This window comes from Stegodyphus dumicola, chromosome 6 (genome assembly GCF_044657685.1).
Source record: "Stegodyphus dumicola isolate Sdum_Otavi_A_Nest chromosome 6, ASM4465768v1".
Lineage (NCBI taxonomy): Eukaryota > Metazoa > Arthropoda > Arachnida > Araneae > Eresidae > Stegodyphus > Stegodyphus dumicola.
Window position 1 is genome coordinate 144,389,624 of NC_140773.1, and position 58,217 is coordinate 144,447,840.

General features: G+C 32.9%; 1 protein-coding gene across 2 annotated transcripts; it reads left to right on the top strand.

The window, feature by feature from the left end:
- The first annotated feature begins 11,571 nt into the window (after window positions 1–11,571).
- Window positions 11,572–45,368, top strand: LOC118200495 (apoptosis regulator BAX-like). Of its 2 annotated transcripts, none has more exons than XM_085818954.1 (2): window positions 11,572–12,481; window positions 42,346–45,368. In XM_085818954.1, the coding sequence occupies exons 1-2, from the start codon at window positions 11,987–11,989 to the stop codon at window positions 42,505–42,507; spliced, it is 657 nt and encodes a 218-aa protein (XP_085675080.1). In that variant the 5' UTR covers window positions 11,572–11,986; the 3' UTR covers window positions 42,508–45,368. The 2 variants fall into 2 exon arrangements, 1 of the variants encoding a protein (XP_085675080.1); XR_004760097.2 differs by lacking the exon at window positions 11,572–12,481 and adding an exon at window positions 32,620–36,537.
- Window positions 45,369–58,217: the final 12,849 nt, after the last annotated feature.

A 58,217-nucleotide genomic window follows, 5' to 3' on the forward strand; every position in this document is an offset into this window, starting at 1 on the left:
AAGTGGTCCTATGAGATCGATATGGATGACAGAAAATCTTCCTGGTGGTACTTCAAACTCACCTAATTTTGTTTTGGTGTGCCGACTGATTTTAGCTTTTTGGCAAGGAATGCAGGTTCTTGTCCACAACTGTACATCTTTTTTTATGTTAGGCCAAATGAATTTTGATGTCATTAATTTCATAGTCGATTTTATTCCTGGATGTGATAAACCATGAATTCGTTGAAAGACGTGTTGTCTGAAAGCCTGAGGAATATATGGCCGAACATGTTTAGTTGATGTATCACACCACAAATATTTCCCCGAAGGTAGAGAACATTGCTTGAAATTCAAGGAAGTAGTGGTTTGCAAACTCTTAAGTTCTTCATCTTGAGTTTGTTCATCAGCTATTTTATCATAATCTATCGATGAAATTTCATTAACTCTAGATAATGTATCCGCCACAATATTATTCTCACCTTTTACATATTTGATATCAGTCGAAAACTGGGAGATGTATTGAAGTTGGCGAGCCTGTCTAGGTGTTGCTTTGTCAAGTTTTTGACGAAAGGCGAATATTAAGGGCTTGTGATCTGTATAAATTGTAAATACTCTTCCTTCTAGATAATGCTTAAAGTGTCTAACTGAAAGATATATGCTTAATAGTTCTCTATTATAGGTGCTATATTTTTGCTGAGTATCACTTAATTTTTTAGAAAAAAATGCTATTGGCTTCCATGAGGAGTTTTCATATTGTTGCAACACTGAGCCAATCGCCGTATCTGAAGCATCTGTCAATAATGTCAGAGGTAATTCAGAATTGGGAAAAGACAACAGTGCCGTGTTCACCAGGTCATTCTTGCACGTTTCAAACTGTTTTTCAGCTTCTTCAGTCCATTCGATTTTACGTTTGTCCCTCTTTTTAGCTCCCTTGAGATACGCATGTAACAATGCTTGATTCTTCGCTGCATCCTTTATATAACGACGATAAAAGTTAATTATTCCAAGAAAGGTTCTAAGTTCATAAATTGTTTCTGGTCGTTTGTAGTTAGTAATAGCTTGAACTCTTTCTGGCAAAGGTCGGGAACCCTTAGGTGTAATTAGGTAGCCGAGAAACTCGATTTGGGGAACAGCAAAGACAGATTTTGAAACATTAATTCTTAACCCAAATGTATGTAATCTTTCGAAAACTAATTTAAGGTGATTTTCGTGTTCTTCGTGGGTACTGGATGCAATGAGTATATCATCTAAATAGGGAAAAACGAATTCTAATCCTCTAAAGACTTCGTGAATAAATCTTTGGAACGTTGCAGGAGCATTTTTTAAACCGAAACTCATTACATTAAATTCGTATAAACCGAAAGGAGTGATGATAGCCATTTTACATTTGTCTTCTTCTGCAATGGGAATTTGAAAATAAGCTTTGAATAAATCAATTTTAGAAAAAATATTTGTACCTCTTAAAATATGATGAAAATCTTCAATGCGAGGAATTGGGTATCGATCAGGTATCGTCTGCGCATTCAATCGTCGGTAGTCTCCGCAAGGACGATATGAACCATCCTTTTTCGTAACAAGGTGCAAGGGGCTTGACCACTGGGAGTTTGATGGACGAATTATTCCATTGTCAAGCATAAATTTAAATTCCTCTTTAGCTATAGCTAAGCGTTTTGGATCGAGCTGTCGTGCCTTTGAATAAACGGGTTGACCATCAGTCGTAATAAAATGTGTAACACCATGTTTAATTTGTGTAGGAAAAAGGTTAGGTTTAGAAATTTCGGGATATTTCGACAGTAAATCGAAAGTTTTTATGGATTTATTTAATGTGGTTACTGAGTAATCACTGGAAATAGCAGCGACATCACACTGGACACAAAGCTGTGTTACGCCATCAATTAATTTTTTTTTATTTATATCGATAAGCAATTTATATTTGTGAAGAAAGTCAGCTCCTAAAATACCTTTTGTGACATCAGCAATTATGAATGGAAACTGAAAATCACGACGTAATCCCAAATCAAGAGTTAGCGTTTTTATGCCATAAGTGGAAATATCTGTGCCATTAGCTGCATACAGTTTATATTCAGTTTTACATTTATTCTGTGAAGTAGCAGGAATTATGCTTACGTCAGCTCCGCTATCAATAAGAAAGTGCAAATTTGATCTTCGGTCACGAACGAATAAATGAAATTTGCGACAATCCTTCATATTTTCTGCAGCAGCGTTTGCCGCTGAACCTACCGCAGATTCGAGTTTTCCTGGTTTTTGAAATCATTTTTTACCCAAGCACACGGAGGCTTGCATTTCTCTGGAATGCATTTTGCTCCAAAACGAAAGTGATAAAAACAAAATTTGCCAATAGGGTCATATCGTTTACGAGATCGGCTTCAAGATCGTGAACGTGAATTACGTAAATCCGAGTCCCTGCATCTTGAGCGAATGGTTATTTGATCAATTTTTTGTTCAAGAAAGGTAATTCTTTGCAACAAATCATTTGCGGGAACGGAAGGAGCATTAGTACTAAATACTTCTGGTTTCCGATTCATATCACTAATTTTATCTGCCATAGACGCTAACTTGGTTACATCTTCATCACTAACTAATAATATATTTTTTATGGAGTCAGGTAGCTTCTCCAGCCATAAAGTTTTGATTAGATTTTCAGACACATCTGTAGTAGCAACTGATCTCAACTTCTGCAAAAGTTGGCTTGGTTTCATGTCTCCAAGTTCGATACCAGTAATCAAACGTTTAATCCGTACATTTTCACTTTCTTTGAATAAATGTAATAACCTAATTTTAGCATCCGAATATTTTGTGGCACTATCGTTCGTTACAATGTCCCAAATATTTTCGACGAACTTGGGTTCAAGCTGTGAAACTATATAATTAAATTTCGTTTCTTCTGAAACGATATTACTAATTTTAAACTGAGCTTCAACTTGAAAAAACCATATTTCCGGTTTATCAATCCAAAAAGGAGGTATTTTTACACTCACCTTATGAAGCTCCGGTGACTGCATCGTATCTTTCATAGCAGTTTCAGAAGAGTCATTTGTTGACATTTCGAAAATTAATCAGGGTCACCACGATGTAGCCTTGACTACTAATGTTTAAAATTAATTTATGACTAGTAACAGCATGAATTATAAACAAATAGCTAAGTTATTGCATTTTATTTTCCAGCTATCGAAATGCGACGCTACGAGCAACGTTTTGAAACCAAAACCTCGCAATCATGAATCAGAACTAGAACTAGTTGCCATTCAGCATAAAGAAATTTAAATATAAATATGAACTACTTATTGCCATTCAGCATAAAAGAAATATAAATATGAATATTAACAAAATATTAAAGTTAATTTTATAAAATAATTAAACACATGAACAAATATATGAAATAAAAAATAATTATTTCTCATGCAATAACTGGGCCACTACACAATTTCTTAGTATGTTATTCTTAAGTTGATAGACTAAGTGTTCCAAAACACATTAAGCTCTTTTTTTCAACATTAAAGTTTAGAAAAATAATAGATTTCAGTAATAAAGTTTTAAGAATTTATTTTCTCCTCCTTTGTATAACTATTTGTTAGAATTAATTCATTAAACTGAATTTAATAATTCCAAAATCGTTTTATATTTCAAGAATAATATCCGCGATTCAATTCACCTATAGATGGCGCTTTCACACATTAGTATGGCCAAAGAATCTCTAGGGCTCACTATAGCTTCTTTGGTATGGCGGATAAAACTCGGTATTTTGATTTGTGATCTGACTTCGTACATTCCAAAATGGAGTTACTTAGCTCTTCCGAAATGTTTGATTTTGTTCAAGGAGGCGTAAATTCTCGCTGTATTACTGAAGCAGAGAGCATTTTAAAAAGCTGATCATTTGGTAATGCTCGGAATTTTACTTGAAATCCAATGTACAAGTTTTGGCTTTCTATTTAAGGATAAGTTCTATAGCGTCCTGATCGCATGAAATCGAAGGACATTTCATTGTTCAAAAAGGACAAATAAAATTTATAAAAAAAAATTCTTGTTCATGTAAAGGAGGAACTGCTGGCTGTTGTAGGAAATTGTGTCGCTGTTTTATTGTATTGTGACATGTAGCTGATTTTAACATTCACTGATTGTAAACAAATGATTTCATATGTGTTTTACTTGGGATTTCCAGAAAATCTGTGCAGTCAAAAGTGTCTTTTTTTCCCATAAAAATGATATTGAATCATTATATGTATACTAAAAATATATTGATCTATTATATGCATCTATTGTATTTATTATACACATGATAGCACTAATCATCAAATGCAATTTTGAGAATATCAAGCAAAGCACTTAAAAATGAAAAAAAGACACCTGTTATAGAACTATTAATATTCTGTATGTATTATAGAAAATACATGCAATAAATAATACCATGACCAAACATTTCAAAAAAAAAAAAAAAAAAAAGCAGATTAAGTATTACCTACCTCAGTACTTGAGAAAGCAATCCTGGCATATAACATGTAGTTAACTTTTGATTACATGATATTACAAGCATTTTCTTTAGATTTGTCCTACAAGTGCTTTAAGCAACTCAATACTGGTAGTTTAATCTCAGCTCAAATCCTGGTGAACAAGCTGGCTGTGCAGTTTTTATTTTTTTGCATGTGTTTTATGAATACGAACCAGTTTTCCATATAAAGTTCTTCAGGCTGATAACCAATGTGCTTAGCCATATTCAAATAGCATAATCTAACCTTACCTTTTTTTTTAGATTCTGTATTCACATGTTATATCTTTATCTGTTAAGATTTGTTCAACATGATTTGTAACATGTCAAAACCATGTGATTTATAACAAAATCGATCATGTTGTCCTTGCAAACCTTTATAAATGTTCCAAATTTTCTTAATAATCTTATTATTTAGAAATGTGTTTATTGTTGTTTTTATATGAACAAAAGCATTTAAATAAATCAATTTTAAAAATAACTGAAGTGTTCTTTTAATCAGTTTTGCTTTTCTAATGCTGTTTTTAATTAACTTTATATCTGAGCAAAAAATTCAAGAATAAGTCTATTAAAAAGGTCTGTGTGATAAGTCTATTAATTAATTGCATTGTATGAACTTCAACATCTTTGAATATGAAACACCGAACTAACACTTTGAATATGAAACATTCTATATGAAAACACCGAGTCCATTCCAATCTAATAGAAGAATAAATTATACTTACGAATTCACAGTACGAGCTTCTCTGTATTATATTACACAAAGATTAGAAACAAAGTCTCCACATAGGAAATATTACACTGATATGATGGTCTTGTATTGAAATAGAATTGTAGCAACATAGATGATATGAATTACATTATGCCAAAGAATTATTTCATCCTAAATAAATTATAGCTTTTAGTTTAACCTAAGACTCGCAAAACAAAATTTCAGAATTGTTGTAAAATTGGTGTCATGTTTTTCCCTATGCTATAATAACTCCACACATTATCTACATATTTTTCTTGTCAGTCAAGAAGATTGATGGGAATATTGTCCTTTCAAAAATTATTGTAATAGATATTTCTTTTTAAGTTACATGATCAACATAAACTATAGAGATATAGCATATAAAAAAAAACTTGAAATATTATATGTGGAAATTTGGGAGGAACAGATGCTATTTATTTGGTTAGATAATCAACAGATAAAAGTGGTTTATTAAGTATTTCTCAGTGTTATATGAAACCACCAAGAATTTATGAGTACGTTTTGATATCATGCTTATCCATTATTGGGGCTAATGTACATTGTTATCAGTTTTCGTTAGCCAAAAATGGTCGAAAGTAGAGTAAAAATATTAGGAGTTTGACAATAATCATCAATATATTTGCATAGAAATATAATATCCAACAACCAAAAATAAATTAAACTTATCAAATGAATTTTAGTATGCCATAATGGTTTCATGGGAAAATATAACATACCTCTTAAACAACTACAATCATTATATACAACAGCCATTTCATTATAAAAAAGGCATAAATTATATTAATCAGATAAAATTTCTTGTAAGAGCTTCACTATCTGGTTATAATTCTTAAGCAAACAAGAAGCCATTTCCAGTACCATAATACTATAATTTTCACAAGAACTATCCCATTCCATCGCAGAATATTAAAAGTATTTTGGTAGAAACAGGAAACTTTATGGTAATTTTCCAACCATATTTTAATATTCAGATTGTAGATTTTAAAATTTTATCATTTAAAAAGTTCAATTTCATAGAATGTAAATTTTGGTACTTTTCCGTTTCGCCAGCGCAAATCTCGCCAAGCAGACTTTATTGGCGAGAACACACAGTATATACATAAAAAATATAGACAAATGTTAGTTCTAAGAATTTTTTATTTTAAAGGTATAAACATTTAAATGTCATTTAAAATTTTGTAAAAAAGCCAATAAATTTCCAAAAAGACATTAATTTAAGAATTTACTATGCTTTGGTGGGAAAACATCCTGATTCACCGGTTCACATCACATGACCCCAAGTGATCTCATTTCACGTAAAGTACACTACAAAAATTCAATTCTCTCAGTAATTATCTACATTAATTTCAAGTTAAATCTTAATTTGGAATACAAGTTTAAATGCAAGAATTATTTCAGTTTGTACAATTTCAATAGCTTAATCAGAAATTATGTAAAACCACAGTGCTTTACTTTGCTAGTGCATTCTGATTAGAATTAATGAATTTAACCTTTGACTTTCCTATATTTTTGCCATCGGGTGAGCGGTATGATAGCATCCTAATTCACATAATTACCGCCTGCGAACACCACCAGCGGCCGAGCGGTAACGCCGCTGAACATTGGTAGTTATGTCCGAGGTTCAAATCTTGTGAACGGGCTGGCTGCATGGGTGTTTTCGTGGTTTTTCCCATGTGTAACTTGTATACGAGCCAGTTTCCCTTATAAAGTCCTCCACAAAGGCATATAGCCCTCGAGTGCTTTGCTGTAATCTAATAAACCAAACCAAATGCTCGCGAATCACCTTAGGGCATAAAATTGAACTATCTGGTAAAAATTCTATGTAATTGTATGCCAGTATTGAAAGGAACAATCAGTCTGATAAGATATGCTGTGACTTCTTTTGAAAATGAGATGTAAAAGGTTACCAGCAAGGATATTTCATTTGGCATTGGTTGTACCATTACTGGCGACCTTATCGCCTGCGCCGGCAAAACGGAAAAGTACCCAAATTTTTTATTCTTTGTTCTTAGGGAAAACATTGTATTTGTAAAGAAATCCAATGCTTTCTTTCTTATAAGTACATAGACTCTAGAATTCTATTGTAATTCATTATGATAAAAAAAGTATTTCTCAGTGAAATGACGTTTAACTATAAAATATGTAAATCCATTTGTATATGCTGCCTTTGGTCGCATTTGTTCCCAAAATGCATAAAAAAAAAAGAAAAACCTGCCACTTTTATAAAATGCTGAAACTAGGGGTTGGATAATCAGAGAATACTTAAATATTTAGTATTTGAATGAGGTTGATTATGTATGCTTCACTTCATATAGCTTTGTCCAAAAACAATGTACCATTCATATGTAACACAAAATAAAGTATATTAAATTACTGTTGACAATTTCAGTTTCTTGGTGCATATTTCATAGCTGAGTATACACATGTAATGTGAATATGTGCCAGTTTTCAATGGAAAGTATTACGCAAGGACATCATCTATACCCTTAGGTAGATAGCTTGAGCGGGCTTTGCCGTAATCAAATAAACCAGAACCATTCTACCTTACACTATTCATTTAACAAATGTGGCAAAATTTGGTACACTTCTCTTATCAGGACTGAATTCAGAAATGTGTGTTTGGATGAATGCGTTCACATATGTACGTATGGCATGTATGTTTGTGTATAAACACACGTATAAAAGTGCATACACGCATTTCCGAATCCATTCCCGATAATAGAAGAGTACATAAATTTTTCTATATAAATAACATTTATGTGTGTATTTTTTTATAAGGAACAATATTTCTGACTTGAATCAGTTGCCATCAACTAATGTCAAGTGCAAGTGAAAAACAAAAGAATAATTATATAGAATTAAGATGTAATGTATATTTAAAAATTTTCCTTTACTGTAACTGTTATTTTATTCATAGAACATTATACTTGTATTTTCTTTTATTAAATTAGTAACAGTTAAGAATTGTTCACGTGTGTTTCGTGTGGTTCTATTTTTAGTACAGTCAAAAGTCGTTAATTCGGACACCCATAATCCAGACCTCAAAGCTACAAACTTTCTGCTGTGGAATGAAGAATATTTGATTAGAAATTTACCTTTTATATATATTTGATAGCAAAATGTTATGAAAACAGGTTATGGAACTTAAGAAACAAGTTATATGAAATGCCCGTTAAGTTACTGCAATATCATGACACCGTAAATAAGCATATCATAAGACATATTACCAAGATTAAATATAATTTGTTCCTTCTTTTACACCAATAATAAGTTTTTCTTTAAAAATTTTAGCACTAAATGGCAAAACAAATTTATTATCGGTGCCTTTGATGCAAGGTCACACGAAGATAAACTTGATTTAGCAAATTTCTGAAAACATTAAAATCAAAAGTGTTAAATTACAGCAACATCTATTAAACTATTTTTTTAAGCAACTGCCTGGTAAATTTTAACTTTTATATAAAAACTTAATTAAATTACGAATAAGTGACTAAGCTTGTACAGTATTCATGTTCATACGTTGGAAATAAATTGCACTTAAATGAAAGAGCTGGAAATATAGTCTGCATGATGCATAAAATATGATCAAATCTATTTGTTAAATATTTGAATTAATGCTTACTTTCAGGGATGTAGCTAGAGAGGGACAGTTTTATATATCACTATCGGGCAAGCCCGCTACATGAGGGAAGGGATGCTTTCGTGGAACGCCCGCTTTATTCACGTTAGGTCACTTGATTTACGTATGCAATCACAAGATATATGCTAGCTCGCATGATTGCTAGCGGAGAAGCCCGCCATTTTAGCGGGAAGAAGCCTGCTTTCATTGGCCTTTATTCGAAAGTTGGACCAAACTACCAGTAAAGCCCGCTTTCATTCGACGGGATTTGAAATTTGGAGCAAACTACCAGTGTTCAGCGATTTTTTTCCCGGGCTGCGCCCGCTGTATTCACATATGCATCCACATTTTCTGAACAGTACACCGGGAATCGAAAGTTGGACCGAACTACCAGTATTCAGCGATTTTACCCTGGCTGCGCCCGCTTTATTGACGTTATTCACAAAATACTGCCAACATGTTACACATGCGGAAAATCACGAAAACACCTATGCAGTCAGCCTGCTTGCCGGGATTCGAAAATGGACCGAACTACCAGATTTAGCGCTTTATTCACATATGCATACAGAAGACAGTGCATAAACGATACACATGTGTAAAATCAAGAAAACACACATCAGCCCGTTTGCCGGGATCGAAAGTTGGACCGAACTACCAGTGTTCATCGGTTTTACATGAATATGCATCCAGAAGACACTGCATACACGATACACATGCGGATTTTTATATATCATTCTAAAACATAACTTAAGATTGATTTGCAACACTTGATATAAATGATTTAATGTATTTTTACTCCTCCGAACTATTTTAATGACAAATTTATTCATTCATTTACAATGTTTATCAGATAATATCAAATCAATATGTATATCTGGTGTTACCAAAGGTTTTATTATCCTTAGCATTTTTTATATGTACTATAATTTTCTTAGTAAAAGTGCTGTACGCAAACAATGACATACTGGCAATGAAAATTTTGAGATTGTGCCAGTAAAAAAAAAAAAAAAAAAAAAAAAAATTGCTAAATCTTCTTAGCTCTGATGAGGCTTATAGTTACGGGTATCAACACTGCATAGAATCGACACCAATTCTAGTTACGAACATATAAGCAACACCATAAAATCGAATTTTTATAACGACATAATAATAGGTAAGAGAATTAATGCATATTTGGCCCAGAAATACAACTAAGATAATGTTTGAGATAATAAATATGGTTGCATCATTAAATAACTATGCAAAATCTGTTTTCTTGCAACTAAAAGGCTGTGTATTCATGTATTTTTCTTATTCTACTAAATGTTCTACACGTTCTTATTCTACTAAATTAAAGCTTGTTATAAATAAAACAGGAATACATAAACAATCTAATAAATTACTGAACTGATCCAAGTCCTTGCTTTCATTTGCTAACCTGTATATCTGTATACACATGTCTGTGCACGCTGTTTAATTTACTCCAAAGTTATTTAGTTACATGCAATCATATTTTGAATAATGGCTGAGAAATGAAATTACTTAAAAGTCTCTCCCCTATCAATATTTATCACTGAACAAATACTTGGGTGTTTTACATTACAGAACAACAGATTTTCTCGAAAAAGATACATGTGCCCATTTGATACTTCAAGTGAGGAAAAATACTTTCATCATTAGCTAATTTTCACCATGGAGAAAATTTTTTAAGCTACTTTAAAAACTTTTTATTACTAATACTTACTTCAAAACGAACACTGCTATAAAAGATAAGAAAAAACATTTAACTGTGCTCAGCGAGTAACAATGGTATGTATATCATTTTATAAGAAATTGTTTGGTGCATGCTATTCTATAGTGGAAAAGATTTGATATCTGTAATACTTTTTATACTATTACTCATACTACATCATCATAACTATTTTCTGAACTGGAAATTTTTTATGCTAACTATCCTGAACCACTGTAAACAGTTCTAAATAGTTTCTAAATACAACAGTTCTAAATAGTTCTAAAATGACTCACACACAGAAATTTCAACATTACTAGAATATGAAATTCAAAGTTCATCATTAACGTTAAAATAATTAACTTTTACTTTTATATGTGTCATTCTATAAATTTTCATTTAAATCATTGCTAACATAAACTGAAACACAATTTAAATTTTTGCAGGTAAAATATGCATAAAAGCATAATTGTATATGTATGTGTATTAATAATATTTAAGAGATTAATGAGCTATAATGATTTATACTTCAATACACAAATATGCATGTTTACTTTCGAAGAACACACATACACATTTATATGTATGATACACGAGAAAGAAAACTTTTTTTACGAGAAAAAATGTAATCAGTTTTTTTTTTTTTTTTTTTTTTAATGCTTAGAACGCACGTTCATATAATGTCCAACTTTCTTTCCAATTCGAAATACGCGAATCCAACCTCTTCGTTTTGCTATCTCGTTCGATATTTTTCGAACCAAGAATGCGATAGAAGCATAACTCAGGTTCCTTGCAAGCTCGTGATTTAGACTAGTGTACACAACAAAACGTGCGGTCTGTACTTCTTTTTAAGTTATACATATGCCCACAACAATAAAAAATAAAACGTTTAATTACTTTTCGATCACAACACGCTTCACAAACTAGGTAGCATTGTTAAACGTAAATCCCGAGCTTTAATGTTTCCACCTTTTAGCCACTAGATGGCGTATCAGAGCGCTGGAATCGCGGATATGTAATTTAACACTTGACAAAAAATAATTTATTGTCAGGTTTTTGTCAGCGTTAAAAATATATCCTTCGGCTAGACTAAAGCCTGTGAAGGAAAAAGGAATACAGATGTATAATTTTGCCAGGAAAGCGATAATCACTGAAACTTGGCTGACTGTCTCCTGTACTTGCGCATGGTTTATAACCACACTCTTATCACTATAAAAGCGTTCACGTGGACTGACGCAACTATGCCAACGAAAATTTGTATCGGGTAACCTCGAACGCAAACGATAAACGTAATCAGAAAACGTTCTGTGCATTCTGGTGTTTGTGAAATTTGCTGCGAAGAGGTCGTTGAGGTTTGAATTTATTCTTTCTTATTGAAAATTTAAAAGCGTCTTTTACTGATAAATTTGCTGTATTTATTAAATGGCACCGGATTTATTAGTAAAAGCGGCTTTTGTTCGTGGAGATTGTAATAACTCTAAAAACGAATTTGTCTCAAGGAATTCAATTAGAACTGATTTCATACTTCAGAATGTATACTCTTATTTAATCAAAGATGCATACGCATTTGAATCATGTCCAGCTGCCAGTCGTAAGGAAGCATCAATTTTAAAGGACTTGAAAGAAATTGTTAATGCTTTCAGATCAAATTATTTATTCCGAATACAGAATCTGTGCTCTGAATTAGAAGTCACTTTCGATACTGTTGGTTCAGTACTGCTTGGCGTTTCGAACGAACTTTTCAGTGATGGAATTACTTGGAGCAGAATCATTGCATTGTTCATTTTTGTTGCGGAATTGACTGTTCAGTGCCTGGCTCAGAGTTTTCCTGTAACCATAGTTGACATAACATATGAATGCTTTAGTCGCCTTGTAAAAGAAAACCTGCTGGTCTGGATTGATGACCATGGAGGTTGGGTATGTATCATTTTGTATTCTTTTACAGTGACTTTCAGAATTTATATTTCGTGTTTTCCAGTATGTAGCGAATAGAAGCTAATCAATTTAGTTAGAAATTTGATTAGAATTAAAAGGTACTTAAGTATTAAAGTTATAATAGCAGAAAATTATAATTAATTAAACGTTAAAGTTTATTTGACATACATTTTACTTGAAATTACCATTTAAAGCAATAGTTTTATTTCAGCATGTTTTCATTTAATTGTAGTGTTATTAATGGACATATTAAGTTTGCAACCTAGTTATATAATTTCAAATTGTTTTCCTCAGTTACTCCCCCCTACGCACTTAAACTGGATTTGCTTTGTGATTTAAATGTTATGCTTAATTAGTTGGGTTCGAAGTCAAGTCTTGCGTGTGAAATTAATTTTCCTAACCCCCTCTGTTGCAACTCTGAAATTCTAAAAATTAAAAATTAAGTAGCATTAACTCAGGACATTGGATGTGTTAAACTTTAAGTCGCATTAATGAGCAATTGCTTTTTAAATCATCATAACTGTAAAGCTCTTGCCCTTTGACATGTGTAGCATAAACATGTCTCAGTTTTGACATATTTGATTAATGTAATCTGAGCATTTTAAATCATCACTGTGAAAGGTAAATTTATTAAAACATCATTGCATTTTTGAAACTTCATATTCTGCATTAAATTTTATAGATTGATATTAACTTAAAATGAAAATGTTATATTTTCAAAATAAGTAACTATCTGCTGTACTAAGAGATGTAAAATAATAATATCTAGATATTTAGTTATTAGTTTATAGTTCTCTGTGGAATTTGATAGTAACTTAAAATGAAAATGTTATATTTTCAAAATAAGTAACTATCTGCTGTACTAAGAGATGTAAAATAATAATATCTAGATATTTAGTTATTAGTTTATAGTTCTCTGTGGAATGGTGCTTGAGACACCAGGGTGTCTGAGTCTAGAACCCCCTGTAGAACATTTGGTGGCTTCGAATGATGTAATGGAAGTAACCAGATAGTCTCTGGAGCAAAAATGGTGAGAAAACACAAATCATAATAAGCATGTCATAAACATTTACATAACTTTGGTTCTGGTAGCTGAAAGACAAAAGATTTGCATAAAAGATGGTAATCTGCTTACTAGTGTCTAGATAAACATGAACCGTCGAGCTGGTGAAAAAACTATCATAGGCTCATGGTTTCAGAGAAATGATTCAAATAACTTGTAGAGACATTAGGCATTTTGGAAGCTGGAAAGATGAAAAATTAACAATCGCCTTTGCTGGGAATCGAACCACAGACCTCTGGAAAGCCGTATTAGTTTATGGTAAATCTAAGTTTTGAACCTTTGTTTGTGTACATAATAATTATCAAATTTTTCATTTTATGTTATATTTTTGTCTTATTCAAAATAATAATAAATGATTTGAGAAACTGAAAATTTGCCTTTCTTTTTATCCCTCTCAAAAATAAGTACTTTTCGGGGAAAGTGCAGAATCACCCACAGCTTGGCATGTTTTAAGAATTGCACAATTCTTCTTACTTTTGTAAAAAGCTCCAAACAAATAAGTGGGCAATTCTGCACTTTACCCTACTTTTCCAACACAATGCTAAGTAGAGTGTTTTTGTAATATAAAATGTCTTATAACTGACAATTAAACCTTCATTATAAATCTTTTTAATAATCTTGGTAAGAAATGAGGGTACTGTATTGAAGTTAAAATTTTATTCATTGCGTTTATGCAAATTTTATTGCAGCTTTATATCTTGCACCAAATTTAAGGTTTAGAACTTGTAGACATAGTAAGTAGATTTAAAGGGGTGCATTTTGCCAAAAGATCCCTTAAGTATTCTAAAATGGCATTAATGTTAGAAAACTGCATCCCTCCCAAATATGCGATTAAATTTATATGCATCTCTCTATTTATCTATTTTAAAATTACTCTGTATGTATTATCTTAAGCATTAATATATGTTTTTTTAAATGATCAAGTAATATATTTTGCGACAAACATGAAGAAATCTTAGATATAGTAAATTATGATCTTTGATATGTGTATGCAAGGAAAAACTATGTCTTCATTTTGCGAAACAGTACCTACAAAATCAAATGCTTTCTGATTTATCTGCAGCACTTGTTTCTGCATTTGATAACAATGTTGTGTTTTTGTCTTATTTATTAATATACTCGAGGATGGCCAACTCTTGCATACGATACCACATATATGTTTGAGTATTTGTGGATTTACTCACTTTGCATTTAAACAATATTCTTAAATTATAAAAATGTAAATATCAGCCACATAGATTTTTATTTTTCTCGGAGAAATTTAAAATACATTAAAAAACTGCATTTTTAATTAAAAAAGAACTAGGAAGAAGTCAAAAGATGAAAGTATTCTCTATATATTTAGAGTACTGCATTTTTAAACACATTGCATTGTAATTTGGAGAATGTTATATAGTGGTGTCCTTGAAGTATTTGAACTAGCATTTCTTAATGATCCCATCTAGATATTTGGCTTGTTCCTGCACTGTTTTAGTTTTTAATAAATACAGGTAGTATTTGCAAAAAATAGTAAATTATGTTCATGTATCAATTATAATTGATACATGAACATAATTTACTGTTTTTATACATTAACATGAACAGAAAGATGAGACAGTAAAAAGTTGTTGCTAGTGAGAACATGCACAACTTGCAAAATCCACTGGTGTAAAAAATTCAGATAATCCGTGCAGATCAGAACAGAGTGGACTATCTTTTTTTTACAGTAAGCTCATATCTTTCATAATACAACCTGTTGAACAGAGTATACAGTTGCAGTGTTGTTATGCATATAGATTATGGCCAGAATTTAATAAATAAAATGTTTAATTATCTCTTTGGAACTTATTTTCTTTTCTTCCTCATAAAAACATTTTGACATAAGCAATAAATTTTGGTTCAAAATTACTTATTCTTAACGCTTATTCAGAGTCGTAGTTAAGGTTTTCAGCGCCCAGGAGCAACTGAAGATTTCGCGCCCCCTATTGCTTGCCAAGGATGAAAAACATTTAATTCTAAAATGTAACGTCAATTTGAGGCCCCTTGGATTCTGCACCCGGGGACAGATGCTCCCCCTTTCCCCCCTCTAGCTACGCCCCTGCGCTTATTATAAGAATTGATTAGTCTAAAAATAATGTATTTTCATCATGCATTACAAAAAGTAAGAAGTACACATTTTTCTGAATCACTACTGATTCTGGTCATTTTGAGAAAAGTTAATAGTTAAAATGAAAATCACTTAAAGATGTAAGAATTATTGTTGGATAATAAATTGTGTGTAATCCATCTAAAATCTGGAAACATGCAGGGTGAAAATGTGCTTTAGCCCACTGCTTGACAATTTTCATTAGTGGCAATTTTTTGAAAATGAAAGTATTCTCTCTATATTTAGAGTACTAGATTTTTAATCACATTGCATTGTAATTTGGGAAATGTTATATAGTGGTGTCCTTGAAGTATTTGAACTAGCATTTCTTAACTCTTTCGCATCGAGAGAGGGCAAAGTCTCAATTCCCCAAACATCGAAAACGCCCGTATCTAAGAATTTCTCCTGGAATGCTTTTCCTTCCCCCATGAGAAGTTGAATACTACAGCGCTAACAATAGCCTTACTTAAGGAAAGCGAGAACTTCTTTCTTCGACGCTTTGACACTGTGTGAAGTTCCCCCTTGGGACGGGATTGCAACTTCGGAGATCAAAAGCTAAACACTGACAGTAAACAAAGGAAACAAGGAAGCTACTTTTAGTAGCTTCAAAATAATGATTGACATGTGATTTAACAACACCTGAAAGCAATGAGTAATGCAGTAACGTGATGGGGGAAAGCACTGGATAGGAAATTATTCAGGCGTTTCGGGCGTCCAGCCCATGTCTGAATGTTTGGGCGTTTGGGGCGACTTCGATGCGAAAGAGTTAATGATCCCATCTAGCTATTTGGCTTGTTCCTGCACTGTTTTAGTTTTTAATAAATACAGGTAGTACAGTCAAAAGTCGTTAATCCGGACTCATCGGGACTTCGGCGATTCCGGATTATAGATCATCAGTTTAAATCTCGTAAGATGGCATGCAGAAATTATAAAATTAAAAATATGAAACCTTAATTTATGAAATAAAGAACAATTATAATCTAAAGGGTATCAAAATTCACAAAAAAAAGCTTAATATTTATTTGTTTACTTTATTAAACATTTCTTTCAATGTAAGTTGTTTTAAGTTGCTTCGTTTTATGTGATAATACTTTCTCTTTAATTCTATAAACAGATACAATTTCTTGTTCACTTACAAAGTTCCGCTGTTCAAGTCCTGTTAATTGTTGTGCCGAGAATACCGACTAACTTGTCAATCGAAATTTTTTCGTTTTCACTAACCTCTCTGTCACATTCTTCATGTCTTTATCCATTTTTTGTAGCAATTCCACTTTTGTTTGATGGACATCGAAACATACTTTCGTTTTGTACGATTCTTTGGGAGCTCCAGAAACGGAAATTCTGTTTGACATAATTGAAAGTTCAAGTTTACTTTTATAAAATTGCTCTTACAGTCTGCAAAAAATAATAAACTGTATCCAATTCGAAGATTAAGATACAACGCAATCATCAACATTAACTGAAATAGATAATTAGATAATTTTAGATTATACCGTCCGTTATACATGAAACGCGCACGCGAAAACGTATTCTGCGTTTGTGCAAACGCATATGCGCAGTGGTAAAAGGTCTTACGCGCACGCCTAAACGCCTATGCGCATGTGTCAACGTGGCGCATGCGCAGAAAGTTTTTAGCTTTGAGGTCCGGATTATGGGTGTCCGAATTAACGACTTTTGACTGTTTTTATACATTAACATGAACAGAAAGTTTGAGACAGTGAAAAGTTGTTGCTAGTGAGAACATGCACAACTTGCAAAATCCACTAGTGTAAAAAAATTCAGATAATCCGTGCAGATCAGAACAGAGTGGACTATCTTTTTTTACAGTAAGCTCATATCTTTCATAATACAACCTGTTGAACAGAGTATACAGTTGCAGTGTTGTTATGCATATAGATTATGGCCAGAATTTAATAAATAAAATGTTTAATTATCTCTTTGGAACTTATTTTCTTTTCTTCCTCATAAAAACATTTTGACATAAGCAATAAATTTTGGTTCAAAATTACTTATTCTTAACGCTTATTCAGAGTCGTAGTTAAGGTTTTCAGCGCCCAGGAGCAACTGAAGATTTCGCGCCCCCTATTGCTTGCCAAGGATGAAAAACATTTAATTCTAAAATGTAACGTCAATTTGAGGCCCCTTGGATTCTGCACCCGGGGACAGATGCTCCCCCTTTCCCCCCTCTAGCTACGCCCCTGCGCTTATTATAAGAATTGATTAGTCTAAAAATAATGTATTTTCATCATGCATTACAAAAAGTAAGAAGTACACATTTTTCTGAATCACTACTGATTCTGGTCATTTTGAGAAAAGTTAATAGTTAAAATGAAAATCACTTAAAGATGTAAGAATTATTGTTGGATAATAAATTGTGTGTAATCCATCTAAAATCTGGAAACATGCAGGGTGAAAATGTGCTTTAGCCCACTGCTTGACAATTTTCATTAGTGGCAATTTTTTGAAAATGAAAGTATTCTCTCTATATTTAGAGTACTAGATTTTTAATCACATTGCATTGTAATTTGGGAAATGTTATATAGTGGTGTCCTTGAAGTATTTGAACTAGCATTTCTTAACTCTTTCGCATCGAGAGAGGGCAAAGTCTCAATTCCCCAAACATCGAAAACGCCCGTATCTAAGAATTTCTCCTGGAATGCTTTTCCTTCCCCCATGAGAAGTTGAATACTACAGCGCTAACAATAGCCTTACTTAAGGAAAGCGAGAACTTCTTTCTTCGACGCTTTGACACTGTGTGAAGTTCCCCCTTGGGACGGGATTGCAACTTCGGAGATCAAAAGCTAAACACTGACAGTAAACAAAGGAAACAAGGAAGCTACTTTTAGTAGCTTCAAAATAATGATTGACATGTGATTTAACAACACCTGAAAGCAATGAGTAATGCAGTAACGTGATGGGGGAAAGCACTGAATAGGAAATTATTCAGGCGTTTCGGGCGTCCAGCCCATGTCTGAATGTTTGGGCGTTTGGGGCGACTTCGATGCGAAAGAGTTAATGATCCCATCTAGCTATTTGGCTTGTTCCTGCACTGTTTTAGTTTTTAATAAATACAGGTAGTACAGTCAAAAGTCGTTAATCCGGACTCATCGGGACTTCGGCGATTCCGGATTATAGATCATCAGTTTAAATCTCGTAAGATGGCATGCAGAAATTATAAAATTAAAAATATGAAACCTTAATTTATGAAATAAAGAACAATTATAATCTAAAGGGTATCAAAATTCACAAAAAAAAGCTTAATATTTATTTGTTTACTTTATTAAACATTTCTTTCAATGTAAGTTGTTTTAAGTTGCTTCGTTTTATGTGATAATACTTTCTCTTTAATTCTATAAACAGATACAATTTCTTGTTCACTTACAAAGTTCCGCTGTTCAAGTCCTGTTAATTGTTGTGCCGAGAATACCGACTAACTTGTCAATCGAAATTTTTTCGTTTTCACTAACCTCTCTGTCACATTCTTCATGTCTTTATCCATTTTTTGTAGCAATTCCACTTTTGTTTGATGGACATCGAAACATACTTTCGTTTTGTACGATTCTTTGGGAGCTCCAGAAACGGAAATTCTGTTTGACATAATTGAAAGTTCAAGTTTACTTTTATAAAATTGCTCTTACAGTCTGCAAAAAATAATAAACTGTATCCAATTCGAAGATTAAGATACAACGCAATCATCAACATTAACTGAAATAGATAATTAGATAATTTTAGATTATACCGTCCGTTATACATGAAACGCGCACGCGAAAACGTATTCTGCGTTTGTGCAAACGCATATGCGCAGTGGTAAAAGGTCTTACGCGCACGCCTAAACGCCTATGCGCATGTGTCAACGTGGCGCATGCGCAGAAAGTTTTTAGCTTTGAGGTCCAGATTATGGGTGTCCGAATTAACGACTTTTGACTGTTTTTATACATTAACATGAACAGAAAGTTTGAGACAGTGAAAAGTTGTTGCTAGTGAGAACATGCACAACTTGCAAAATCCACTAGTGTAAAAAAATTCAGATAATCCGTGCAGATCAGAACAGAGTGGACTATCTTTTTTTACAGTAAGCTCATATCTTTCATAATACAACCTGTTGAACAGAGTATACAGTTGCAGTGTTGTTATGCATATAGATTATGGCCAGAATTTAATAAATAAAATGTTTAATTATCTCTTTGGAACTTCTTTTCTTACTAATAAAAACATTTTGACGTAAGCAATAAATTTTGGTTCAAAATTACTTATTCTTAACGCTTATTATAAGAATTGATTAGTCTAAAAATAATGTATTTTCATCATGCATTACAAAGCAGTAAGAAGTACACATTTTTCTGAATCACTACTGATTCTGGTCATTTTGAGAAAAGTTAATAGTTAAAATGAAAATCACTTAAAGATGTAAGAATTATTGTTGGATAATAAATTGTGTGTAATCCATCTAAAATCTGGAAACATGCAGGGTGAAAATGTGCTTTAGCCCACTGCTTTTCGATTTTCAGTAGTGGCAATTTTTTAAAATCGCCAGTAAAATCTCAGAATATGTTGCATAAACAAAGTTGCTCTAAGTGACGTCCATAAATGGGTGGGACTAAAATTGTGACGTCACAATGCATTCTCTATAGATATAGAAATAAGTATAATAAATTCTTTATATTTTAGAAATAAGTATAATAAATTCTTTATATTTTAAGTTATAATAATGCAGTAAGTGACTTGTACCAGTTATTAAAACGGTAAACAACATCGCAATCTCTCATATTTGTATTTCATACAGCTTCAGTATTTTCAAAGATTTTAGAATTTATACAAATAAAAAAAAGATTTTTATTATTAAATTTATTGCAGCAATTATATCAGAATGTTGCAAATTATTGCTTGTCTTTTAAATAAAATAGTATATACTCCAATTTACATTAAATGTATTAATATAAGGGCATAATAAATTTCAAGACTTACCCCTTTGATGATTTTTTTGATGCTGGATTATATTCCAGATAGCTACTAGAAAAATACTAACTTCTTCTTTTGTGAATGATAAATTTTCAACGTAAAATAAATTGATTTTTTTTTGGGGGGGGGGACTATGTTGACATATTATTTACATTTTTAGTTTAAAAGGATAATCATTTAAAGAACAATATCCGATTACAGCCAATTCAAAAACTACCAAAAATAGAGTTCCGAGTTCTAAAAAAAAAGGTGCTAGTTCTATGGGTTTCATCTGGTTTCTCTCTGTTGCCAATACGCTCGAATCAAAAACTATTTCCCGCTTTTTTCTTTCTTTTACCGGAGTAGTTGCCAACAAATTTAAATTCATATTATTGAACATTTTATCATTTTTACAAATTACCTTTTTGCTATGTAACGACACAATCCCTTAGGTATTAATAAGTAGACAATCTTCATTATATTCTAAAAATTTTAAACTTTACATTAATAAAAAAATAATAAATATTTTTATTGCAGATGAACATCATACACAGCTTTCATACCACTGTTTCTTAAATCACATCATACTCTATAGTCTTACTAGAATTCTATACATCTCTACATATAATAAAACAAAAAGTCTGTCTGTGTGTGTCTTTCGTTAGCGCTGCACGTAAGCTAATAGACCCACGGCTACGAAATTTGGTACATAGGTGCATCTGGACAAGAGCCAGTGCACCTCGAAACGATTTTTTTTGAATTTTTTTTATTTTATGGTATGTGACGAAATTGCGTCATTTTGAGACATTTGGGCTATAGGAAAGCGAGATTTTACTCTACACACTCCATTTTCACATTGTCATGAAACGTAGGCACTTAGCTATTTTACGAACTTAAGATAAATTTCGTGTTTCAATAAATCGATTAAATACGAATTTATTTAACAAAGTGAGCTTAACACCTTTTCAATGGGATTTTTTTCTAAAAAAGTTTGTTTAAAAATGTACAGTTTATTTTTCTTTGATTTTTGGACACGTTAAACTTTCATCCTTGCGACTGCTTATACAAAAAGAATTTTAGAAAAATTATAACATATTGTATTTTTAAAAAAAATTTTAAATGAAGCTTCCAAGTACACATCTTTACAAATGTGATTTTGGCAACAATTTTCCTTTCTTATTGTTGTTGATAGATTTTTGATGAGATCACATCATTTTTAGTAGTTTCATTCTTTTAGAAATATGGGTTTGGCAACAATTTTTCATCATATGTCACTGTTTTTAAGAGATTGGCATATTTCATTGCCATTTTTTTATATATATAATACACTTTTATTGATGTTTTTTATAAAGTTGTTCTGTAGAGTAAAATTCTGTGCGGAATTTTTTGTTTTTTGAGTTTCTTTAATGTTATTTTTTGCTTATTTCACTGTTTGTAAGATATTGGAAAGTTTTGCATGATTTTTTTTTTCTTCAACGGAAAGTTTTTTTTATTAGGATAATTAATATTTGTATTACAGGGTTCATACGGTCCTTAAGAGTCCTTAAAAGTCCTTAGATTTTTTGGAATCGATTTTTGGTCCTTAAAAGTCCTTAATTTTGGCCAAAATCAACAGAAGGTCCTTAATTTTAATCATCTGAAATTTCTGTCTCTTTTTACTATTGCCATTTTGAGTGTGAATTAGGATTTTGGAGGAATATTTTCAGCGATTTACTGGCATATATGGTTATCTTTTGAATGGGTTTATGGGTTTTGTTTCTATTTCTAATATAATTGATGGGATACTCGAGTTTCTAAGCAAGAAGTGAGATATAAGCATTTCGAAATTCATTTTTTCTAATAAAGAGTTCTTAAACAACTTTTCGCTTTTGGAGATATGAATTCTTTTCCGAGATCTGCGAATTTTTGGACGATTTTTTTTAAAAACATCCTAACATTGATAAATTTCATTAAAATAATGGTAATGTATTGAAATTATATTTAAAAAATAACATTAAAATAAAAAAAAATTTAATTTTTGCTGTCATATTATAAAATTTCATTTTGGCAACTTATTATACAATATTTTGACTCTGAAAAATAAAGAAGGTATAATACTATAAAGCACAATTTACGAAATGGCTTTTAGCAAAAGCAAAATTAGCTATGTAATTAGTTAAAAATATCTTCTTTATAATTTTTTCATAGTAAAAGTTTTTCCCATGTAATTGTCTCTGAATATTCAAAATTCTCAGAATATGTATCAGTTTTCTCTATAAAATAAATTTTACACTTTTTCCGTTTCCCCCCCCCCCCAAAATATTTCTGGCTTTTTGCTGTTATTGAATTGGTAGGGATAACTTTTCTATATTATTTTAGCCATTGCAGCTTGGAAAGTTTAGAAGGATTTGAAGGCAAGATTTATAGACCCAAGATTTTAGAAGATTCGAGAAATATGTAACAAAATTAAAAATGTCTCCATGGTATCAACACGTAATGGATGTATTTTACTGAAAGTTTGTGATCAATTTCTTACTTTGTGGAGAACGTCTGGAAGAACAATGAAAACATAATATTTTAATGTTTTACTTCTGATACTAGAATCATTTTCTTAACATGTTTATCTTCCCTTTATTTTCTCTACTTTTCACTAGACACAAGCATAGAAAGTATCAAAAAAATTTCTAATCTTGTCATATGGGCAGGCATTATATAAAGGGATTTTTTTTATTAATAAAGAAATTGAAAACTTACAATTTAAAAGATTCATCTAATATGTTTTAATGCATCATACACAGAGCTGGCACTAGGCATTTTCCCACCTGATGCAATCTCTGTGGAGCCTAAGTTCTGCTTCCAGTGCCTGCTCTGAATTCTAAAAGTTTTGCCATTTCCAGATTTTGTTGTTCGGTGTGTCACTAAATTCTAAAAATTCTGAAACAGTGGCTCTATAACCAGCCTTTACCATATATATTTCTTCTGAATGTTTATTACTAAAGAAATAAAATCAGCCATTTTCTATGCATTCTAAATGCATTTCATGTTTTTTAGAATAACGGAAATTTTTAATTAAATCCAAAAATTCTAAAATGAAAAGGAAACGTGTTGAAGAAAGAAAATAATAAAGACAAAGAAAATTATTCTTCAAAGAAAATGTGCAGTTATTATTATGTAAATTACCCAATTGTTTATGATTTCAGCCTTTACTATAATTTCCCATTTCTATTTCCTCGTATGACAGAGTTACTGAGCCAGATTAAATTAAAATTAAATTGTATAATCTTTGACCACTAGTTCACACTTTTAGTTTGAATTTGACTGTTCTTTTTTAGTTACGTCACCGTGAGCTGTAAATAAAATTTGTTAGCATAAGAACATGCCTTTGTATTTTAAGTTCTTTTTATATAAGACGCTTATTTAAACCTTTGTCTGATATTTGTTATTTTCAGACATAGCGATAGTTTGCTTCACATTAGTTGTGTTTTCGACTATTTAACTTTTACCAGATCAAGTAAACCCTCATATGTACATTGTAGAGAGGTTGACAAGTTAGGAGATAAAGCAGTTAGGTTGAAGGAGATAAAGCAGTTAGGTTGATGCAGAAACTAGCGAGAGCATTGGTTAGCATTTTGAGACAAATCTTTAACTGTTAGAAAAGATGCTTAAAGAGAAGGAAATCTATATAAACTAGCCAAAGTGTTTGGGAAGGCTTCAAATTAAAATGACGGATAAATATTTTGTTGAGTGTTGTTACAAAACATAAATGTTTTGTAGCTTTTAATGTGTAATTAAATCCTAATATCGTTTAAGAATCAATGTTATAAATTACATGTATTTTAAACTGTGAAATTTGATTAGATTTTGATTTTAATAGGGCTTTTTTAACAAATATTGTTAAAAAATAAAATTTAATTGTAGCTATGTAAATCCATAATGACTAAGGTTATCTAATTACCTAATTTAATTATTTATAATTAACTGTTTACCCTTAAAAATTATCTCTACGTATTAAAGAGAGTTATTGCCTTTCATTAATACTCACTGTGGTCACAAGATAAAACACAAAAACGTAAAAATTCAAGTAAAACTTATTCTTTGCATCTAGTGAGACTTAATACAAAATGTCTTATCACCTCTGGTTCTTTAATGGCTTATTGGAACCTTAAAGTATATTAACTGGCTTATAACCCCTGAAACTCTACACGAAGCTACGACACTAACTGCATCAAACAGAGCCCTTAACTTTCAACACTTGCGAACCTACATCAGGACACCTGCCTGCATCAGGCCTTTCAGGTTTGTTCTAATGAGCAGGTCTCTCTCTAGACAAGCAGCAGCAGTAACAACATTCAGTCTTTTGTTCTGAATCATGCTGATTATGACCTTACTTATCATTTTAACCTATGCCATTTGACATAAAATCTACCAGCTACTTACTCAACGTCTAGACTGACCAAGTACATGACAAAATGAGACATTTAAAAAAATCACCATAAAGCTAACTGTGAGTAAAACGTAAATGTTACTTATCTTCTTTCAAATATGTCCATCTGTTGTAAGTGTAAAGTATTTAATGCTACTTGATAAATTGCATAAAGTTTATTTTATTCTCAAACTTATTAATAATTATGTTAATTAATTCATGTTTAGTAATAACGCAAACTACTTAGAGATCTATTTTATTTTAGGATGGTATCACAAAAGTGAAATTCAGGCATAGAATAATATTTTTAATTGAATTTATTCAGTTCCCATTTGCTCATAGATCCTTAATTTTTTTCATTAATGGTCCTTAAAAGTACTTAATTTCCATGTGCAGAAATTTAAACAATGAAAGAAAATAAAGACTACAAATTTGGAACACTAAGCAATGCTTCACACACACATATTATCAAGTGCAATTGCGATAGCAAATACTACGTATTAAAATTTATAGGGTCAAATTTTGCTACTATTGAGTAGATCGTCGGATTATCGATATTTTTTGAAAGCATTATCAACATATCAAACCAAACAATTAAAAATACAATAAAAAAGATGTCTAAAGTATAACTTGCAATTAAAACAGCAATGCAAATTTAGATTACACAAACAACACATTAAACATTGCATATAAAATACGTTACATTACAGCTCGATATAACATACAGCCTAGCTTTGTTCATGTGCACAACGATCTGTATTCGCTCGAAAAACTTCCAAGAATTGCAAAAACTTGGTGTCGATGTACACATCCATCTATTTTCACTAAAAAAAATCAGAGAATTGCACAAACTCAGCACTGCGCACACTGCATTGGCTTTGCCCATGTGCCCATCGATCTATTTTCACTTAAAAAAAATCCCAGAGTTGCACAAACTCAGCATTGCGCACCACATTGCCTTTGCCCATGTGCAAATCTATTTTCACTTCAAAAAACCTCGGCATTGTGCACCACGTTCGCTTTGCCCATGTACACATCAATCTATTTTCACTTAAAAAAATCCCATAATTGCACAAACTTGGCATTGCGCACCACATTGGCTTTGCCCATGTGCACATCGATCTATTTTCACTTAAAAAAACATCCGAGAGTTTCACAAACTCGGCATTGAGCACCACATTGGCTTTACCCATGTGCACATCGATCTATTTTCAGTTCAAAATACATCCCAGAATTGCACAAACTCGGCATTGCACACCACATTGGCTTTGCCCATGTGCACATCGATCTATTTTCACTTAAAAAAATCCCACAGTTGCACAAACTCTGCATTGCGCACCACATGGACTTTGCCCATGTGCACACACCGATCTATTTTCAGTTCAAAAAACATCCCAGAATTGCACAAACTCGGCATTGCGCACCACATTGGCTTTTGTTGGAAAATATAGCTTATTTTTAAACCTTTTACTGCATCATCTCTCCTCCTTGAAATGTTTATTTAGTTTAGTCCTTATTTTAATGTAATATAGTAGTTATTTCTACTTCTTTTTCTTGCTGCCACTGTTTGCATTGAGAACGGACTGTTTCAACCTAATTGAGATGCAAAAACGAAACATGATATTACGTCATCTGAAAAGCCGATTCGTGCCGATAGCTGATTGGTTGCCGTGAGATGACGTCATTCCTACTTCTGCTATAAGTATCTCACGTCGCTTCTAGTTCCTGCTTTCCCGGCACTTGAGTGAGCGGTTTCCAGCCCCTTCAGAAGGATGCATGCAGTCCGGTGATTAAAGTGCCTTGGTTCCGGTTTGCGGGATGATTGTTCCAGATTACAGTTCTTTGGTTCCAGAGGCTACCGTATGAGTGACTGCTGTGGGTGGCATCCATGATCTTCAATGAAGGCGGAATTAAAAATACGTGAGCGGCGACTCCTTGTGCAAACGGGGGTTAGGCCTGTTTTATGTGCTTTCAAGAACTTCATTTAAATTTTCAGGCGTTTTTCTTGACCATTGATTATGGACTTATTAAATGTGTAGCCAGATTCAATTTTAGGCCGCATAATTACTGTTTAGGACTTTTTGTTTGTATAGAATGCCAGTGTTTTGGAGACCAGGTAAAAATATTTGATAAACGATGGTTATATTATATTTTTCCTAAGACTCTAATATTGTTGACATTTATTTTCTGTGTTTTTATTCTTTATTATATTGTTAATAAATTGGTTAAGTTCAAAATCTTTTATTGTCTTCAATGTCTGCACAACATATCTCAGGGAGCTTTTATTGCTACTACTGCTAAATGTTTAATTTCTTTAAACCTTAAACTTTGTTTTAGCATCATTTTGGTTATGGGCCACCAGCTCCTGAATTATTTTTAGTGCAGACTTTTGAAGTTTAAAGTTAATCTAGGACTTAAGAGATTGGGGGGCGGTTTTTGTTAAAATTTAAATATGGCTACTGTTAGTGTCATGCATAATATTGCTAAACTTGATGCATGTAATTATTTTACATGGTCCAAAGATATGAAGTTTGTCTTGAATGAAAAAAATGCATGGCTTTTGGTCAAAGGTATTGAAAAATGTCCTGATTTAGATGATGTTAAGGGTATTGCAAAAGAAATTATTGCCGACTATCAAAATAGAAGTCGATTGGCATTATCGTTAATTTACATGAATGTAAGTACTGAATATAGAAATTTGATATGTGAAATTGATGACCCGGTAGTGGCATGGAACACACTTGCCAAATATTTCCAGCCAGATTATCGGTCAAGACATATGTCCCTGTTTTCAGAGTTCTTAAATTGCAAAATTAAGCCAAATGAAAGTATTAGTTTCTTTTCTTCTAGATTAAAACGCGTAACTGAACAGTTAGCTGATATTAATCAGGCTGTAAGAGACGTATATATATGTTTCCAGTTTCTTAGGTTCCTTCCAGATAAATTTGATCAAGTAGTTCAGAATATTTTGAGGTGGCCAGATGAAAAGTTCATTTTTAAAAAGGTTGAACTTGAAATACTAGCAGAGGAAACGCGTCTTAATTTAAGAGAGATAGATAGGGAAAACTTCAATAAGACTATAGAAGTTCAAAGTACTCACTGTGAACCCAAATTTAAGCAGATTAAAGGGCTCAAGTGTTATAAATGTGGCCGTCCAGGTCATATTCAAAAATACTGTAGAATGAGAGGTAACTTTTCCAGATCACCCTCACCTGCTTCTTCTGTTTCCTCAGCTGTATCTAATAGTAATAAAACATCTTCTAAGTGTAAGAATAAACCCAAGTTGAGTAAAAGTAAAAATAATTCCCATGCACACTTCCATTTTATAGCTCAAGCCAATGTTAACAATTTGGAAGAAAATGATGATAGTTGGATTTTTGATACGGCTGCATCTCATCATTTTTGTAAAAATCGTGAATTATTTGATACCTTTTCTCCTGTGAAAAATGAGAATATGCTAGTAGCTATTGATGGGGTAACTTTTCCAATTCATGGGAAGGGTACTGTTAAAATGAAATTTGGGGATATGGTTATTTTGCTTAAAGATGTGTTATATTCACCTGAACTGAGACGAAATTTAATATCTGGACCTAGGGTGGATATCAATGGAGCAAGATTTTATGGTAAAAAGGAGCAGATTAAAGTTACTGATGATGAGAATTCAACTTTGTACAAAGCTAAGTTGATAGGAAGTAACTATCATGTATTCCCGAAAATCAAAAAGGGGGGCAAATCTGTGAAATTTGAGGCATCCACAGTTCAGCATAATAATAGTGAATTATGGCATGGTCGGTTTGGTCATATAAATTATGATACTATTGTCAGGACTAGTAAGAGACATTCAGTTCGAGGTCTTCCTGTGTTTAAGCACTCACCTAATTTATTTTGTGAACATTGCCAAATCAATAAGCAAAGATGAATCTCCTATAGACCCTTAGAAGGTATTCAAGTAAAGAGACCGCTTGAAAGGGTTTTCTCTGATGTATGGGGACCTATTAACATTCCAGGTAGAAATGGTGAACGTTATTTCGTTTCCTTTATTGACGAATATTCTCGTTACATGGTAGTGTACCCCATTGTGGAGAAAAGTCAGGTGTTTGAAGTATTTGAAAGGCATATAGCACATGCGGAAAGATCTTTGAACCTTAGATTGAAATACGTTAGGACTGACAATGGGCAAGAATATGATAATGATCAATTCAGGTCATATTGTAATAAAAATGGTGTAAAGCATGAATTTACAGATGTATATACTCCAGAACAGAATGGAGTTTGTGAGAGATTTAATCAGACAGCTCTCAATAATGTACATGCAATCTTACACGATAGTGGAATGAGTTCCGAATTTTGGTCAGATGCAGTAATGTATTTTGCATATTCATTTAATAGAATATGTCATAAGGGCCAAGATAGAACCCCATTCGAATTATACACTAAGCGGAAACCATCAGTACGTCATCTTAAGGCATTTGGAATGATTGCCTATGTGGGAATTCCAAAGGCTAAAAGAAATTCTAAACTTGACCCAAAGGCAATGAAGGGCTGATTGATTGGGTATAGTGTACGAACAAAAGGGTACAAGATTTGGTTGGAAAATGAGCAAAAGGTAGTAGAAACCCTAAATGCTACTTTTAAAGAGTCGATTGGAATGCAGAAAAGTGGCAGTGGAGCTGCACTGGGCACCCTTCCTGATTTGGAATCTGAAGAAAGGGTAGAGTTCCAATCTACTGACACACCAGTTGGCTATTTTCCTGAAATAGAGGAAAGAACCGATATCAATGTACCTTCTTCTACAATTGGCACTGACACTCAATCTATATTGAGACAAGTAACTTGGCTTCGTAAACCTGTTCCAAGGCCAGACGGCACTCATACGGATGTGTATTATTTTGAGAGGGGGTCTAATCAAAGACTACGATCACCAAATGATGTAGAAAGGTATTGCACTGAACATAATATTCAGTATGATCCTACCTTGTTTGATTTCAAGGGAAGCAATACTTATAGTGGTGAAATCGACCCAAATGGTACTCCTTCAACGTCGTATACCCGAGATAGCTGACTAGATGTTTCAATTCCAAACACTTATAACCAGGCAATGAAATCTGCAGAAAAGCTTAAATGGATAGAGGAAATGGCCAAAATGTGAAAGCATAAGGTATGGCATCTTGTTCCACTTCCTGAAGACAAGACTCCACTAGGTTGCAGGTGGATTTTCAACATTAAACGTGACGAATTTGGAAACATTGTTCGTTTTAAAGCTCGTTTAGTGGCTCAGGGTTATCGGCAAATTAAATACGATACCTATGATGAAACCTACTCTCCTGTAGTCAACTTTTCAGTAATAAGGCTCTTTTTCTCCCTTTTAGTTGCACACCTTTGGATGGGCAAATATACAATGTGACGTGAAAAGTGCCTATCTCTACGCTCCTTTATCAGAGGAAATTTACATGTCCCAACCTCAGAGTTTTGTGGAGCGAGATAAAGAAACTTTTGTGTGTCGCTTAAATAGAGCCTTGTATGGTTTGCATCAGAGTGGCCGATTATGGTACTACGAGTTGTATAGAACACTATGTAACCTATGGTTTATCAAGTTTGAGTGGTGTAATTGTGTCTATCGTTTTAAAGATTTTGTCATTCTGTTAGTTTATGTTGATGATATAGTTGTGTTTGGGAAAAGTGAAGTTCAGGCCAAAAGGATATTAAAAGTCCTGAGTTCACATTTTGATTTGAAAATTTTAGGTAAAACAAGAAAGCTTCTGGGTGTGGAGTTTGAATATGAGAACAATAGTGTTTTAATTCATCAGCAATTATATATAGAAGACATAGTTGATCGATTTAAGTCTTTTAAAATACAAATTACTTCCCTTCCAATAGTTAAAGGTGTGAAATACTCAAAGTCTCAAAGTCCCAGTACACAAGAAGAAACGACTGAAATGATGAATTATCCTTATAGAAATGTTTTAGGATGTCTCTCGTTTCTTTGAAATCATACTCGTCCAGATATAGCTTATGCTGTTAATATATTTTCTCAGCTCCAAAGCAATCCTGGTAAGTTTCACTGGGAAGGATTATTTAAACTGTTAGGGTACATTTCCAATACCAGACAGCACAAACTCAAACTGATATGCAAGGAACTGAAGCTCAATATATATTCAGATTCGGATTTTGCTTCAAGCAGGGATGATATGGTTTGATATGGATATTGGTGGACAAATAGCTTTGTTGGGAGAATCACCTGTATCTTGGCGTACATTTAAAGAAAGGGGAGTGAGTTTATCTACTATGGAGGCTGAATTTATCTCCATGACTGAATCAGCAAAAGAATTAGTTTGGTTTAAAAACATTTTGGATGAATGCATTCAGTTTAAGATTGCAAGTAACTATGTTTCGAGGCCAATATTGTTTGCTGATAATATGGTTGCTATATGTTTTACAAAATCACCCATTGAAAACTCGAGGACAAAACATATAGATGTGAAACTATTTTTCATTCGTGATCTATTGAACAGGGAAATTTTTGATTTAAAATATGTCCCAAGTAAAGATAATCTGGCTGATCCCATGACAAAACCGCTGACTAAGCATAATCTGATAAGATTTTGTGGAACAATTTTCTTATGAAATTTGTTTTTGTGTGTATTTAAATTAAGAGTTTTGTTAATTTGAAAATATGTTATAAGTCATATATAAGTCAAATTTGGAACACTAACCAATGCTTCACACACACATATTATTAAGTGCAATTTCGATAGCAAATACTACATATTAAAATTTATAGGGTCAAATTTTGCTACTGTTGAGTAGATTGTCGGATTATCGATATTTTTTGAAAGCATTATCAACATATCAAACCAAACAATTAAAAATACAATAAAAAAGATGTCTAAAGTATAACTTGCAATTAAAACAGCAATGCAAATTTAAATTACACAAACGACACATTAAACATTGCATATAAAATATGTTACATTACAGCTCGGTATAACATACAGCCTAGCTTTGTTCATGTGCACAACGATCTGTATTCGCTCGAAAAACTTCCAAGAATTGCAAAAACTTGGTGTCGATGTACACATCCATCTATTTTCACTAAAAAAAAATCAGAGAATTGCACAAACTCGGCACTGCGCACACTGCATTGGCTTTGCTCATGTGCCCATCGATCTATTTTCACTTAAAAAAAAATCCCAGAGTTGCACAAACTCAGCATTGTGCACCACATTGCCTTTGCCCATGTGCAAATCTATCTATTTTCACTTCAAAAAACATCCCAGAATTTCACAAATGTGGCATCACGCACAACCTCGGCATTGTGCACCACATTCGCTTTGCCCATGTGCACATCGATCTATTTTCACTTAAAAAAACATCTCAGAGTTGCACAAACTCGGCATTGAGCACCACATTGGCTTTGCCCATGTGCACATCGATCTATTTTCAGTTAAAAAAATCCCAGAGTTGCACAAACTCTGCATTGCGCACCACATGGACTTTGCCCATGTGGACACCGATCTATTTTCAGTTAAAAAAACATCCCAGAATTGCACAAACTCGGCATTGCGCACCACATTGGCTTTTGTTGGAAAATATAGCTTATTTTTAAACCTTTTACTGCATCATCTCTCCTCCTTGAAATGTTTATTTAGTTTAGTCCTTATTTTAATGTAATATAGTAGTTACTTCTACTTCTTTTTCTTGCTGCCACTGTTTGCATTGAGAACGGACTGTTTCAACCTAATTGAGATGCAAAAACGAAAGATGATGTTACGTCATCTGAAAAGCCGATTCGTGCCGATAGCTGATTGGTTGCCGTGAGATGACGTCATTCCTACTTCTGCTATAAGTATCTCGCGTCGCTCTGGCTCAACCCTTCCTCCGGTGCATGCACTTTCGATTTGGTAGTGCTGGCATGAGGTGTTGCTGTTGATTAAAGAAATTGTTCTTTCTGTCTACGGCGTTGCTTTTGTTGCGATTTTGTGAAGTAAGGGAAAACGACATTGCTCTCACTACTGAAGCTGATCCTGAGTTGCTGTCGTCTCTTCCTGATGTTCACGATAAGTATGTTTTCTTTATTCTTTTCGCCATTAGGTTAAAAGTTAGGATTCATGCATATCATGGACAAGGAGGCGATTGAAAACCGTATCAAATCTGTGTGTGATCACAGAAATCTGGAAGTTACCTGCGATAACTTAGAAAAACTTAAGCAACTTATGCTTTCTGAGTTTCATGCTTATCAAAATTCATTTAATCCAAAAAATGCGACTGAAGTTCACTTAGCCCACGTCAATGCTATGGAAAAGGATATACAAATCTTAGAATTATACATTAATGAAATGAAACAAAAAGAAACCCTAAATAATCCAACAGAGGAAACAAATCAATCTGAAATTACTGCTAGTCAAAAATCTAGAATCAAAAAGAAAACCACAATAGATAAAGAAGGATACATAACCCCTAGAAAAACTCATAAAAGAACTCTATCAAATTCCGAAATTGAAGAACCAGCTCAAAAAAATAAATTCGAGGAACTAAACCCTGAAGACAATATGGAAGCAGAGGAAGGTGAATTTATTACACCCAACGAAAAAGCAGGACACATTCCCCCTATAGTCTTAGCAGACTTCATGGGGGATTGGGATAAGATGAAAGAAGATTTTGAAGAGCAATTAAATATAAAAAAATATCGTGGAAACCTAAGGGGAGGTACACTGACCATAAGAGTTTATGACTCAGACCACTACCGCACAGTTACTGAATACCTAACTAAACTACTTATTCCTTTTCATACTTATAAACTCAACAGTGAAAAGCCTATCAAGGCAATAATTAAAAAACTTCCAAAAACAGCTAATATGGAACTAATCAAAAATGAAATTGCCCAAGAAGGTATCCCAATTTAAAAAATTCGACAAGTAATTCACACTATTGAAGGAAAGAAAGTTCATCTTCCTGTTTTTATAGCAGAATGTACTAGAAATAAAGAAGGTAAAAGAATATATGATCTAAAGAAACTCAGAGGTCTGGATGTCTTTATCGAGCCTTTAAAAGCTCACCCTGGACCCATGCAGTGCATAAGTGCCAAAAATACGGGCACACACAGGACAAATGTCACTATAAACCTCGCTGTTTAAAATGTGCAGAGCCTCATGAAACATTCACTTGTAAACAAACAAAAAATGACAACAAACTCCCTGTCTGTGCCCTCTGTGGGCAAAATCACGTTTCTTCCTTCAAAGGTTGCAGTAAACATCCTTATAATGTTCAGAAGCAAATCGAAGAATCTAAAGCTTTCAAAGAAGAAAAGAAAAAAGAACAATTTAAATTTAACAAAAAGGATTTTCCTTCACTCCCTGAGAACAAACCAAAAAATGCATGGAATACTTCCAAGGAAAATGAAAACACTAGTAAAACAGAAGACACAAACTCAAACCCACTTAACTTTTTTGACTGGATAAAAATCCAATTCACTGAAGTTAAAGAATTCTTTCAGAAATTTAAAACAGCAAAAACAATATTAGACAAACTAGAGGTCGGTATGGCGGCCTTCGAATATTTCTCAAATCTAAACTATGAATTTTAATCAAACTCATAGTCAAATAAATTTTATCTCAGCTACAAATAGCTTCTTAAAGATTTGTTATTATAATGCAAACGGCATCAGATACCAACAAGTGGAAATTTCAAATTTTCTTACTAGACATAACATTGATGTTATGCTAGTAAATGAAACCCATCACCAAAGTCAACATTATTAACAAATTTTGTCAAGACTGGAAAATCAAACTAAATACTGATAAATGCTGCGTAGTTCTCTTTCGCAGATACAGAAAAAATATCCCATTGAATATAAATATCCGACTCAATAACCAAGATATTCCTGTTGCCAACTCCTATAAATATTTAGGTGTCTATATTGACAAAACCCTAAATTTCAAAGATCATATTCAATATGTTACAAATAAGGCTAACGCTGCTTTCATTGCTCTCTACTCATTAATTGGAAGAAACTCTAAGTTAAGCCTCCGTACCAAGAAAAATATCTACATCTCACTTATTCGACCAATAATCCTCTATGCAGTTCCAGCCTGGGCTACTGCCCGAAAAATAGACAGACAAAAATTAAATGTACTCCAAAACAAAATCTTACGTAGCATAGTGAACGCACCCTGGTTCGTGCGAAATTCTCAAATTCACAAAGACCTGGATATCAATCCAATTCACAACCAAATTCTAATTTCTGCACACAACTTCTTTGAAGATATGAGAAATTCTCCCTATGAAGCTATTAAATCGCTTACAGACTATGACCCTACTATTGAGAACGTAGTGAAAAGACCTCGAACGATCCACCACAATTCTAAGTGGTGGTAGTGTATATAATGTATATATATAAAAAAAAAATTACTATTCCTTTGCAGTTACTATTCAAGAAAGATGAACTTTGCAAAATTAGGACTTTATTTTTCATCGATGAATTCTTCGTTTTACTACTTATTTAACCAAGATGTTTACTTTTTATTTTTAATATTTCGTATCGTGTGTTTTAAAATCAAAGTTCGTGGTAACACCAAGTGCTTACTCTCACTCATTAGCCCTAGTGAGCTACATGACCTCATTTTCACCTTTTACAGTTTCCTATTCATTTAATGATTATATCGCAAGTTTAGAAGATTTTCAAGTGTTTCAAAAGACATAAGACTCTTAAATTCACAAATAGATGTTGCTTTTACTATGTTCGAACTTTATTTATTGCCAAAAACTACAAAAACTTCATTTTTCGAACTCTGACTCCTCGACCTATCTAAATGCCGGACGCTGATCACGTGCTCCTGCTCTTCTTGACTCACGCAGAAGCTTAGAATTTCATTTCGCTTCTCGCCACCATTAACGTATATAATCACCCATGCTATGCCATGATATGCAACTTAGCAAAACTTATTTTATGAGTTCTCTCATTTATTGATCTCGCCTTCGGGCGCGGTGTATTTTAAATACACCTCTTAAATTTTTAACTTTATGGCCTATGGTAAAATGATAATATACTGGTAAGAGCTCCTAGTAGCTAAAGCCAGCAGTAAAGATATGATCCAAGATCCAAGCTCAACCCTTCTAGTTCCTGCTTTCCCGGCACTTGAGTGAGCGGTTTCCAGCCCCTTCAGAAGGATGCATGCAGTCCGGTGATTAAAGTGCCTTGGTTTCGGTTTGCGGGATGATTGTTCCAGATTAAAGTTCTTTGGTTCCAGAGGCTACCATGTGAGTGACTGCTGTGGGTGGCATCCATGTTCTTCAATGAAGGCGGAATTAAAAATACGTGAGCGGCGACTCCTTGTGCAAACGGGGGTTAGGCCTCTTTTATGTGCTTTCAAGAACTTCATTTAAATTTTCAGGCGTTTTTCTTGACCATTGATTATGGACTTATTAAATGTGTAGCCAGATTCAATTTTAGGCCGCATAATTACTGCTTAGGACTTTTTGTTTGTATAGAATGCCAGTGTTTTGGAGACCAGGTAAAAATATTTGATGAATGATGGTTATATTATATTTTTCCTAAGACTCTAATATTGTTGACATTTATTTTCTGTGTTTTTATTCTTTATTATATTGTTAATAAATTGGTTAAGTTCAAAATCTTTTATTGTCTTCAATGTCTGCACAACATATCTCAGGGAGCTTTTATTGCTACTACTGCTAAATGTTTAATTTCTTTAAACCTTAAACTTTGCTTTAGCATCAGCTTTGCCCATGTGCACATCAATCTATTTTCACTTCAAAAAACATCCCAGAATTTCACAAACTCGGCTTTGCCCATGTACACATCGATCTATTTTCACTTAAAAAAATCAGAGAATTGCACAAACTCAGCATTGCGCACTGCATTGGCTTTACCCACGTACACATCTATCTATTTTCACTTAGAAAAACATCAGAGAATTGCACAAAGTTGTCATTGCGCACTGCATTGGCTTTGCCCATGTACCTATCAATCTATTTTCACTTAAAAACATCAGAGAATTGCACAACTTCAGCTTTTTCAATCTTCTAGAATCGAGCCAAAACGAAATACAAAATATTAAAAATAAGCAACTTTAAAACGAACCATACAAGAAAATTTTTTTCACTTACCCTTTTCAAGAAAAATTTAAAATCTTTTTGAGGGGTTTTATATATGTATATTGAATTTATCTCAGAGGGGAAACCCTTTTGGATCCCCCCTCATCTTTAAATAAATTTACTAATGTTATATACTTCGTTTCGTAATATATGCAGAAAAAAAGCAAAATCCCACAGGAGGAAAAATACTCAATTAAAAAAAAAGAACCACCACATAAGAACATTCAAACCGCAACAGAGCTCAAATTAGCAAGTCAAAATTTTTTAAAAAAATTATAGCTTTCAGATTTTACATTACGCATAAAGGGGCCTTTTTTTAACGTTTTGTGTGTTACTTTTCTTTATCAAATATAATGTTCTTTACACTTAAACCATAAAATTCAGTTCAACAGCAATATCGCAAAATAATTTTAAAATCAGCATATATTTAGAATTTCCGATACACAGTTTTGCGCTTTGCACGTAAAAATGGTCCCACACACACGTACTGTGTTGTCATTGTTCGCTTTGAAATCTTTGAGTTTGTTTGTTAATCAAAAATTCGTTCAAGTTTTACAAAATATCAATCAGATAATAAAAAAAATTCCAAATTCTAAGTTTGGGCTTCCAGATGCCCATATTAGTTTGGAAACATATGTTATTCAAAATTTGATATCTCTAGGTTACCGTTGTTTTATCACAATGCGAGAAAGATTTATGCAGATTTTTCAATATTTAATTTCTTTAAATATAACACAGGGGGATAACATCTAGTGGTAACATGTTACCACTAGATGGTAACAGTGGTAACACAGTTTCAAAACATCGGGTTAGCCATGTTGGCGTGTTTATCGCCCATTGAAAAACAGTCTCTAAGCAGTGGGCTAAAACCACATGCAGTTTTGTTTTTTAATAAAATTAGTACAAGTATTCTCAGAATAGTAGTTACAGAACTGCTTTTTGAATTCTAATATTAATTTCATTAAAATGAAACCTAGACAATTAGTAATAAGTGCTTAAAAAGTAGTAAAACTCTGAAAATTCAAAGCTCTTAAGTTCAAATTTTACTCAGATTCTAAATTCAGGTAAATATAATATTCTTGAATCCAACAGAATTTCGAAGTTCAAGAACTGTTTCTGCTTCATTTGGGAAATGTTAAGCTGAAAAAATAATTTAGTAGGTGTTGCAACTTTCCAATCTTAATTAATTTTGTAATTTAATGCATTTATTTTAAAATATAAGTCTGCTTAAAAAAAAATAAGTAGTTGGTTCTGTTATGTGTATGTATTCATTGAAATAAAGGCAATCATGTATGTCTGTGATGTGTCAAATAGGTATTGCAACGTTTTTTTTTTTTTTTTTTTGCTAGCTGTGAAAGGTATCAGATGCTGCTCTTCCTCACCCCCACCAAAACATTGCTGTATAATATAAAAACAAAATAAAAAAAAGGAAATTATGGGAATGATATCCACTATCAGCAGACTTATAAAAAATGTTATCTCAACTTTAGCTATAAAGGAAAATATTATTGCAGTATAACTAAAAGAAGTGCTATTTCTTAATACTGCAAAACAAATTTGTTTATTGTAAAAGTTAATAAAAAAATCTGGATATTGAAGAAGCATATGGAAACATCAAAAGTAATTTTAAAAATCAAACTGGTATCATTTTTATTTAAAATTAGCCAAAAAATTAATTTAATTGCCAGTATTGATGAAATTACTGTGATGATTAATAATGCTTATTTATGTTTGCCAAAGTAATTTGTTTAAGTATTATTGCTTTGTTTTTTAAAAAAATATTCTTATCATTGCCATTATTATTTAGGCATCAGTTTTAGATTAGAGCAGGTGCATGTTTCTATTGTCATTGATATCTCTATTGTCACATTCTGGTAAGGCTTGTCCCACTAGTTTGTTTCTTAACGATTTTTATTGCATTTTGCATAGTGCATTTGCTGAGAAAAACAAGGCCAATCTAATATTTACAGGTATGTGATACTTTACCAAAAAATTGCTCCAACTCCCATGTAGTGGAATTGTTGTTGCGTCGTCTTGTCCATGAAATTCATGGAAGAATAGTTACCAGAGCCTCAGGAGGTTAGACTTCTACTTCCACCCGAATTTTGAGGGAGAGCACCCCAGGGGGTGGTCCGAGGGTCTCCCACCCCTCTTCCCTATTATCAAACCACGTAAAAAGTCTTTTGGTTCGCTATATATTTAGAGTGTCCTTATGCCGCAAAGACATTTACAAACGTCCATGCCTTCACTGGGATTCGAACCTGGAGCCACTGCTACCACGGTAGGTTCCCCTAACCACTCTACCATCTGGACAGCAGTGGAATTGGAGCATACACAACTTCAACTGACCAGGCAACATGATGGAAATGAAACATACACAACTTCTAACAAAGTGTTAGAAAAAGAACTAAGAATTTGTTTAAGGAAAGTTGCTGGCTTCTTTTTTTAAGCAGAATTCAGATGGAAGCAGAGGTAGGCTGCCGCAAATAATAATGTGTTAGCTATGATTTTGAATGCAATTGTGAGACAGTATCTACCAAAAATTAAAAATGAGGGTCCGGATAATTGAAGCACTGCATTTTTCCTCCTTTCCATGGCAGATTGAAAATATTTAGAATGTCTGTGTATTAGCATGAATGGTATATAAATTTATAAAAGCAGATAAATATTACTGTAACAGACAATTGAAAATGAGAAGTTAACATACACTGAAGAGCCAAAACGTTATGACCACTTACTCAAGATGACTGGAGACAAGTTGTGTCAAATGTATAAGCAGTGTTCACGCAAAGTCGAGATATTCCGACATGGTAGTGTTTGAGCTCTAAGCTGCGGTTTCTTGGCATTCCAAATGTACTGTATCAGTTTAAGATCCAGCGAGTTAGGTGGCCAGGACATAAATTTGAATTCATCCTTGTGCTCCTCGAATACAGTTTGAGCCTCGTGACATAGGACGCTGTCCTGCTTGAAGAATCCATTTCCATTTGGGAAGACAGGCAGTATGTAAAGATGCAGCTGATCTGCATTTATGTTCAGTTCAGATAGTCTGCAGCTTTTATGGTCTGTTCTACTACAACTGAGAGACCCATAGCCCTCCCCCCCCCACGAGAACATCCTCCAAAGCATCATACAGCCGCCACCAACTTGTGTATGACCTGCTGTAAGGGGGGGAGAGCACTGCTTGCGTGGAAGGCAGCGTATCCTGACATGACCATCGATGTAATGAATGAGAAATCGAGATTCATTTGACCAGGCAACTGTCTTTCACTTATCCATGGTACAGGGTCCAGTCTCGATGTTCCTGGCCCACTGTAGACGTAGTTGACATGACGCTTGATCCACAGAGGCACATAAATGAGATGTCTACTGCGTAGTCCTGTATCCTGTAGTATCCACTGAAGTGCGTCTTCCGAAACACTTGCATTTAATTCTGCATTTGCTGTACCAAGCGGGACAGTCTCCAACAACCCCCCCTCTTTTTTTCCCCTTTTTAATGCTGCGTGAACATCCAGCACCTTCGCGTCAACTGCTGGTTTCACCGTCATTCATCCACTTTGCATAAATACTAACAATGTCAGATCGTGAAAAAACTACCAGTCGTGCAGTTTTGGAGATACTAGTTCTCAGTCTTTGGGCCATTACGATTTGCCCTCTATCAAATTTAGTTAAATCAGCAGCCTGTGCTATCACTCGCAAAAATAAATGCAAGAATGATTTCTTACCTTCCTCAGCAGCAGTTAAATTTCTATTTCCGCTTAATCGCATGCCTTCCACATCATCCAGATGAGTTCATTGAAAAATCTGGGGATGGTCATAATACTTTGATTCATCAGTGTATATAAGACAAGATGCATGCTGATAAAAATAAAGATTGGAGTATTAAAAGCCATTACATTAATAGATTAAATATAAATTTAAAAAAGAAGTTGGTATAATATCACTATAAAACAGAGAATTGAATATGGAATTAAGTACATGAAAGATAACATATGAAGGAAACTTGGAAAAAATATTAGGATTGCTGTGTTGGAAGACGTTACAGTTAGCATTTAGCATTATAGCCAGTTTATTACATCTGCGTCAAAAGATCTTCAAGAATCCTTTTGTCTTATCGGGTGTTGAGAATTTAGTAGGCAGTGATCTGGGTATAAGAGGTTTCAATTGTTGGATTTAATTTCTTCTACTATTTTAGCAAAGTAGATTTCTAAAATAATTATTCTCATCCCTGTGAGTTTGTGACTAATCAAAAAGCATCTTATCTTTCAGTTTGGGTACTTGTCTTCCATAGTAGTCTTGTTGAGGAAGTGGATTTGTTGCTTTTTTTGCATTGGTAAGAAATATAAAAGTTGCCAATCTCCACATGTACAAAAAACAAACTGTTAATGATCTAATTGGTTTTCCATAATTGCTTTGTGTTAATGTAGTGGGTTTTCTTTGTAAAATACACATTATGCTTATCATGTTTCATCTTCAACAGCAAAAATAAGCTATAGTTCATGGCATTATTAGCAGTAATTGCTGAATTGTGGTCCTCAGAAATTCTGTAAAAAATTAACTTTCTGATATGTTTGTATATTTTACACAATTGTATTAAGATAATTAATGTACATATTAAATACGTTTTGTTAAATTAGATTGTTCTTTTAAATAAATTGCTGGCATAATTGTTTTAAATACTAAGTAGGCATTTATACTAAATTCCTTCTCTCTATATATAAATATTAAATAACTTGTATAGATGTTGAATAAATTGCTGATTTACCATTGTCAATTTTATTTTTGTGGATGTTATAATGCTTAGCATCAAACTGCAGTTTCATAACCCACCATGCCTTAGTAAAAGCACCATTTGCTTTTACCAAGGCTGTTACACAACACAAGTGCCACAGTTTGTTTACCTTATGTTTGAGTTATTTAGCATTTGATATTAAATCAGGTTTGTAATATGGTATTGTTTATTCTTGAAAAATTGTATGGGGCACTGTTATTGTCTGTAATTAAAAAAAAACTTTTAATTTTTCAAATGATGGTGTTAAATTATTACATTAAGATGAAGGTTTTTCAGTTTCATACTTTTGGATTTAACTAATGAAAAATTTGTGCTCTAAGTTCTCAGCTCAGAATTTCAGGTCCAGAGTGTTCTTATTTTCTATTTTCGTGTAAATATCTGTTCTGTTGAATTTAGATTGCATTTTTTCTTTTAGGAGGGCCTAAGAAGTTTATCTAAAACTGAAAAAGGAGATTCAGATCAACTGATGAATGAACAACAAACTAATGGAAATTTGGCAAAAAGCATTTTACATGGTACCGTTAAAGTATTTGGTTTTTTTGCCAATCTTGCTAATCAATCTGCTGGGCTCCCATGATGTATTTGTTTCATCAGCTTTTAATTCTTGTGATTAACAATATTTCACAATATTTTTACATTTTTATTGTTCTTTCACACTGAGCGAAACTTGTTGTGATATATACAGATAAAATTTATTTTTGTTTCCTGGGAATATTTCTTCCTTTGTTATTACTAATATTTTTGTTTATAACATAAAACATGCCATTCTGTAGGTATTTCGTTTCACATACAATGTTAATTGTATTATTGAGTTTTGAATTTTTTGTGTGTGCATAGAAAAACTGGTTACTGTGGGTTTTATTATATATAGATGTGTATAAACAGTGCAGATGTCGCTTATTATTTTGATATTATATGGTCTGTGATTATTTAAACAGAATAAAGTATGCAGGCCATTTTTGTTGTCTATCTGATGCACTATAGAATAATGTACCTGAATACTGTATACATTGTGCATTAGAATTTTCGTATAAAGATGCCAGTGTAAATCTGAGAAATATATCTATGTGTGCGCTTGTATAAAAATACAGAAAATATTATTTGTGTTGGTTAATTAAGCCAAAATATATAATTGCATAAAAAAGATCAGTATATGCATTTAAGTTATTATGTATTGAATTATTATTGAGCATTGAAGAGGTTTTTAGGCGTACTGATTCTGTTTCTTTCAAAGTATGGTGTTCCAAAGAATATTTTTTTCCTCTCCCGCTATGGTATTTCCTACATGATTCATAGAAAATGTTTATACTTTTTAAAAAAATCCATATTTATTTGTTATTAAATTGTAGGTTTGTAATATAGTTGTAAGCAGGCAATATGAATGAAAATTTTGGGAGATATCTTTAAGTATTTTACTTAATTTAGGCATAAAATATGTTATTTTTTATGGACCTAACTTACTAGAAAGATAATTGATTTTTAATATTTGATCTAGGGTTTTTTTATTACATGAATAACTCAAATATTTGGCATACTGTATGAGTGCAAGAAGTATATATTTTGTAAATTACTGGAACATACAAATTACAGGTTTAATATGTTAAATCTGATCAATCAAATCTGTAAGTTTTAAAAATACTTAATAATCTACATGAGTGAACTTAGAATAATCTTTTTTCCCCTGATTTGGAAATTACTAAGCATTGAGAAAAAAAAAAGTACGAGTAAGCTTGAAAGTAGAAATTGTGCATGTTTCTGAAAGCTCACCAATAAGCGTGATGAGTGACATTTGCTATATCAAAGGAAAGTTGATTAAAATGACTAAGTATTTGTAAAGCCGTGTTTTTTAATTTGTATACATTGGTGTCATTATTTCACAAGTATATAAATTTTCAAAGCCTTAAAAGTTTCATATTTATAATGCTAACTGTTGTAATTTTTTTCACATCTTTTAGTTGTAATGTTGGCATGGATTTTGTTCTGATTTCATGATAGATTGCATCATTATAAAATGAGAAAATTCCAACCATAAAATGAAGAATTTCCACTGAAGAATATAATTTTTTAGAAAATGTGTGGATTTGACGAATAAGCGAAATCAAAACTGAACAGCCAGGCATTTCATAAGTGAAATAAATGCTTATTTTGGTCTTAAAAGAAACAGTATATTTATTTTTGCAATTTTCATTCTTTTTTGAAACGTTTCTTATTTTTTACATAAAAATATAACAAACTTTTAAGAAATAAAACTTACACAACGCTCATCAAGGAACACTCCAAGTAACATTGACTCGTTGCCACACGGCGAATCTTAATAATTTTATAGAAGCATTAAATTATGTTCCACTGCAGATGCACAAGCATAATTGTTTAGAAAAGACACAAGCATTAAAACTTCCTACATGACTTAAAATATCAAAATAAATATGTTCCATGTGTTAATTACAGATCTCAACCAAGTACCTAAAATTTTTATAAACTTTCTCAGGCAATTTTTTAATATTTAATTGATATAATTTAAAAAAGTGCATAAGAAATTTTAATAATATCTTGAGAATTTTAAAGTGAATGTTTATACTTTTCTTAAATCTTAGCAGAGAAGTTGTCTGTATTAAGTAAAGAACTGCATAAATTATTTATTTTGTAGACATTTTTTTTTTAAAAATAATTTTGAGTGAAATGGAAAACTGCAAAATTGTATTGGTGGAACAAAATCCATGACTGAGGTGGGGCTCAAATGTTATCCATTGTTTCAGATATCTATTTACTGATATGAAGTACGAAGAGGGCAAAAAAGAAGCAATTTTTAAGGAAGAGTGCTTTATAGGTTTTTTTTTTTTTTTTTTAAATCTAAATTGTAATATTTTCAGAACATTCTTTGTTTCTTTTTATGTATTAAAAGTGAAGTGTATTACATCGAATTTCCCAGATTATTCATTGTTTTGTTTTGGAAAAGGATTTTTTCTAAGGAAATTTGTGCTGTTTTTTACATTATGAAGTCATTTTTAAAAGTTGACATCTGATTTTCTTCTTTAATATTATTTGTGTGGGAAATTCTATTATTATTAAAAACAGTAATAAACATTTTGAAAGGGCATAACTTTAGGAACATTTAAATTTTGCCAAGTGTTCTGATTGTATATAAGTATTGTTTATGGTGCATAATTTGTAGCAATTTAATATTGTTTTAGGAATTTTTTTCCCTTGTATATTTTGATATGAATTATTAGAACTTTTGAAGATATCCTGCAGTTTAAGAAAGAAAAATACTGTATAGGTTTGATAGAAAAAAAAGTGTTATTGGAGTTACTGTTAAAAGAATGATATACACATGTTTGATCATTTAAGATGTGTACAATAAAAGAAAGATTCTCTATAATATTTTTAGGAACGTCTTGTATCAAATTCAGTTTTATCATTAAAATATGTTAAACGTTATAGTCTTGTGGAGAACATTTTTCCCTCACCTGGCTTTTGTTAAGCAGGGTTATATATCAGTATCATATCGGAAATAATTACTTCATTTGGAAAAGCATAGAAAACAAAAGCTTACATTGTAAAGCCATCTTCCAAATATCAAAATTATCCATCTTCCAAATTCTCATAAAGAAGTAAAAGGTTTCTGAGGAGTTTATACGATAATTTTGGAGCTCTGGGCAGTAATCAGGCTTCAGTTAGTCCAGTTGTAGAGTTAATGTTGAACTTGGGAGCTAAAGTCTTGCAGACTACTAGAGAAGATTCAATTTGGCGATTTATCAGGTCTTAGCGAAATTGTGACGCCAAGCACATGCGCAAAAGGAAATAACGCTGTCGTTTTAAGTTTTAAGTTTAAAGTTTTAAGTTTTAAGTTTAATGTTTAAAGTTTGTGATGGCTGTGAGTATGTCAAACGAAGTGGAAAATGAATTTTATAAAATTTTATTTGATGAATATTCCTACGAAGTAGTGTCTTCCAAGTTCGTAGGAAAAGTGGATTTCGACTTTGAGATCAGATGTAATCTTTATAGTGAAGATTGATGGGAGAATTGGAAAATACATTTTGAAGCTGTTTCCCACGTGCATTGGATTGTATCTTTCAAAACAAAACAATGCAAATCGGAAAGAGCAAAGTTTATTTTTAACCCCTTAACTGCCGCGGGCGTATATATACGCCTTGCTCAGCCGATGCGTTAACTGTCCCCCAGATGCGCAGCCGATGCGTTAACTTTGCGAATAATTTTAGGTGTAGCAGCGCAAAGCAAATGATAGCAGTTTGGAAGGACGTATATATACGCCTGGGGCAGTTAACGCATCGGCTGAGCAAGGCATATATATACGCCCGCGGCAGTTAAGGGGTTAAGAAAGATTATGTGTGTCAACATGCAAGACTAAATAAGAAAGAGGCTAGTTTCAGAAATAAAGAATGTTTAGCTGCTTTGCATGTCAGAATTTAAAAAAATAATGAGTATACAAAATGTTGTGATGAGTTTGTAAAAAAGAATCTGTGCACTTTGATTAAAGTTTCATTTTGGCATAGACATGGATGTGATGTTGCTGAAGCATGGAATTGCTTACTCCCAACTGATTCGTTGAAAGAAGTGTTCAACTATTTTCGTGCCGGTAAAATAACAATTAATAATATAATATTTTTATTCTGCTATACATCCACAGAGTTCAGTGTTAGTAAATACCGTCAAAATGGTGACAATAAAGTCAGTCTCATAAACATGTATCTGAACATAGAATTGTTCTACTTAATGGGCAATATGTTTTATTACTTTTCGTGATATTCAGTACATCATATTTCGTACAGTGAGTTTGCAATTGTTAAGCATATTAATTCATCCATTACATTATGGAATAATAAATAAATTTATAGTTTCTATATGTATATTGAAATGACAACTTCAGAATGTAAAATTATTCACACACTATAGAAGGAAAAATCATTTAATTAATCATTTAATAATAAGTTAATTGAATGTTTAAGTAATTAATAACACATAGTAACTTTTCATTTAGTTAAATTCTAAACAGAATCAGACTCCTCTGATAGTAACATCAAAAATGTCTACTAAATCATTGACCAAGAGTGCACTTGGTTATGTCTGTCATTAGTTTAAACCTTGGACACATTATAGGGGATGATATGAATTTGCCCAGCTCTATCTCATTTTGAAACAGTGACCAGGAGATAAATCCATAGATGATCTACCCCTCTTCGTTCCCATTAACTCTTGAGGACTTATTGTTCCATGCTATATACCAGGGCTTAATTTCTAAAATTAAAAGTGCCGGAGCCGTATGGAAGACTGCAAGGAAGGAGAGAAAAAATAAATGAATAATTAAAATAGCTAATAGTTAAATAATAAATTTAAATTAATATTAATTAATTTGATTAAATTAACTAATTGAATTAAGAAAATTGTAAAGATAAAGAGAAATTTAATAAATTATTAAATTAATTTTGAATAGTTAAATAGGAAAAAAAAGTATCGGACCTCTTCTTATTTGAGGCATCATCTGGAATTACAATTCTACTTAGATGCTAAGAAGCAGCTCAGCCAATTTCCTTCTAAGCCCTGATTATACATAAAATGTACTATTCCAAGGAATGACAAGTATCAGTCTTTTTTTGCAGCACACCAAGGAGAAAAGGTAAAATGTTTAAAGCTTCACTAAGGAGAATAGTGAGAATTCTAGAAACAGTATGAGGGTATGGAAAGAAATTTAACTGAAAAGTGTAGCTTTGAAAATAAAGAGGGAAAAGTTCAAGACTACGTGATTGTGATGCTCTGTCGATATAATTCTAGCCATCAAGCAGAAATTTTCCCTGATTACTTTTCCTGAATACAACGTTAGAATAAATATAAGACTTCTTGGTACAAGTGGCAGCAGTGGTCCCTCCGTTTGGTTACATCATTCAGAAAGCCTACAGCTCTGCAGAAGGAAGTCACTAGCATAGAATGTGCACGACCAGGGTGTCACTTTTAGTTCTTTGAGGAATACAAAATTTACCGCTCTCACAAATTCATTGCGTAACCTGGAAAATGCGTTTGACATATAATTGGGGGCTTTTCCTTCCTCAAAAGGCTCAACCTCTGTGCAAAGCTTGAGTGCAATGGAAAGACAAGCTTGCATTCAGAAGTTAGAATCAGATTTTTAAGACACGTTTACTATTAAAACAAAATTTCTGTGTTAAAATTGTGGTTCACTTACATAAAAAATGTGCCTGAGCCCTTTTATTTATCCAGCTGAAATTATAATTTATTGTGAAAACTGAGAAGTACCGGAGCTGGGCTTAGGCGCAATTTAAGCTCTGCTATATACACAAATGCCACAAAGTGAAGAGAAATTTAAATGCCACCAACCTGCACGCCTTTAATTCTCATTCTAAACTTTTCAAAATAAATAGATTTATCATATGAATACAGTGCATCAAAACAAAAGTATATGTGGTACTCCTTTTTTTTTTTTTTTTTTTCCCCTCCCCATTTATCAAAAATCTCTTAAATGACTTCAATAATTTGAAAGCAAAAAGGAAATTTTATCAGAACAATGGCAAGTTCTGTATTTTTAGTAGAAAGCCCACTCAATCCCTTAATATTAAAAATAAATATTTTTAATGTTTGGAAATTTATTATTCCCAAATTATATGACCATAATAACTAAATCCTTTATGCCACTTCTCTTTTACAAAGGTCTTAAATTTACTCTCAGAAAGAACCAAGGGTTCTAAAAAAAGCATGGATTAGTGAAAATATTATTTAATATTTTTATTTAATGTAATTACTGCAAAAATGTACGCCTTAATTTTAAGAAAGTGTACTGATCTATCACAGTTTTTTCAAAATGCTTGATCATGTATGAAAACAAATTTTTGTTTATTGAATATATTAATTTTAATATTTTATGCTAACTATAACACAATATAAACCTGAATTGCCAGTGCTGTGAGCAAACGTAGAAATCATAGGAACAGTACACACTCAAGCGATGGTTAAGATGCTACTAAATGATCCTCGTTCTTTCTGCATAAAAAAATTGCATCTCTTACTATCAGATCTTTGACAACTCAGGATACCAAACATAATCATTACTCAATCACCTGTAATTATAATGCACTTGTTGGCCTTTTAAATGCTAATTAATAATATATATATATATATTATTAATTAGATGATATATGTATTACATCATTTTACATTTTAGTAATTTTAATTTGTTTAAATAAAATTTGAAAGTTTTTTTTTTTCCTAATCCAAGAACCTTTTTCTATTTAAATTAATGGTAAATAGTTCTTTGATTTATGCCATAGGAGGGAGAGCAAAGGAAGATGAAATGAGTTAAATAAAAACTGTTAAAATGAATAAATTATTAACTTTTATACATCCACTTCATATTTTATAAGAATCAATAAATATCTTTTCAGAATTATTTAATAGATAAATATATACATGTAATAGTTACAGAGTTATTAATACTGAACTATACAGTGGTGGCCAAAATTGTGTAAAAGAAATTTCATCTGTAGCATAAAAACTTTGGCATCACTTTCCTTCCTCCGTGTCTTCGAGCAACAAAATAGCGTGGGCATAATAGTTGAGGCATATAACTGTAGTGGGCGGAGCATAGTAGCACTGACCAAACGTTGAAGTTTTATACACATAAGACAAATCAAAAACCTGCCTCCGGCAGCGCAAAGTCCATATCGCTTTGCAATAATTAAGTAAATATAAATACGAGTAAACAATGAAAAGTAGAAAAAACGTTAAAATCACTATGTACATCGATCACCATAACTCGTTATGGTGTATTGTTCTTGGTCTTTTGCAGCGTTGAATGACTGTATAGTTATAATCTCCTATGCTACGTACAACTTCATTTTCGTGATTATCACCTTTGGTGTAGAAAGCTATCTGAGTATTATAGAATATACAGTGGTGGCCAAAATTGTAGCCACTTTTCAAAATTTTTATGTTTTTTAACTTTGTATGCTTATAGAAAACGTTACGTTTCGCAAAATGCAAACATGTATATATCATTTTAAAGAGAATTTATTGCTGAATTCAATACAAAACACAAAATTCAGTTATTTGCAATACAAAAAAAGTTATATGTACTTTAATATAAATAAAAAACACAGTTATGAAGTGGTTTGTAATGTCTAGCTTTCCTGGCCAATCACTGTTCTTGTTCCGAGAACCATCAAATGTTAGTAACTGCCAGTAGAAGCTGACATCATGTTTACACTTGAAATAATTCATTATTTTCTTTGTTCTGTAGAAAGATGACCTGTTTCTTATACAGTGCAATTACAAGTAGGAATTTTTGTAAAAATTTTTAATATTTAGTCAAGAAGCAATGACATCCAATAAAAGGGTTCGTTGGACACCTAAAAAGAGATGTAATGTTATTGTGTTACGAGAAAGTGGTCTTTCCTATGCTGAAATTGCAAGACAGGTGGGTGGTTCAGTGACTACATCTGGAGTCCGAAAGTTTTGTTTACGATATCAGGAGACAAATTCAATAAAAAACAAAGAATTAAAAGGCCGAAAAAGGTGCACCACATCTATTGATGACAGAAGAATAAAAAGACTATGTCTCAGAGATAGAAAAAATGTCATCAGCGGCCATCGGAAGTGATCTGAATGATGCTGGTGTTTCTGTCAGTTCAAGAACAATCAGAAGAAGATTAACATATGTTGGACTGAGAGGTAGAATTCCACGAAAAAAGCCTTATCTTAATTTTCAGCAACGAAAAAGAAAAAAAAAAAGACTACAGTGGGCAAAGGAACACACTAATTGGACAGATGATCAGTGGTCACAAGTTATATGGAGTGATGAAACTAAGATATCGTTATTCAGTAGTGATGGGCGAAAATATGCAAGACGTAGAATAGGAGAAGAGCTACATCCTGACTGCATTCAAGCAACTGTGAAGAACCCAGTTAGTGTTATGATTTGGTCATGCATGTCAGCAGATGGTATTGGTCGCCTTCATGTCATCGATGGGACACTGAATGCCAGAAAATACATTGACACTATTCTAGAACCAAAACTTCTACCTTCCATCAGAGATCTCTTTTCCAACAATGCTTTGTTTATTTTTCAGCAGGATTCTGCTCCTTGCCACGTGGCCAAAATATCGAAAGAGTTTCGTACATAGAGTATTAAATTGTTGTCATGGCCTGGAAACAGTTCTGACCTCAATCCTATCGAAAATTTGTGGCACTGTTTGAAAACTCTTGTCCGAATGAGGCGCCTTTTAAATAAAAGAGAACTAATTGAGGCTATAATTGTTTCCTGGCATCTTGTAATAACGAAAGAAGAGCTTAAAACTCTTGTCAACTCAATGAAACGTCGATGTGAAGCTGTAATCTAAAATAAAGGGTATCCTACTAAGTACTGATCATCACTATCTAATGTATATCGATAACTATTATCGTTTAACTTTTTTTTATTGCAAATAATTGAATTTTCTGTTTTGTATTGAGTTCAGTAATAAATTCTCTTTAAAATGTGATATATACAAATTTGCATTTTGTGAAACGTAACGTTTTCTGTAAGCATACAAAGTTCAAAAACATAAAAATTTCTTAAAGTGTCCACACTTTTGGCCACCACTGTATAGGCTAAACTAAGAATAGTCATTTTTAAACCGGAAAGAATTATTATTATTTTATTGTTCGCTTTCAACCAAATATAATCATTATTAAATATCATGGTTTACTAAATCCCACAAATTTACAGGAAAGATATAATAACACATATGCTGAGACATGGTACGTACTCCAACATTCCATAAGCCGAAAAAAAAGCACTTCTACCTACATTGCTATCATATCATGTGAGCTTATGCTCAGCTGAAGGCTTTTTTTTTCCCTCGTGTATACCTAATATTTATCTTTACTGTAATGCGACCACGCTAACCATATGCAGTGCTAGTAACAAGTAGTCAAGACATTAAAAAAAAAAAGCACCATAAGTACATTCTGTTGAAAAATGAACAGCCATTTTTCTTTATTTAATACCTCCCACTAATCACATATGAAGTTTGTTGCTTTGGCACATGCACAATTACATATAAGCCGCCATTACGAAATATCGGCGATGAAGTATCACAATAGTTCGTCCATCTTTGCGTATGCGCTAACCGCACTATTTCGCCAAGACCTCGTAAATCGCCACATTTAGTCGCGGGTTGCGTTTCCTAGGGAGGAAGTAAAAATACGCTTCCCGGCCGACGAGAAATCTAGTACCTTATTGAAATTCTTGAAAGGCATATGAGTGCAGGATATGGTTACAGTTACATATAGGCATCGATTACATTTATTCAATCAAAATACCAATTAGTTATAAAGGAAACGAAGTAAAATGTTGTCGTTTGGCGATTTCATGCCAAATTTGGGGGACAAAAAAATTAGTCGCCAGCTTGGTGGTATCTCGTGAATTTAGCAGTCAGTGTTAAATAGACTTATCCCCCTGTAAACTTCTGGCAGAGCATCGTCTCTTTCAAGGCTTTCATGTCACATTATACAAAATATACTATAAGTTCACTAAAGTTATGTACTGTATACAAAATCCATAATAATAATATTCATGTTGACACGACTATCGAGTTCGAACTGTCGCATAAATAATAGTAAATAAAAAAACTTATTTATTAAAGATTGGCAGTTGTTTTGTACGCATGTATTATTGAATACATTGATTGAGCGATATTGCGCGAACTAAACCTAAATAAGCGTCATTACTGCTGGAGCTTTCGTGTCAAACCGAATGTGACTGAGAGTCGCCGCACTAAATCGAATAGTAACCGAGAGTCACCCCTCGAGTGCAAAGGGCTAAGTTTAAAGCATCAGCTAGCGAAAAACTAATAGTAAACGCAAGTGGTTATATACAATGAAAGCTAATTTACATCCTGGTGAGGAATAGGGAAGGAGGAAGCTATGGTTAAGATCAAAATTATAGTAACTGGTTGGTTAACGTAAGATATGGTGCAGTGTCTCCCAAATATCGGGGAACGCATTTTAAGTTCTGAAATGTTTAAGAACTACTTGTGTAAATTTGGGTTTATAATTAAAATAAATGAAAACACAGATAAAATAAGCATGTATTCCCATTTTTATATCATAACTATAAAAGAAACATTTTTCAGTTTTGAACATGAATATAATTGTGTAAAAAAAATAACAGAAAAATTTTAACAGTTTTTAGTGAGTTCAATATGGTCTGAGTCCTTTGAATTACAAAATCTTTTAGTGTCAGGCACAGTGCTAGAAACTTGAATTTCTACATTAGATAAGGGATTTTCCTTAAGTCAGTTTCTATGTTTGGATTTTTTTGTAGTGTAATGTGAAAAACCTGCCTCACACAAATACATAGGCAAATTTTAAGAAATGGGGGGGGGAATGACGGTAGGCTGTCTTGCTTAGTTTAAAGAGCAGCTTGTGATGCGTAGGATTATTAACGGAAATATAAGGATATTAAAAAACAAACAAATAAAATATATGCGTTTTCGTTTAAAATGACCCTATAAAGAATAGGTCGACGATAATGAGAAATAAGGTACAGAATTTAAGATGTTAATTACATCTGTAAATGAACTGCCAATTGTACTTGGATAGTTACTCAGCACCATATTGAGATTAACAATATGTTTAATAAAATCAAATGCCTTTTCATTTCGTTTTACGTCTACATCGAAATCTTTCATCATAATACTAAGAAAGTAAACTCTTTATCGATCCATAAGGTAGTCTCAGAATATTTCGTCAATGCACTAAACAAGAACATCTTCAAATCTCTTGAATTAACAGTTGGATGAATATATACGGATGCTGAAATAAATCTTGACTGTCCATTAACAGTGACATCAGCCGTACAAATATCGCCTACTTCTGAATTCTGTTCTGTCTTGCGCTGCTTAACAGTAAATTCTGTTGATATAGAATCTGCTACACTTGTCAAATTTGTATAAATTGCAACACCTATTAGCTTGGCAAGATAAAGATATACAGTTGGCGTCCAGTTGCAAGTTTGCATTAGGTGCGTGAGGGTGCTTAGTCCCCTCTCTCTTGTGTACCTGAGATTGATTTTCTTGCTAATAAAAGGTTGGTACGGAGATTTCATGTCGCGCGTACTGTAAAACGGCCTAGTAGCATGCATTTGTTTACTGCTTTTACGCTGATTTCTTTTCCCGAGCCCGGAGCGGTTCCTCGACTACCTGGAAACCGAGATTACTAATCTGAAGCTGTAGTTACGGAAAGCGATCCAGGAATTCTGACTGAAACTGAATGTCGTGATGCACTGTTTTTTGACGTTTCAAAGCTTTTGCAGAACAAGAGTTTCTCCGAGCAACCCCCCCCCCAGCCCTGCATTCAACAAAATGATAACTCTTCAGGATTAATCACCACTACTCACTCCAGAAGTATAGTTGATAAATTTCCACCACTTCCTGCTCCAAAAAAATGTGCTGAAAGCCCAGCTAAATGTGGTGAGGATTTCGCGAAATATAAAGCACTCGACGACAGTTCGGACTCAGACGGAGGCCAAAAGGAGACTTCACTAAAGTGCACCGTAAACCAAGAAGAAACCCTGCTACACCGCAGCAAGCAACGAAACCTGATTCATCGCAGACTGATCCTGCAACTTCACCCGTTAACGTGAATGTTTCACCCCCTACCACTCCTGAATCTCCACAACATACAATCAATCGGGATACGAGAGAAGAAAAACCTCCACCCATAATCATTAAAGACAGTAGATTTTACAGGATGGATATCCGAAAGCTACTAAATCAAAATAACTTCTCTTTGCACGACTACTTTCGTCAAACCATTGAAGATAGAGTGAAAAAAAGCCCAAAATCCCTACCATTTACCGACAAATAGTAAAAGTGGTCAAAGATGCGGGTGTCAAGTCCAAACATTATCCGAGACTTTCCTGCTTACATATAGCCAGAGGATAGTTCAGAAGATATCAGTGGCTATGGGATATAATCTGGTTCGGGTCAATCAACTAACGCGATGTAGAAATAGTAATATTACCAAACTCCCCCTCTTGTTACTCTAGACAGAACTAAAAGGAATAAGACCTTCTTTCATGAAAAATTCTTTTAGGAATGAAAGTGAAAATTGAGCAATACACAGGACGCATCGGCCCCTCTTTCTCTAGATTTCTTTGAAAAATGAGGGTCTTAAAAAACTAAACATGGCTAAAATATATGGACTAGTTTGTGTTGAGCTGCCATCTACTATAAATAAAGAAGGTTCAGAGTAACGTATAAATCCTTTTTCATTCAATTTTTCTGTGCGTACAGAAGGGAATTTTTAGGTGTGTCCAGACCAGACACACTGTGCCGCAAAGGGTTAAAAAATTTCTAAGAAAACTAACACTTTTAAAATACTGTAAGTGATATTGAAACATTTTTGTTTTTCTGAGCACAGAACAGAAACAGCAACGAAAGTGCATTCTGCTTGTATTTCGTCGACAACGTCAGCCGTTACGTGTCGTGTTACATTGCTAAATTAATTTGCAAGATTTAAACCTCATTGTTTCATATGCTTACTCTTTGAAGTTCCTTTAAGAGTTGTTTTAAATTGTGTTAAATGCTTAGAAGACGATGTTTCGTCTTTTTTTTTAGACTCGGTTCCATAATTTATCGCAGAACATTTCATGATTTGTTTACAGAACCAAATTTTGGATACGTTAAATTAGTCCATACCGCTCGAAGGCTGTGAGAAGATGGTAACTTCAGAAATAAAGAAATATACTTTATTATTGTTACTCAATTTGTTATTAGCCCAAAAGGGACGTTAATCCAGTCTCGATACGACATTTGTGTTGAACGCTCTGTAACTATAAACAGTGTAATACTTTTCATATTGTTGCCGCCAAATATTATCGCTGTGTATTATATTGTTGCGTGTGTACGGGTTCGTTATGAAATGAATGCACAAGTCCGATGAAAAATGAACAAAAATCTATTATTATCACAACAAAAATGCTTAAATTTTCTCAAATTATCATGCAGTATTACAATATCTCACAGTAGTTATCTTTTAACTACTCAAATGTCCAATAGAACGTAATTCAAAACAGCTAAAGAACGCGAATTCGCTACAATCAACAAAAGCAGTTTTCTAAACAGCAACAAACTAAGCAGCAACTCCGAACTAAATCGAAATCGAGTCAATGGCTAGGCGGCAATTAGTAGCCAACCGCTACTTTAACCGTCTCTGTTGGTAAATTGCCCTAAGGCGTTGGTACTTAAGTTTTTAATTAAGGCGATTTGCGCCGCGCCAAAAACTCCGAACTGAGATGTTTACCTCCTTTTATAAGATTTTAAAATCACGCGCTAGAATTTTCCAGTACTTTCTCGAAATCAAAAAGAGATATTTATTTATTTAATGCACGCGCTCTTGTATTTTTAATTTTCCGGCTTAGCTTTCTTTTTTTAATATTCGTCACGCGCTGCACTGCGCGGGAAATAAAATCAATTAATTTATAATTGAACTAACATTAGCTTTTAAATACCAAATTCGTAACAATATTTAAAGAAATTAATTATGGAGAATTTGCATGGCTGTATGCATGTTTCTCGCACTGTGAAGAAACAACAGTACCTAGAGCCATCCAACTGTGAATAACGTAGTCCTTCACCCGAACATGGACACCTGGAAGTCCGAATTTGTTTTATTACCTATTTCATATTTTGTAAAACTTTAATAAATTTTTGATTAACAAACTCAAAGATTTTAAAATGAGCAGTGGTAACACTCTACGAAAGAAAAAAACTTCTCCAGCGCGCCGAGATTGTCTATCGGAAATTCCACAGATATGGTGTTTTGAAATATTTTGTGATTTTGCTGTTGAATCGGATTTTATGTGGCGTAAGCGCCAAGAACGTGATATTTAATAAATAAAGTAAGCACACAAAATGTTAATAATAAAAAGGGAAAAAAAAAGGTTTTGTAAAGCCATCTTAGTAAGAAAATAGATATGATGAACTTTAAAAAATAAAGAGAGAGAGTGAAATGTATGCCAACACAACGCTGCATCGGGAACTCTAAACATATACTGCAATGCTGTTTTTAAAATTTTTGTAATTCTGTTGAATTGTATACGACGTAAGTGCGAAGACAATGATGCTTAATAATAAAGCTAAAGAGACAAAAAAAAATAAATAATAAATAAAATTAAATTTAAAAAAATCCTAAAAGTTTCAGATTTTAAATTATGTCCGAAGGAGCGTATTTTTAACATTTTGTCTGTTACCTTTATTTATTAAATATCACGTTCTTCGCATAAACATAAAATTCAGTTCAACAGCAATATTGCAAAATAGTTTTAAATTGAGCATATCTTTAGAATTTCCGATACAGAGTCTCGCGTGTTGGAGATAAAAATATGTATCTGTACAACGTTCCCATTGCTCGCTTTGAAATCCTTGAGTTTATTGTTCAAAAATTCGTTAAAGTTTTTCAAAATATGAAATCGATAATAAAACAAATTCCAAATTTCAAATTTGGTCTTCCACATGCCCCTATTCGCAGTAGGATTACGTCATTCAAAATTCGATGGCTCTATATGTACCGTTGTTTTATCATAATGTAAGAAATATACATACATTTATGCAGATTTTTCATTATTTAATTTCTTCAAGTATAATGCAGGACTAACATTTGGTGGCAACAGTTTGAAAAGTGAAACGAACATTTATAGTGAACTAACGCAAAATCGCAAAACGAAAACAATAGTCCTTCTGGGACAAAGTCCCTTTGGACTAATTAATAGGAGTAAGTGTAACAGCAGAGTAGTAGACTGGGAGTTCAGCGAGAGCGCAAAAAAGTTGTTGGGCGACCGTTAAAATTTGAAACTTTTTCAGATTTTTTTAATCATCTTATTTGCATTCTTAAACATCTGATTGAAATATATTTTTAAATAGCTCGTTTTCTGGTGTAGCAAACAACGCCAGATAAAATTCTGCACGATGATAGAATGAATGCCTTTGAACTCCGGTGATACCGCGATTTCATCAAATATTTAAGCTGAGTTGCTAAGAGAAATTTCAGCTGCATCGGGGAAAATCGGAATCACAAACTATTTTAATCTGCTACAGGATGTTATTTCTTATATCCGGTGACGTGGTTTTATTCAAGCGGAAATTTTCTTTCCGCTTTGGGCCAGTTCGAAGCGAAAGTTTTGACAAACCCTAGTATGTGCATAAGCATGCGAGTTGAACTATTAACATCTGTCTCAACGTCACATCGAAAACAGTTTGTAAATATCCTAATTTTCTGGCG

What these genes read in the sequence shown, in the direction of transcription:
- LOC118200495 (XM_085818954.1), top strand. Translation starts at nt 11,987, where the DNA reads ATGGCACCGGATTTATTAGTAAAAGCGGCTTTTGTTCGTGGAGATTGT. An exon ending in TTGATGACCATGGAGGTTGG is followed by an intron (nt 12,482 to 42,345) that starts GTATGTATCATT and finishes TTTTTCTTTTAG; the next exon opens with GAGGGCCTAAGAAGTTTATC.